The 70,323-nt window shown below is 41.2% G+C and overlaps 4 protein-coding genes across 11 annotated transcripts; 2 read left to right on the top strand and 2 right to left on the bottom strand.

Moving 5' to 3' along the window:
• Window positions 1-5,907: 5,907 nt before the first annotated feature.
• Window positions 5,908-6,361, top strand: LOC137600436 (cholecystokinin). The gene is made up of 2 exons (XM_068322067.1): window positions 5,908-6,154; window positions 6,288-6,361. Exons 1-2 carry the CDS (start codon window positions 5,908-5,910, stop codon window positions 6,359-6,361), a joined length of 321 nt encoding a protein of 106 aa, XP_068178168.1.
• Window positions 6,362-6,499: 138 nt separating this feature from the next.
• hap1 (huntingtin associated protein 1) lies at window positions 6,500-19,047 on the bottom strand. 8 transcript variants are annotated; one of them, XM_068322061.1, is made up of 15 exons: window positions 18,693-19,047; window positions 14,482-14,558; window positions 14,129-14,245; window positions 13,938-14,032; window positions 13,374-13,482; window positions 12,989-13,067; window positions 12,776-12,906; window positions 12,563-12,637; window positions 12,021-12,232; window positions 11,533-11,751; window positions 10,768-11,099; window positions 9,963-10,154; window positions 9,656-9,758; window positions 9,423-9,484; window positions 8,182-8,322 (listed from the first exon to the last, which is right to left on the bottom strand). In XM_068322061.1, the coding sequence occupies exons 1-14, from the start codon at window positions 18,991-18,993 to the stop codon at window positions 9,442-9,444; spliced, it is 2,085 nt and encodes a 694-aa protein (XP_068178162.1). In that variant the 5' UTR covers window positions 18,994-19,047; the 3' UTR covers window positions 8,182-8,322; window positions 9,423-9,441. The 8 variants fall into 8 exon arrangements, with proteins under 8 accessions (XP_068178161.1, XP_068178160.1, XP_068178167.1 ...); XM_068322063.1 differs by having other exon boundaries at window positions 9,423-9,481; XM_068322065.1 differs by having other exon boundaries at window positions 9,981-10,154.
• Window positions 19,048-38,848: 19,801 nt separating this feature from the next.
• Window positions 38,849-57,533, top strand: LOC137599903 (junction plakoglobin-like). Its single transcript, XM_068321141.1, has 16 exons — window positions 38,849-38,985; window positions 48,865-48,908; window positions 49,190-49,357; window positions 49,447-49,691; window positions 49,837-50,075; window positions 50,906-51,107; window positions 51,417-51,561; window positions 51,694-51,797; window positions 51,881-52,219; window positions 52,762-52,914; window positions 53,050-53,169; window positions 53,255-53,405; window positions 53,856-53,977; window positions 54,222-54,261; window positions 54,885-55,028; window positions 56,610-57,533. The coding sequence occupies exons 2-15, from the start codon at window positions 48,899-48,901 to the stop codon at window positions 55,019-55,021; spliced, it is 2,175 nt and encodes a 724-aa protein (XP_068177242.1). The 5' UTR covers window positions 38,849-38,985; window positions 48,865-48,898; the 3' UTR covers window positions 55,022-55,028; window positions 56,610-57,533.
• Window positions 57,534-58,206: 673 nt separating this feature from the next.
• On the bottom strand, window positions 58,207-67,445 carry LOC137600113 (A-type potassium channel modulatory protein KCNIP2-like). Its single transcript, XM_068321523.1, has 9 exons — window positions 67,255-67,445; window positions 61,342-61,440; window positions 61,070-61,194; window positions 60,871-60,940; window positions 60,196-60,266; window positions 59,460-59,567; window positions 59,241-59,342; window positions 58,891-58,953; window positions 58,207-58,779 (listed from the first exon to the last, which is right to left on the bottom strand). The coding sequence occupies exons 1-9, from the start codon at window positions 67,325-67,327 to the stop codon at window positions 58,732-58,734; spliced, it is 759 nt and encodes a 252-aa protein (XP_068177624.1). The 5' UTR covers window positions 67,328-67,445; the 3' UTR covers window positions 58,207-58,731.
• Window positions 67,446-70,323: the final 2,878 nt, after the last annotated feature.

The raw sequence follows: 70,323 nt of genomic DNA, 5'->3' as shown, positions 1-70,323 counted from the left end.
GGTGCGCTCAATGAGCAGCTTAGTGGACTGAGTTACCCAATATTTACAAAATAAAGGTAATTACACTATGTTCTATTACATACACATTAATCTCGCTTTGAGAGACAGGGATGATTTTTCTGAGCTGATCTTTTTTGTGAGTCATGGTAATGGAATGATGTGTAAGTGCAGGGTGTGACTGCAGGCAATATTGAAGGTGGGGCATGAGGTTTGCATGATTAAAAAAACAAAGGAAACCCTGAACTAAACCTTTGGCACATTTTCCATCATCATCTCTTCAGAAGATTGTTATGCATTCAAATCTGTCTGCAGACCTCTATGCCCTGTGTCTGGTGGATGACAACCTGCTATCCACAGAGGGAAGATGTTGGGGCAGAAACATGTATTGATAGTGTATTCTGTGCAGGATGCAATTTGTCAAAAGAAAAACATTAATCATGAGAAAATCATCAATCAATAGGCCTAATTATATACAGTATATGCATGTGAGTGACTAGAGTGTGCTTCTAATTTCCCGTCGGGGATCACAAGAGTACATAAAATAAAAATGAAATAAAATTAATAATAGTAGGCCTTATGAGCACAAGCTTAAAAAGGTAAGAAACATCTTCACCTTCATCCTAAAATGTGGAGGATGAAGATGATGAGGATGACCCTATTATTGCGTGATCGGATAAGTGCCTATCACGCAAACATGGAAAGAGAATTAATCCAAATGCAAATGGTCTGTAAAACATATCATCCTACAGATTCAGATTTCATATCATGACAATAACAGCAAATATCAGACTAAGTGAAAAGTTTGCTCTCATGTCAGACTTCATGTGACTTCATATGCACCCCCAACAAATCGCACCCCGATTCTATACATACACTATACACCAGTGGTCTCCATACAAAACCCCTGTGGGTCTGGATGCGGCCCACCTCCACATTTTGCACGCCCACTTAACAGTACTGTACAAGAAAAATGCCCTCCCCCAACAAAACGGTTCCAGAGTTGACTGATCCAGAATGGAAATGGCACCTTGAATTTTGAACAGCCTGAACTTGCAGCTACGTAACCACGGGGAACTCATTTGCGACATGTATTCCCACATAAAAGCATTTGTGGTGAAACTAGTGCTGGTTTTGAAACAAGTGAAGAAGCTCAACTTCATCTATCTCCCTGCCAGGGGTGGACAGTAACGGAGTAAATTTACTTAAGTACTGTACTTAAGTACAGATTCTGAGGATTTTTACTTTACTCAAATACTAGAATTCTTTCATACTTATTACTCTTACTCAAATTCATTTCTGAGACAAAGATTTTTATTATCACAGTACACGTTCTCAACTGGGAATTATGTAAAAGCGGAAATACATCATCTCCTACCCAATCAGCAGAGACAGACAGACTGGGGGGCAGGGAGAGACACACAGATTGGGGGGGGAGACAGACAGTCTGGGGGAGACAAATATTGTGGTACTGGAATATGTCCTTGCTGTAAACATTGAGTTGTTGAAAGCAGAGATTTAGTTTGTTGTAAAGCAGTGGTTCTCAACCAGTAGTCCACCAGTGTGTCCTTTAGGGGTTCCAGGTGGTCCCCAGTTAAACGAGTTGGTTGGGCCTGTATGGCTCCATTTGGTCTTGTGTATGTATGGAAGGGGGGGAATTGTTTAATAAAATGTGAAAATGACATAATTGTCCTCTTTGATGATTCCATTAATTTTATTTCCATTTTTATACATGTTGGGGAAGGCTTGGTACAGTATAACATAATGGTTCTACAGGCAAGCACATCAGTGCAGGTGGTTTCAAAGAGTTTTCTCTGAAACAAGATACAAGGTACTATATATAAAATTGTAAACTGACAGTAATTCAGTCAGGTCCATTCTCATCAAAGATAAAAAAAATAGGAATTTACTCTTACTCTTACTTTAAGTACATTTAAAAGCCTTTACTCTTAAATACTTAAGTACATTTAAAAGCAAGTACGTACTTTTTTACTCTTACTCAAGTAATGTATTGACTGGGCTACTCTTACTTGTAGCGGAGTAAATTTTGACCAGAAGTATTTGTAGTCTAACTCAAGTACTGCTGAAGGCAGAGTTCCGTGTGTGATTCCGTGAACTACATGCTAATGCAAAAAAAGCCCTTCTTTTCCAGAACCCCTTTGTTACATCGATGAAACCGAGCCTTCTTATCAGTTTTAGTTGGCCGAGTTACAGAATTGTGATGTTCTGAAAGACGCGTTCAAGTCGGACAGTGTCAATTCAGTGCTGCGCTCCCACACGACACACACCTTCACATAAAAAAAGATACAATGAAGATGTCCGCACTTTTTGGCAGCACGTACCTTTTTACCTTTTTACACATGAAACTCCTGAAAACTCTGCTGACATCAAGACTGACAGATGAACGTCTGCAACAGCATTTCCAACTGGCTGTGAACCCGACAATCAACTTCTCACCAGCCAGATGCAAGCCTACAGTCCTAACTGATGAACACACATACTGTAGGTAGGCTCTCGTTTCTGACTTGAATGAGTCATTTTGAGTATAGACAAATATAATGATAACTAGCGGGAACCTATGGAAAGTCCACGATAAAACAATAATACCAGGCTTCATACCAAACATATGAAAACAAATGTATTGGTATTATAAACCAAGCGCACCCATCATAGAGTTCTCCCACCAGCAGGCAGCGCATCCCAGTCTGATCCAGGACTGGCGTCAGCGTCGTGGTGAGGAACGTGAATGAATCAGTCAGTCAGTCAGTTAGTCATCTACAGATTACCACCGCTGTATCCGCCGCAGCGGGTTACGGGGAGCCGGAGCCTATCTCGGCGGCATAGGGCGTGAGGCGGGGGACACTCCGGGCACGACGCCAGTGCACCATGGGTGAATGAATCAATGAATAAATAAATATATAACCTTTATGACTCATAAAGAAAGAAACAGACGAACAAATATCCAACTTTCAAACATGTTTGAAGTGGAGCTGTTATACGTCAGAAAATAGCCGGTTTTAACTTCGTCCGTTCTGTGTGTACGTGCAGACACGAGTCACACACACTGACATCACAGCGGTTTTCGTCGCAGGGAGATGAGCCCCGGATAGAAAAGTTTCTGTTACAGAGTCAACACGACAACGCATACCCGGCGTTTTTCAAAAAACTTCACTTTGGCCAACGTTTTCTTCCCAGATATCTGCGTTGTCGTGTGGATGAAAGGCGTAACCACAACAAGCCTCGCAGCCCGATTCCTTACACTATATTATTCATGTGATTCCTTCTGGCAGATGAGCCGCTATTGGTTAGGCGGTAGTGGGTGGAGTTAAAAAGTGACACCATAAGGTTTACATGTGAGCTTATTCAAATATCAATCAGTTAACTTTTATTTATATAGCGCTTAATCATATCTGAAGACATTTCAAAGCGCTTTACAGATAGAAAGCCAACAATATCCTCCAGAGCAAGCATAGGCGATGGTAGCGGGGAAAAACTCCCTCATTGAGGAAGAAACTCCGGGCAGGACCCAGGCTCTGGAGGGCGGTCATCCGCCTTGACCTGTTGGTTGGGAAATAGAAATACACTGGGGACAGAGATAGGTCAAGTAAAAGAGACGGAGAGAGAGAGAGAGAGAGTGGCAGATAGGCCAGTTTCATGTCCATAGTGCGCTGTCGCTGAATTGGGGGCGGGATTTCCAGGCTTTTGGGTATCCTGTCTTCCATCCGCATTCTCCACCTGTGGAACATATATGGAGACATATGGAACAAATATATAGGTGGGGAGATAAAATCTAGTGGGATGAAATCTGTCTCCGCAACCATACTGGTATAGATGAATGTATTGTGCGGTGTAGGTGCTGCATCACTTAGTTGGTTTCTCAACTTGCTTGCTTTTGTGTTTATTCACAGGGAAGTTGATGGGAGACAGAGCTGCAAACAGCAGCACACACACCCACACATGAGTCATTTAAGAAAGAGAGTCTGCTCTGTGAACAAAGCTGAACTTTTATCTGTTAAATTTGTGCACAGCACAACAGACAGTTCATGTTCCATGCCCTTTTTTCTGTCAAGATCCCAGAGAGGGTTATTTGGTTATTATCTATTTCATAAATACTTTTTATTTCATTAGTAGTGTTATCTTTATTTCATTACTTTTTTCTGTTAAGATCCCAAAAAGGGTTATAAATATTTGATTATGTGTCGCTTTCTGGAAGACAGTAAATGTTTGCATTTAGGCACCTCTGCGATCGTCACAGTTTTTCTATTACAAATTGACCCCGGCCCCCCATCAGAGAAGGGAAAAGTTATATGGCCATTACGGGAAAAAGTTTGGAGACTCCTGCTGTACACAACGAGAAGTTTCAAAGAACACATCGACCCCAAGGGGTCAAAAGTGAAATTACACTTGCAGTCAAAATTAGATTTGGCTTTATTGTTGTCTATTTTCCCATTTTTCACCATAGCAACAATAGAAAACATACCAAATAGGTTTTGGTCTAGTATATATGAATCTCCTTCTACAATTTAAAACTGGATCTTATCCAAATAATTTCAAAATTACGGTCTAATTTTTATGCCCAAAGATCTCTATCTTTAGTTTGATGATTACAAAATTTTCCAACAACGAAAAAGACATCATAATTACATTTTTCTTGCTTGATTTCTTGCTTTTAGTTGTATTCTAGATCAATACTTCTCGGTTAAGAGAAGATCAACATCTTTTCTGTGCAGAGAAATGAAATCCTAATACAAAGTTGGTTTAGTGAATGAGCTGCATAACTATGACCTTTTTGAGGTTGTTGAACACCTGCTTAGCTTTCAGCTCCAGTAAACATCTTAGCTGCACCTCCTCATCTCGTCATGTTCCAGATCCCTTGGAGACAACGCAGCGGCCATTACAGCCATGTAGCCTAAATCAATATGCAACACACACGCAAAGAGCAGATCATAAATCTATACAGTATGTAAACAGCGTTAGTGTCAGCTACAGCTGTAGTGTTTGTAGTGTAAAAGGTAGAATATTTGTCATCTGTCCAGAAGACTGCAACATGATAAAAGCCAATAGTAGTCACCCCCCATCAATCATTAAATTTACACACATACAATTTGTAAAAATTGATATAATCCATGTCTTATAAACACACAAACTGATTTAAAAGCAGAATTTTTTTTTTTTAAATTGGCTTGTATTTTTTATTTCAAACTAATTCCTAATCCTCACCATAGGGTGAGGATGCGAACATGTGAGCAGTACAATGGTCCCGTCAGCAGCCACAAGCAACGCTGAAAACTGCGTTGTAGTCAAGGCTGTTGTGTCGGGCCACAGTCATACAATTCAACAGAACTCAATCCATGAGGACATGGACCCAGGATGCACGCAAAGTACCCCAACCAATGCATCCAGAGTGCTCAGACACACCACCGCCAGGGGCTTGGTGCAGGAAGGCCACCCCACTGCCATTGTGAGAGTAATATCTTTGAGCCAGAAACATGAGATCCTCTGAACTGCTCTGTTGAGCACTATTGGATTTCTTAGGTAAATGTTCTGACATGTTTTATTGTTATTGCAGTGCAAAAAAGCCTTTTCCAGGTAAGTGGTGATGGCAGTAATGGATTTGTGAATGTAGCGGTCCATTGTTCCCTCTACGCACATCCTCCCTATGCATCTGTCTACCGATCAATCAGTGTCTCCTGTTATCTGTGTTTGATTTTAAGGCCATATTGCTTCTTCCAAGCCTGCAGTATAAAAGAGCTGGTCTGCTCACCAATCACCAGAAGCATCACACTCGTTGCAATTTGTGTAGCATATATTGCATAGTCTTCATACAGGTAATACTTTACTTTTTTGGGGTTTTTTTCCAATGCATGTTTTGCCATTTGTAACTCTTCTTTTGTTCCCGTTCACACAGGCATGTCAGGGAAAGTGGTGGTGTTTGCAATTTTGGTTGCTTTACTGTTATCCAGTGTGGCCTTTCCAGCGTGGGCTACAGAAGCTAGTACGCCACAGCGCCTCCCAGCTAAAAGGGAGAAAATGATGCAGTTGAATGTCAAGAAGGAGTCGACTCCTCGGGCTCACTCTGCACGAGTGGAGAGACGAGTGCACCTCTCAGAAAATGAACGCGAGATTATGACCAAACAAATCATGCAAGCAATTTCAGGTAGGCTGTAAGGCGTTTTGGATTAGTGTTTTGCTCTCTTTGTGTGAGTTTGATGAGTGAAAATTCAGGCAGACACTTGGGTCTATTAAAAGACCACTTATGTGTCCTTCATGTAGAAATTGTTTGTTCACAGAGATGAACCCTGAGTGTATCTCAGGCCGGGACTACCAGGGCTGGTTGGACTTTGGACGCCGAGATGCAGATTGAGAAACAACAGCAACCTGAGACAGACTTGTTGCTATTTGCTCAGATTTTATATATTTAAAAAAAAACAGTTTGCTGTCTTGAAACTTCATAATTAAACTGATGTGCAGAATCTTCACAAGATGTGTTCATTCAATGAATCATGAGATGTCAAGAGAGATGTACCATACAGAAAAGGCAGCTTTATTCACCAGTGGTAAAATTCGTACACACAGATATATAGAGAGCTATGATGCTAATGGAGTCAACAGTAGTGCAAAGAAGAACTCCAAAACAGCTGTTTGGTTGATTTAACTCAGAACACAAAATATTATAATCTGTGTGATTTCTTCCCTTTTTATCCACAGTATCCTATGCCTTTTTGCTACAGTTCATTGTTCACAAAGATTTCAAACAAACATGCTGCTTAAATGATTATGACCATAATTCTCCTACATGTATGTATTAACACTCCCCCTGAAAGCCACGGGAGTGTCCGCCTTCAAAAAACATTTGATTTAATTTACATCTCAGTCATCTCAAACATTCCTGGTGACATAAAATACAGCAGATTAGCACAGGTGTAGATGGTCGTCCATGCATTGCGGTGAATATAAATATTGCTTAGTTGTCTTTCATGCAGCATGGCAAACCTGATTTTTTTTGGGTGCGAGCCAAGGGTTAATTGAACAAAGTCAGACATAGGTTGAACATGAACCGTGAATCTGTAACGGTTTGATTGAATCGATTAAGTGATCAAAAAGAAATTAGCTGCCGTCCAATTTGATAATCTATTATTTTATATTAACAACAAAAAACTGTCCAATTAATTCAGTTTGAATAAATGATTACTGGCAGCCATGAAGACACACTAAATGAAAGCAGGTGATGGAGTTAAGTCAATGCCTCTTGATGAAAGCGGTTCATCCAGTATTATCTGAGCATCACACCGAGAACCTTCTTTTCCTGGAGTAGAAGTAGCCCAGAGGGAATCTTAGTGCATTTGAATGTTCCGTGTTGATAGCATTTGTTTTGTTTGCGGCTCTTTTTTTTTTTTTTGTCCCCAATGCTATCATTGTTATACACACATACAGCACAAGTGAAACTACTTGGAAAAATTAAAATGACAACTGATGGCAAGGAAAATACGTAAAATTACAAATCACAACACAAGGTAGAAAAAGTAGCTCTTCTTCATGTTTTTTTTTTTTTGCAGGTAAAAAAAGAAGAAAAGTGTTTCCGCAAGTTGCAGTCAAACGGACTGTTGATCAGGTGATTATCCTGAGATGAAGTTGTGTCTCTCAAACGCAAACACACACACACACACACACACACACACACACAAGGATGCATGGACGCACCCATACACTAATTTACACAAATTCAAAGAAAAAAATATTACTGTACACTACTGACAACTTAAAAGTGTGACCCTAGCACATTGTGTAGCTTGTATTGTCTAGATTCCAGAGCTATAATGCCCAGAGCTGCACAGCGGGAATCACACACCTGGATGCATAGTCACAACGGTGAATGATAGAGAAGGTAAATCATCCACGGCCGTCGTTGTTCAGAGGATGTTCGGCTGTTTCTCTTCTTCAGCGTGTCCCATCATCCCCCTGGCTGCCACTCTGTGCAACCCCAGACTCTGGAGCTTCTCCACCAAGTTCAGACTGAAAATTCTCCTTCCTCCTTCAACGTCCAATGAGGAGCCTCCATCGGTGATTTTTGCTGATAAGCAAGAAGCTGTACTATGGTTGATGTAGTGTGGGCTGTAGTGGGGGAAAGGAGAGGCTGAGATACCACGATCTTGCAGAAGCTGCACGAGTCCAAGTGGTGAAGAGGCTGAATTTGTGGTAGTGGTGGTGGTGACAGAGGTGGTAGTGGTTGTCTGGCCTCCCAGGCAAAAACGATGCTGGTGAGGCGACGATGAATTCCTTATGAACTCACAGTTCCCACACGATGGCAGGCCGAAAGAGTGAAGGCTGCCAAGAGCAAGAAAATAATGATTAAAGAAAATAACAACAACAACAAAACAGCACATAAAGGACCTGTTTTTGCTCCGACATGCAGGCCGACACAAAGAACTTTTTTAAGACTTGCAGTTAAAGGCTGATTTATTGTAGGGTGCTCAACATTTGATTTGTGACATTGGACAAAATACATTTCTTCCGAAAAAAAGAAGAGGTTTCTTATATTCTGTAGTCTGCTGTGATTGACCTGTGTCACAATGTCCAGATTTTTTCCAAACTCACTGACTTTGGCCTATTGTTTTTATAGGGTCTTTTTTTTATTCCCAAAGTCTAAAAGTGAAAGGAATCAGCTTTTATGCAGCCAGGAGCTGATCAAAAGGATAATAACTTAGTAATAAACACATTTTAGTGTGATACTTGTGTGATTTAAAGTTGTCTGTGCAGTGTGCCTCAAAAAAGATTGTCTAAATTCTGACGAGCAACCCACAACACTCCAGACAAATAGTCAACTCGCTCTTAGAATCTTTGCTACAAGCTGCATTAAATGATGTTAGTGAGGCAGCAGTGATGAAACGAGATCTGATGGTTTGCTGAAAAGTTACGATAAAGTAAGCATTAGTTTAATAAGCCAGGAAGATCTGGGAAGTAAAGATATGTTAGAGCAAAAGCTGTTAAGGGAATGGGAAGGCTCTGAACCAATCAAAGCACAGTGAGTTTCAATTAAGTCACAGCAAACATTCATTCATTCATTCATTCATTCATCTTCTAACCCGCTTAATCCGCAAACGCAGGTTGCAGGGGAGCTGGCGCCTATCCCGGCAGTCTCAGGGCGTGAGACAGTCTCAGGGGGACACTCCGGGCACGACGCCAGTGTACCGCGGAGCCACATAGAAACAAACAATCATTCACACACACACTCGCTCCTACGATAAATTTGGGACCGGCCAATAAACCTGAAGCGCATGCTTTTGGAGGTGGGAGGAAGCCGGAGAACCCGGAGAACCCACGCAGACACGGGGAGAGCATGCGAACTCTGAGCTAAATTGAATGGACTCATAAGGAAATATGAAATTTATTTTAATATGTGCCTCTGACATTAACTAACATCTTACGTTGCCTCAAAGACTCCCTCTAGAGTTGAAGAAAGAGCCTCATCAGACGTCTCCTGCCACTGCTGGTGTAAAGAGGAGGTAAGAAGGTAGAAAATGTACGCAGTTTATGAATGAAAATGATACTAAAAAGGGAATAATGGAGAAAGAATTGTTTTCATGAAACTTTATTGCTCAAATAAAAACAGAGGCACCAGGTTGGGTAAGTTAAATATTTATAGTATTTGTATTCTTACCTGGTGGAGAAGGAAGGGATGAGGAAGGAGGGTTGGTGGACTTGGCAAGTGGTAATGGTATGTGTGGGAGAGGTTTGAGGGAGGTTGGGACTGGATGGAAAGACTGTGGGGTCATGAAGGGAGAAAAAGAATATTAAACTACGCAAGAATGAAACTCCACTGAATGGGAGAATGAGAAAACTCACACTACATAATTGATTGGATGCAGATGACACAACAATGAGGAGGATACATGAAAAGGAATGCATTGTTCAGGAGCAATAAAGCTAGTTGAAAGGAGCAGTGCAGTGTTTACGGGGCTTCCTACCCATGCCATGTGCAGCACCTGAAAGGTGTGACAGGTCTGGTTCATCCTCTTCCAAATCGTTCAGACTGTAGATGTGCTGTATGTCCACCTCCAGCTCCCTGAAGTCTTTAGTCAGGACGCCCGGACGTGGATGCAACACGCCGCCCAGGTTTGGTTTGGCCAACTGCTGCCACTGATGAAGCGTCACTGAGCCTGATGAGAACCACGAGGAGCCGCGGATAAGGATTGTTGTGACACAACACACGGTGATATGTATTAAGTTATAGATTTTAACAAATGGGAAGGTTTTACATCTTAACTTGAAATGTAAAAACAACATATGTTTATTACATATCTTGAAAGGGGGCATAAAATTTAAAAAGCGCGTAATAAGCAGGAGGCTTTTCATTGAAGAAAAATAGAAAGAAATTATTTGTGTTGTTCCTTTTAAAGAGATTATTATTTATAGATAACTGAGGCCAAGTGCAATATTCAAAATTAAAATAAATAAAGTACCAAGAATGCAAAGCATATCACTGTCTCTGTTAAATGGGAGAAAAATATTAACAGAAATCCTTATCTGAAATGAATCCCCACTCCCCTGAATGAAAATTGCATCACCTTGTAACCACAGAAACAGGAAAATTACAGAAGAAAAATAGCAATGTTAAAATATCTAAATTGAGGTCTGTAAAGTTTCATTAAAAATATTAATTTAATTCAATAACATATTTTTTACATACTCCTATGAAACATCCTCACTCCCCGTACGCTGGAATGAGCCCCGAGAAAATGATGAGATTCTTTAGTGAGCTAAAGTTTTTACCTTCCAGAGGTTTGACGATCTGCAGGCGGTCTGGGAGGTAAGACCTGGAGCCTCCTGAGGAGCCACAGGAGTGCCTGGAGCTGCCGTTGGAGTAGTTGGTGCTAGTTGACGCTGCTGGGCTGGAGGCTAAGCTGTAATTTGGAGTCAGAAAGCCACTGGAGCCTTCACCTTCTTCGGTCTTCACAGCCAAGGCATGGAGTTTACGCTCACGCTCCACATCGAAGAAAGGTCGCTCAGAGGAGTGGTTCTGCTGGCGCGCTGACAAGCTGCGCAGGGCCGCTTCAAGGTCCTGGCCTCCTGGTGTCCCTGGCTGGCCCAGACGTTTTGGTCCACTGTGGTGAATAAAAATGAGTTCAAGTGGTGTTGTAACCAAAAGAAAGTCAACCTGACACCGCATCTTGAAGTTTTTCCAAAATAATACACCGGGATGTAATGATGCCGAATTAAAAATCAATACAAATGTGCGATGATTCAAATTCAGTGAAGATGAAGAATGAATCGCTATACCCACTTTAAACAGCAGAGGGTGCCACCTAATTTTATTTATTTGTCTTGTTCATTTTATTATGATATGTGGTTTGGGTTGAAAAAATTAAATCTGTTTTATTGAGTTCAGTCAGCAAACTCCTTTGCTTAAAAAACACATTGTAAGAGAATTGTATGGGAACTTGTATTCATCATTGACTGTATCGTTCTATCCCTTAATAAAAAATACTCAAAATCCAATCTGGAACTTTCTATAAATTCTAACACACTCAGACAAACCTGGTGTCTCCCTTTTGTGTATTATTGGAGCTGGGCTTGTCCTCCAGAGTCATGCTGGCAGTATCTGAACCATAGTAGCTTGTTCTGGGGGTGCTGGTACAACTGGACCGAGTGGATGACGGGCTGGAGCCTGGAAGGCCCGGAGAGTGACACTGGGAACGCATCCTTACAGCCTTGTTCACCACCTTGACAGTTTCAAACACTCGCAACTGGTGGTTCCTGCATGGAGAAAGAATACTTAAGTGAACCATTAAAGAATAACACAATCATTATTCAACCAGAACTGTAGAGCTGTGATTGTAGACAAATGTTCTGACATTCAGATTGGTTTGACACACTCAAACTTTTATAGGCTATAATGATGTACAATTTAACGTATTGTATCCTTTTAGCATAGAAAAAAATCTTGAATGATTTGTGTTATGTAATAATTCCTGATTGTATTGTCAAAAATGGATGGTCTTGCGACCACAAAATCAGAAACTCACTTGTACTCCGTGGGGGCTGGGGTGTCCAGGCCTTTGCGGAACGTGCCCTCTATTTCAGCTGCTAGGGAGTCCATGGGAAGAACGGAGTTCAGTGTCGTGTACCGCTGCACCGTGCTGTTGGGTAGGCTCTTATTACGCAAGTTCTTGATGTCCTCTCGGGCCTCGCGGAGCATGTCCTCACACTGGGAGTACTTGTCCTGCAGGTCCTTGAGCTGCAGACAGGGGGAGACATATCGGTCAAACGGCAGCATGGGAAAAATACACGGAGCCATTCACAAAGTCAAAGCAGGATATCAACCAGCACACTGGCTCAAGTCTTTGGGAGCAAATGAGATTATAGTCTGTTAAAGGTCCACAACGACATTCATTGAATGAAGGGCAGCTTATCAGAAGTTGACATATGATGCACGTGAGCTTTTTTAAACAGAAGCTTGTGTACAAGCTTCTGTTTGTGTGTGTATGTGTGTGTGTGCACACAGGTATCACTTGGACAGGAAAATGCTGAATAGGTGTAAAGGTGTAAATACAGTTGTTCATCTTGCCTCTGACTTAAGGTGGAGCTGGCTCTCGCGAGAGGCACTCAGGTACTGATTCAGCTCCTCGTTCTCATGCGTGAGCTACAAGAACAGAGAAAAGAAATTCAGGACAGCATTACTAAAGATGCAACCGTGCAAATGTTTGACAATAAGTAATCCAACTGATTTTCAAAATAACCTGTCTGTAGCTGTTTTATTTAAGCATCTTGTTTCTCTCACCCCTTTGCAACGGGCTTGCAGGTCAACAATTTGAGCGAGCAGCGAGCTGATCTCCTCCTGCTGTCGGAGGGAGTCCTCCACCTTCCTCGCCAGCTCCTCCGACAGGTCGACCACCTGCTTATTGACAGAGGCTGAAAAATTGGAGCCCTATAAATGAAATATAACTTAACTGTGTGTGTTGTTTTCAAAGAGGGAAATGTAACTGTGACTTACAGAGTTCTTCCACACAGACCATCATCAGCTCCTGTTCTTGCTCTTCGTAATTGGTTGTCTCTGTTGTGAGTTCACTGGCCTGCAGAGATGGAAGCTGCCATCAACACTACAGTAATTTAAATATTCAATATTACATATTTTCATAGTATATTTGTATATCGTATTAAAAAATGTCACTAAAAAAGTTAAAAAAGAACCAAATACATGTTACGGTATGGTTGACAATATGAAATTGAATATGTATTCATAATATAAGAAAAGCTAGATTTTTTCCATTCGTGACAAGTAGCATAAATTTTAAAACGTCTTATTTCATACGGAAAGTTTCATGCAGAAAGTTTCTTTCCTTTCTTTCCATACTGTGAGAACTCTCCTGTTTACATACCTCCAATCGCAGTTTGCGATTCTCATCCTCCAAACCCTTCAGTTTCTGCTGCAGGAAGTCATAGTGGACCAAGCTGCTCAGAGAACTGCACGATTCATTTCTTTTAATTCTATAACAACGAGAGAAAAAAAAACTCACTTAGAAAGTCTAAGACAGCAGAAAGCAACCGAGCGGAACTAAACAACTGAATCTCCTTTTAAAGCCGAACGAACTTCATAGAAAAGAAATGAAAAGACAACAATAGAAAAAGACCATCATTAACTACTGACGGGAAAGAGCTTAGTCCAAAGCTTAGCCAACACTGAGAGGATAAACAGAGATGTTCCTTCCTGCCCTGAGGGTCATAAACATGTTTCTATCAATGAATAACAGCAGGAGGCTGTTTTTAAAAGATTTTGTGAAAAATTTTGTGTTAAGCTCCAGCACATACAATGGATTTCTGTTTATTCAGTTTTACATATATGAAAGTTATGATACAGATTATTAAAGAGGAAATGAGGTGTATTCCTTGTCTAACTGTGGATGTCAAGCCATCGATATCACCTGCATGCTGTGTGAACGTACTGTCTGTGCGATTCAGCGTTCTCGATCTCCTCGGTGCTTGCGTAGAACTGAAGGAGGTCGTCTCGCATTGAGAGCTCGTGACGAAGTTGAGCAATCTAGACACACGCAGGAAGCTGTAATCAGCATATATAACCTTGCACATATGATGCATTTCAGTCTGTGTCACAAGGTTGTTTTTTGTTTTTTTATACCTCTTCCTTTGCAATTTCAAGCTGTTCATCCAACATTTCATTGCGTGCTGTCAGTTCTTGGTTCTGCTTCAGGAGAGACTGACCAATCCGTGCTGCTAACTCCAGATCCCGTTCTTTCTGCAAAGCAATACACAAATATAGCATGAATTTTACCAAGCAAAGCATGACAATATGAAAAATGTGTGTTTGTATTTTAAAATCATAGCATTTGCATTTTTTTTCTGAACAACAACAATCAATTGCATGTGGTATTGACAAACAAGAGAAGAGTGACAGACAGCGACAATCAGTGAAATACTTAAGTTTAATCCCCTTTAAATAATCCTTTTATCTGATGTATGGCTCTCTCTTACCTCCTCCAGGAGGTGGGTGACTGCCTTGATGTCATGATACGTCTTGGTGACCTGGCCCACTCTGTCTGAGCACAGCACTGAGGGAGGGGGAGACAGGGATTTAATGAATGGAGACAGAGATATCCATGGCGCACAGATGATACAAAACTGCTACTTGTGACGGTGAGAAAATTATGGGGTTGTGAGCAGGAACTCTGTTTTTGCTTTCAACTTGTCTTCCTCTTACTTCTATTTTTCAGTGAACTACTGAACAAATTTTACTACAATAGAAAGGATAACAGACCTTTTTGTACATTTGCACATCTTTTTTTATTAGCAGTCGCCGATTTATCTTTGTATTCACAGATATGCTGTTGTTTAATACTTAAAAATGTATTATTACTCATATGTCACACATGCTAATATGTAAAAAAAAAGAAAGAAGCGAGAGGAAATAAAAGCTACCATGGTGAACATGCCCTTCTCACATCATTGCTTATTTAATTGATTGTCAACAATACCAACAACAAACACTATTTGAATGCACGCTGGCCTCAGGGAGACTGTGCTTTAAGTTTCCACAGCTACAACTAAGAGGTACTGATCCTCTTAGCCTGATCCAGATAAGACGCCAATAAAGCCCTCGTTCTCCTGACCACCACCAATACGGCTCAACAGGAGAGACTGACAGACTCTGAGCTGACGAGGTGATCGCCCCAGCAGGATACGTACAGCACGGATGGGATAACGGCGACTGGCTATTGACCCGCAATTTTGTTTACATGCTGGAGTCTTCTTTGCCAGCCCACTTCAGATTCAATAAGGTTCAAGAGGTGTGAACGGTCAATAAGTCAGTTGTTCCCAGATGTGATGCGGCCTTTAAACGAAGCTGTCAGTGACTGTAAATAATTGTAAAACACTGAAAAGTTCAAACTTTTTGAAACATTTTCATGAAGTACAAATCAAGAAATTCATGAGTGTGCCAACTTTGGAAGTAATTTCTTTGTTTAGCTTTTAAAGCGTAATTTTTAAAGTTGCATATTTTAACATCTAATTTTTCACTCTTTAAGGGTGCTAAGAAATGACTTGTTTTTGTACGCTTTGTACTTTGGAAGAAAGCCCAGATGGAAAACAAACAAATGAGAGGTTGTTGTATTTCAGAGTGACTAAATAGAGGTCCTTATGGTTGGTGTGGATTGAGTAGCTGTATCAGTGTTTAATCAGCCTAATGGAAAGAACCTAACCTTGGGCTGATGTAGTGCATTGTGAAGTGTACTGCCACTGCCCATGAATTATACAACATAAAACCCTGTCTGGTGAACTGCCAGGTGGTTCATAAGGTAGTGTCCATGTTTCCACCTTGACTGATGTTTTATATGTTTGTGATTGTGAAAAAAACATTTCCACAGTAATCACAAATGGACTTGATGGATCCAGGTCTATCCTAAGAGGAAATCTAAAAATCTGAATCTTGTACATTTAAATTAAAAAACAAATAATGTTGAACACTCATCCTATAATATAATTAATATAATATAATCTCCCCTCCTATATATTTGAATAAGCTCACTTGAAGTTTCACGCTGTCATGCTGTCACCAACTCCACCCACTAACTGTCAATCAAACGCCCAACCAATCACAGCGCCCATCTGCCAGAGGGAATCACGTGTACATTATGACGTAAGGCATCTGCTATGTTAAGGGAAAGAAATAACTATACATGGACTTCCTAGATAACATAATTTTAGAGTGTCGTAACTGTTATGTTTTTGAGCAGAGAGTCCAAACAGCAGGAAAAACACAGAAAACAGCAACGATTTCTGAGTGAAACTCCAGCTGAAAGACAGAAAAGGATTGCATCACAAAAAGAGAAGTACTACTTAACCAGAGCCAATGAATGCCAAGCACAAAAGGAAAATCGCCAAGAAATAGAAAGGTGGGGTATACAAAATGCTATACATTCAGTGGGTTAAAGCCTATCGACCAAAGGTGTCTGTCATTAGTTACCAAATAAATAAATAAATGAATTAATGCCATTCCCAGTCATTCAGGGTGTCATGGCTGTTACTATGCTTTCTATGTTTTTTGTAGAGAACGCAAACAGCAGGCAAGAGACAGAAAATGGCAACGTTTATGGTTTATGCAAACACACGTTACACATAAAGGCTTTGCTTCTTTATTTGAATACAGTATAAAATAAGAATTTTACTATTGTCATTTACTATCTTGCTCCATAGAACAAGGTAGCTATTCTTTTCATATGTTTGGTATGAAGTCTGATATTATTGTTTTATCGTGGAATTTCCACGAGTTCCCGCTAGTAGAATATAATAGTATTGTACATAATATACAGTATATAAAATAAACAATACCTTATTTTATTACATAATAATGATGATCATGTAAAACTATGTTCATATACTAATGTATGTATTTGTGTTATCATCTAATACATGCATAAATTTAGCAAGAAAACAGTTAAATCTCATTGTAATAAATGTGAAATGCAATACAAACTGCAATACAAATTCTGAAGATTAATTCATTTACTGCAGTCATCCAGAAGTTTAATATAGTCTCACTGAAGAGGGTCTAACAGAAGAACTGGGGATATTCATTATCAACAGGAATCACATTCCTCAGGACTGAGCCCTATTTTTGAATGAATGACTCCTTGACTGAGAACCTACACCGTACATCCATTAAGTCTCACTGGCTGAAATACTTGATCCATGTCCTCTTGACCTGACTGCTAGAGCAACAGACCAGGGACGACATGTCTTTAAGCCAGCTGGAGGTTTTAGAGTTTGGCGTGAGCTAAATCCAGGCGGCTAAACCCTGAATTTTTAGCGATGGATGAACACAGGCATAATTATGTCATGTTATGTCTTAGGATCAGGCAGACACGAGCTCTAATAATAAGATTCACATCAAACCCGCATTGATCTCTATTGTTCTCAAGATGCAGGTATGGTGAGGCAACCCTATTCTGTTGTCTGTCCAGACATTTTTTTTAGAGTCGAGTGAATAATCTTTACCATACATATTTTACAAAAATGACATATTCAAGAATAAGAAAAGGAAAGAAATCCAACAAAAAAGAACATAAATTCACAGGAAAAAAAACACCATCTTTCTTTATTCTAATACATAAAAAAAAGCCAGAAACTGATCCAAAATTCTGGTTTTCCAGTGAAATGTTGCAGTATTGGTATGCATGCCAGCTATGATCCCATTCAGACAAAGAAGAGCCTTTATAAGCGAAGAAATGAGAATGTCCCTCCTGGTGCTAAAACCACAGTAAAGACCAGTTTTTACTCTTAGATGTACTGCAATGTCAGTCAAAAAACATCTAAATGATCAATTGTGACAGTGCAAATTGATCTACACTAACCTCAAGTAAAAAACCTTACACAAAAATATTTTGTCATGCAAATCCACTGAATTACATTAAATATCGCCAATTATATTTAATGCTAAGTCACATGAACTGGACTGGAAATAGGGCAGTAGCGCAATTAATGCAGCTGCAGTTCACAAACTGCCGACCACAGCCGGGACACAAAGCAGCAATTTGGTAAGAAGAACTTTAAGGTAATTTTTGCAATTCCACATACCTTGCTTCAAAAACAGAATCAAAATTATTTTCTTCGAGTCAAATCACATCAGAAGAACTTGAAATTCAAAAACAGAGGAATCTCTGGAAAAACAATCCAATGTTATAAAACAATACTACCTAATGCTGTCTCTGACCTCCATGTCACTACAGTACAAAACAAAATTAGATTTCATAAGGCTGCCAATTGCGACTACTAATGTGCACAGCACTCAAGTGTGCTGCTGCAGTGTGAGGAGACACACACAGGCTGAGTGACCTTCACCAGACCATGAGGAACATTCCAGTCGGCTATATTGTGGATACTATTCATGTTCATTAAAGAAGCCTTATTCCAACAGATGTAAAAATGAGTTTCTACATGGCTTGAAAGGTGATTTTTCTTTTTGTTTTGCACCTTCAGAGACGTCGCTGAACCCTGCAGTGCATGAAGAGCACTATACATAATTAAAGCCCTTAGAAAGCCAAGATCTTGCTAATGCAATGTGCAACAAAACGCACAGACATCAACACTTGTCTTGCAGAGCAGAATAATCAATCAGGACACTATGTGCATAATATCTCATCTTTCTTGACTCCCCCTTTGAGCCCTCATAATACACTGCTGCATCTTACCTTGTGTCACCTCTCGGCAAAGATTGCCCTTATTATTATTGTTGTTACTGTTATTGCTGTTGTGGCATTCCTTCTCCTTAACCAGCATTCCATGCACAAGGCTTTTCTCATCCTCCTCTTCTTCAGATGCAGAGGAGCTCCACACCTCCATATTGACCAAAGAAAAGATGCTCTCTGTCTCTCCTGCGTCCATCAGGTAATTCCCTCGTCCCTCTGATGCTACTGTGTGTTCAATGTGCTGTGACACACTGGTTGTGTTCCTGGCATCATTCTGCTGGTCTCTGTGATGTGGAAAAAGCATCCGCTAGCCTACACAAGTAGGTGTGTGTGCACCTGTGCTTCCCTGTGCAAATGAATCTGAGCTGTTCGGTGTTAATATATAATCCCACAGACTGTAATGCCATCTGTCGTCATGCCTGCCTTCATTCACCTGGCCACGTTGTACTACTGGGGAGGAAAAGAAGGGAGGAAGAGGAGGAGGGGTGATGGGGGAAGAAAATCTAAACCTTGGGTAAAAAAATGGCTGATGGTAAATACATTAACATTGTCCAAACAAAAAGATATTAATGATGTGATAACTGAAGTCTAATTCAGGATGGGAAAGCTGAGGCAGTGTGGAAAGGATGCTGCATTAAAAACACCAACCCCCCCCCCAGAACTGATGGACATGGTATGGTCCATCCATACCCATGGCTGTTCTTGTTCTGCACACATACGTAATAACAGAGAAGGGACAGAGTAATCCTGATGCAGATAGTCACACACACTTTAAGAGGGTCTGGTGGGCCATAGAGTGAATATGGTTATCATTTTATTTGCTTTGTCTGGAGTTACTGAGGGTACTTGAGCATGAGGTATAGGAAGAAATACATAATGTGTACATATTTAATCCAATGCATTAAAAACAATCAATTAAATAATTATTACTTAAAGATGATGTTAATGTAAGAGTACGTTTAAAAAGTAACAATAACCATTCATATGTTCTGAGGATCAGAGATTCTTTTAAAGGCAGTAACATAATAAATTCCTGATTTTCATTCATTATTCGGGATGAAAATTTTCCAAAGAAATTCATTCTACACCCGATCACTTTTTGTCACATGTCTACCCCACTCCCCTTGCGTTTGCTGGCCAAGACACAAAACTTCTCGTGAAATCAGATATTGACCTGATTCTTCTTGCTTTACACAGAAAACCTTTAATCAACATCAATAGAACCTTTATGAGGCAACACAAGATGTGCCTCAAGTAGGGGCGGGTTGGTTGGCAGGCCTGCCACAGACTGGTATCTGGATCTGTTATACAAACTGCAATATAAGACCAGCTGAACTGTCAATCATGAGAAGGACTACAAAAAGGTGTTTTGATAAATAACAAGAAAAATAAAAATGCAGCAGAAAACTGGAATTGGAACACAAACAGATGAGGAAGTCCTAAACTAAATTAAAGAAAAATAAAAACAAACGCCATATGCCACCAGACACAAAGAGTCAGACATCCAATAAGCAGAGCATGGCACAATCTTCACAGACCAGGTTAGTCTGTCCTTCTGTTAGGAACACGTGCCTTGACGTCAGTTGCTTTCAACCCTTCTAGCAATAAGAGAACAAATTCATGCAAAATGAAAAAGTCCTATCACTATCAATAATAAGATGGAAAGCAGATCACAGTGTTAGCGCCAGTGATTATTTAAAAAAACCAAACTATTGTGACTCTAATCCGTCTTTCAACTTGCCAACAATGTCATCATGATGTCAGAGTGGTGGCTGAGGATACGCCGTCTGCATCCAATGCTCCAGTGGAAAAACTGATTAAGAGGCCAAGTGACAGCAGGTTAATCGGCTCGGCGTCATTTCAGATGTTTGACTTTAATGTGAGGGTGGAGAGGGTAAAGCAAATATGAGAATAAAGGCAATGATATCTCACTAATCAAGAAAACAACTCCAGAAAAAAACAATAAAGGTTTCAAAAAATGATTTACTAATTAATTAACCTCCTACTCAAAATGATCTGTTTGTGATTGAGTAAGATCAGGCAGTAGAACAATTGTGCAATTGTGAAGTTGAAAGGCTAGAATGGAGGTGACCAGAAATCTGCAGCTACAGCTGAATGTTTGAAGAAAACCCAAATTGCTGGCATGCCAACATGTGAATGAATGGTTGAATACGGATACTCACAGAAGTACTTGAACGTCTCTTCTATCTGCTCATGCGTGAGTCCCAGAACAACTGTTGGTGGCAGCAGAGGGGTGTGTAGCCAGTCATCATTGTCATACCCAAACACAGTGTCTGCTCGAAGAGTGTAGTTGGGCTGACCCTCTGACAGGAGGCTCACAATCTCCAGCTCTGGCAGGTCTGAGCAAAGATCTGAGTGAAGGAAAATGGCTGTTTGTGCAAGTGTGTATTTGTGCATTTGAATAAAAAGATTCACAAGTGCATTTGTTGATGGATAAAAAATGACAAAAGGAACAAGAAGAAAGAAGAAGTGTGAGGACGTGTCAGGTATGATCGCACAATGCCCTCTATTGGTCAATCCATAAACTTACATTTATTCTCCTACTATTGGGTGCTATATCTACTTAAAATACCTTAAAATGTCTGAAAGGTTAGACTGGTGATCAGGTAATCACAGATTCAAATGGGAGCAGAATTCTATCTGACTGACCTGTCAAAGTTGACACGCTGTGACATGGTTGCTGTTCCAGGTCTCTAAGGTTCTTAGGTGAAGCAAGATGAAGGGGCTGTGGGGCCACAGCCGAGGCCCCGAACACCTCCGTGTGCCCCTCATTGGGGGAGAAGGTTGACCTGGAGTCCAGGTGGGTCTGTGAGGAGAAGGCTTGGGGAGAAAAGGGAGCAGGAGGTGACGAAGAGGGAGGGGAGGCAGACTGTGACAGCTTGACAGAAGGGTGGAGATTTTTAGGGTGGAAATCAGAGCTGGCAGTCCCGGTGTGGGACTAGAGCCCCCTGGTGGCTCGGGGACACAACACGGACTTCTAGGGCATCAGGCTCGGAGTGGCTGAGAGAGGAAAGACAAGACAACGGAAAACACAATAAGGGAAGAAAAGCAGACACCTGATAGAACAGTTACAGAATCTGGTCACACAGCAAGACACACCTAGAATATTATTATTATGAGGTGGAGGTTGCACTTTTCATCAAAATAAAATGTATAAAATCCATATCTGATATCTGCATTGTAATGCTATTCACATACTTCATGTAAATTCAACATATTTATTTGTGTTCTCTTGTTGTTTATATTTGCTCTCACCAAGATCCATTTTTAAAATGTTTTTTAAAATTGTAAAAGTGTCCCCTTAAGTCAGAATGAGGACAATAAACAAACTTTAAAGCATTTATTACCGAGGCTAAAGCTCCTAATACATGTCATATGTAAGCATGAATAAATGATCATGTACTGTAAGTATACCATCCCTCCCAGTATGACCAGTATTATCCTTTGGTTTATATAAAAAGCTTTAGTCTACAGACAAAACAAGGTTTGGCCTCTTGTCTATGTTTAGGCTCACAAATATTGAGTTACCACAGCTAGAAGCAGCACAGATCAAGTTTAACTGCATAACTGTAACGTTAATGCTTATCAATTATGCACAAAACTATGAACCCCAGTGACTACAGCTGGGAAGCTTGTGCCTTCAATCTTCAACGGGGCGGGGTCGCGGGGGCAACAGTCTCAAGAGGGATGCCCATACTTCCCTCTCCCCAGACACCTCCTCCAGCTCCCCCAGGGGGATCCCGAGGCGTTCCCAGGCCTGCCAAGAGACACAGTCCCTCCAGCGTGTCCTAGGTCTTCCCGAAGGTCTCCTCCCGGTAGGACATGCCCGGAACACCTCCCCAGGGAGGCATCCAGGAGGTATCCGGAACAAATGCCCGAGCCACCTCAGCTGGCTCCGCTCAAAGCGGAGGAGCAGCGGCTCTATTCTGAGCATCTCCCTGGTGACTGAACTCCTTACCCTATGTCTAAGGGTGTGCCCAGCCACTCTACGGCGGAAACTCTTTTCATCCGCTTATATCCGCTTGTATCCGGGATCTTGTTCTTTCTTGTTCTTTGGGTGATGACCATTTCAGTCATCACCCAAAGCTCATGACCATAGGTGAAAGTAGGAAAGTAGGTTGACCGGTAAATCCAGAGCTTCGTCTTACGACTCAGCTCCTTCTTCACCACAATAGACCTATACAGCGACCACATCACTGCAAAAGCTACACCGATCCGTCTTTCAATCTCCCATTACCATCCTTCCCTGACTTGTGAACAAGACCCCAAGATACTTAAACTCCTCCCCTTGGGGCAAAGACTCTCCACCGACCTGAAGAGGGCACATCATCTTTTTCCGTTCAGATCTGGCCTTGGATTTAGAGGTGCTGATCCTCATCCCACTTGTGTAACACTCAGCTGCAAACCGTCCCAGTGCATGCTGAAGGTCCAGGTTTGATGAGGCCAACAGGACAACATCGTCTGCAAAAAGCAGAGATGACATCCTTTGGTCTCCAAATCGGACTCCCTCCGGATCTTGATCCTGATTATGAACAGAACCAGTGATAGAGAGCAGCCCAGCTGAAGTCCAACATGCACCTGGAACAGGTCTGACTTACTGCCAGCAATGTGAACCAAGCTCTGGCTTCGATCATACAGGGACCCGACAGCCCCTCAGCAAAGGGCCTTGAACCCCATACTCCCGAAGCACTCCCCACAAGATACCAAGAGGGACACATGTGTTTTGTGGATCTCCAGATCCACAAAACACATGTGGAGTGGTTGGTCAAATACCCATGAACCATCGAGCACTCGATGGAGAGTTTAGAGCTGGACCAGTGTTCCACGGCCGGGACGAAAACCGCATTGTTCTTCCTGAATCTGCTGTTCGACTATAGGTCTAATCCTTCTCTCCAGTACCCTGGAATAGACTTTCCCCAGGAGGCTGAGAAGTTTGATCCACCGACAGTTGGAGCACACCTTCCGGTCCCCCTTTCTGAAAAGAGGGACCGCCACCCCAGTCTGCCAACCGGTACTGTCCCCGACTGTCATGTAATATTATAGAGACGTGTCAACCATGACAGTCCCTGCACATCCAGAGACTTGAGGTATTGAGGGCGAATCTCATCTACCCGAATTTCGGGTCGGGCTTGGACTCCGGCTCGGGCTTAAGATCTTACCTCTAAGCGGGATTGAGGAGATCCTCGAAGTATTCTTTCCACCGCCCGAAAATATCCACAGTCGAGGTCAGCAGCTCTCCGCCTCTACTGTAAACAGTGCTGGCTGTGCACTGCTTTCCCCTCCTGAGGTATCGAATGGTTTGCCAGAATTTCTTCAAGTCTGACCGACAGTCCTCCTCCATGCCCTCCCTGAACTCCTCCCAGACCCATTTATGCCTCTGCTACTACACGAGTGCAGTACGCCTAGCATGCCTGTATCTGTCAACTGCCTCTGGAGTCCTACAATTCAACAAGATTTGACATGACTCCTCCTTCGGCTTGACGGCATCCCTTACGTCTGGTGTCCACCACCGGGTTTGGGGGTTACTGCTGCAACAGGCACCAGAGACCTTGCGACCACAGCTCCGAGCAGCCGCTTCGACAATGGAGGTGGAGAACATGATCCACTCTGACTCAATATCCCCAGCCTCCTGCAGGATCTGAGAGAAGCTCTCCCAGAGATGGGAGTTGAAGACCTCATTGACAGAGGGTTCTGCCAAACATTCCCAACAGACTGTAAAAAACACTTTTGGGCCTGCCGAGACGGTTGGGCCTGCTGGATCCCGTGCTCTGCCAGCGGATCCAGCTCACCACCAGGTGGTGATCGATTGACAGCTCTGTCCCTTTCTTCACCCGAGTGTCCAACACATGCGATCGGAGGTCTGATAACACGACAACGAAATCAATCATCGATCCCCAGCCTAGGGTATCCTTTTGCCATGTGCACTTATGGACATCCCTGTGGTTGAACAAGGTGTTTGTTATGGACAAACTGTGACTGGCAAAGAAGTCCAATAACAAAGTACCACTCGTGTTCAGATCGGGGAGGCAGTTCATCCCAATCACCAACCAATCTCCCCAAGGAGAACAATGGAGTCCCCAGTCTGAGCACTATTCAGTACCCCTTCCAGGGATTCCAAGAAGGTGGGGTATTCTCTACTGCTATTTGACCCGTAGACCAAAACAACAGTGAGACACCTGTCCCCAACCCAAAGGCGTAGGGGACAGGTGGTGAACTCCAACATATGACGGCTGAACTGTAGGGCTACAAGCAAGCCCACACCAGCCCTCTGCCTCTCACCTTGGGCAACACCAGAAAAGTGTTGCCCAAGGTGGAACCCAAACCCTCTCAAGGGTTTAGATTCCAGAGCCCAAGCTGTGGGTGGAAGTGAGCCCGACTACATCTAGTCCGTACCTCTCAACCTTCCTCACAGCCTCTAGCTCCTTTCCCCCTAGCGAGGTGACATTTCATGTCACTAGAGCTAGGCTCTTTGTCTGGGGTTTGGGTCGTCGAGCACCATGCCGACGACTGCCACTGAATCCACACTGCACCCGTCCCCTATGGTTTCCTCGGCAGGTGGTGAGTCCACCGGAGGTTGGGCCCACATCATCCTTTTGGGCTGAGCCCAGCCAGGCCTCGTGGGCAGAGGCCATGCCACCAGGTGCTTGGCCAACCCTGGGCCTGGCTCCAGGGTGGAGCCCCGGCTGCGCCATACTGGGCGACGTCACGGTCCTTGATGTTTTACTTGCCAGAGGGGTTTTGTTACTACTCTCAGTCTGGCCCGTCACTCAGGACTTGTTTGCCAAGGGAGACCCTAGCAGGAGCATAAAGCCCCTAACAACATAGCTCCTGGAAACATTCGGGCACTCAAACTCCCCCACGATGATAAGGTTGAAGCTCTCGGGGGAGAGCGTGTGCCTTATATCACAAAGTAAAAATGCCAGCCTTTGTACAACCTTTGCATTAAATTCAATTTATACAATAACTGCAAGCACTACATTATATTTCCATATTGCAAAAGCAATCATAAATTTGGTAATAGACAAAGTATTAAAGCATACTAGCCTCTGCATTAATGATTAAGGGCTTCTTGCTTCATTCAGATGGTTAGAAAAGGACACTTGATATCTCAGTGCAGTCAATAAATCATGCTAGACATGAGGGGCAAAGGATTCGGCCCAATTTAAGTACCAGCTAATAAAACCATCAGATCCACTATGTATGCCAGTTCAAAATAATTTCCATTTAATGCTGTTTGATTTGTCACCATAAATTATTGTAATTAGACATCACCAAATAAAAGTAACGCACTCATAGACAGGAAAACAACAACCAATCTTTTCATGTTGACACTGTCATATCCTGTTAAGCAGCGAATGAAACACACCGTTGGTTTGTTAACTCTGCAGCCAAGTGAGACCCTGTCAACCACTTAGTGGTCACACTAGGGGAGGTGATCATTAGCCGTATCCTCTCCATCTCTTTAATGTGCCTGCCAGGACACCAGAGGGGAACGGCTGTTTGTTGAGCACTCAACTACACGACCATAACAGAGCTGCAGAGAGGATTAGCGCACTGACTTCCATGTTCAGAAACAAAATCGGTATAATTAATATTTGTAACTAGAATTATGTGATGCAAGACTAATAAAGAAAAAACAGTTCAACTTCAGAGAGAAAACATGGTGTTTTACATCAAGACGAAATTGAAGCAGAGCAGCAGATAATCCTTCCTTTGACCTCAGATGGGATCTGTGTGGCACTCAACATAGGCAAACAGTATTTCAAAAGCTACTCATTTACATTCTGTGCAAACAATGCCCTTCCAGAAGGGCGAGTACGTGAGCAGAGGCACACAGGATTGACAGCGAGATGGAATGAGGGGGAGGGAGAGAGACAGCTCATGGAGTTGAAGGAGGGGCATTTGAGACATGGGCACTTTGTCACTAGCAGATTGAGTAAATCACATTCTGCAGGTTTGTTAAAAGGCTCTTTTCTCTTGACCTCTTAAGAAATCAGCAGCAGGGATTTAGGGTCCTGAAAGTAACACTGCTTGACACGAAACAGGAAGAAGTGTTGGCCATACAATCTCATAAAAATCACTTCAACTAAGAGAGGCACTCTTTCTGGATGAACTGCTGTAATTGTAGCTTTGATTTGATTGTTTTAATTAGATTCCCATCACATGAAAATCTATCTGGCCTTGGCTCATTCAACACACTTCCACCAATAAAATGAGGGGAGCATTTTTAGCAACTTTTGTTCGCATTTTTTTATTACCATAGATACATGAGGAACATAAGGCTCAATTATTCTCCAAATCAAACTTTTTTTATTTCAAATGTATTGGGCAGACCCAAGGAGAGGCGCGGGGGGGGGGCAGCTGGCCATAGCTAAAATCTGATTGAGCCCCAGGATACTGCATCCATGACATTGAGTTTCATAAACACACTAGTCAGAAATTATTTATTTTCACAAGGAATAGAAGGTGTCTCCTCTCATCCGACCCAGTCCTACACCCATGTGTTTCAATACATCTTTTTCAAATGTACAGTATTCCTAAGTTCTACAAGCTGTTAGGGAAGTATAAAGAGCAGCAACAATAAAAATGACAGCTGTGGAGGAGGTTGTGATTCTGGATCTCGTAAAGTAAAAGCTTGGCAACATGTGAAGAGTTTGTTGTAGCGGTGCAACAACATCACAAAATCGCTGAATGTCTGTGTGTGCATGCGTGTGTGCGTCAGGTTGTGTAGAATGAATGATCTTATCATTACTACAACTCTTTGCCCCACACAGTGGCTCTCAGATTTACATCAACAGACAACAGGTAATTGAAGTAAGTGGAGGTGGTAACATTTACATATTAATCCACCAACCCCGTGTTCACTTCCTGCACTGATTAAAACTAAAAGCAATTAGTCACTGCTCAGATTTGGGAACGTGGAGACATTAATATTTGTCTCAGTGTGGGTGTAAATAACCATTTACTGATGAAACAATGCAAGTGTATTTTACATTGTTCATCAGTTTAAGGAGTTGTTTAAGTAAATCATAGTCAACACAAGTTCAAAAAGAATCAATAAATTGGTTAATTTTGACATAAAATGCATTAAGATATGCAAATAACGAGAATTTTGATTGACAAATTAAGTAATATACATACAGGACATAAAGGACAAACTATATCCATTATAAAAGTAACAATATTAAACTGAAATGATTTGTAATCATCTATAAGATAAGTAGCGGTAACTAGAGCCATGGATTAAAGCTTTAAAATCCCTGGAAGGGAAAGAAATTAATTTATCTGCATCATGCACCGCATTATAGACCCATGCCAGAAAACAAATACACATGCTTTGCTTGACTGAAGCCTTTTAATGATTAAATGCCATTAGAGAGTTTTACAGGCTGGACTATGGGGCTCTGCATTACACCAATACTTTGAAATACTTTGCTCTGCTGCATAAACTACTACCTAAACATCTCATGACATGACACAACTGTGTGATGCTTCAACTGAATAACAAAATCTTTAACGGGTCATGGTAATCAAAACTCAATTTTATCTTTGTGGGAATAGCATCATCTAAACTTCAGACTGCAATACATATTGGTTCAGAGGATGACGGTCCTGACATGCACGTACAGTATGCCATGTTTCAGGAATAAGCGAACTTACAAGGTTTCACAATCAGAGCATACCATTAAATCAACAATCAACCCCCAATTCTGCACCCTCTCTGCATAAGCGTGAGCGTACGCAAATCAAACTGAATACATTCATGGTTGCAGACCAAACACGCAAATAAAATACATACCCCACCACAGTATATGACCAAATAATCATATTATAACATATAATCATTTATTCATTCATCTTCAGTACCCACTTTTTCCCGCTGTCGTGGGTTGCAGGTTGCTGGAGCCTATTCCAGCGGATGAGGGGCGTGAAGCAGGGTACAATCCAAGCGCAACACCGGTGCACCGTGGAGCATTATCAAAAAATAAGCAATACAAAAATGCTGTTTTATACGTTTTAGTAAAACACATAAGTGTGAATCTTTTTCTATCATCATAAGTCAAAAACAAGATCACTGTTAATAATAACAGGTTGATCAATTGAAAGTTGATCAATACATACAGTATATTTATTGTGAGTATATACCGCATGATAATTAGCAGCAAAAGTACAGATATTCCAAATTAGTCCAACATAGTCACAACCAGTTAATGCTTAAACTTTCAATCGTCCGGTCAAGAAAATAAGGTTTAAAAGAACTGACAATAATTTTTAAAAGTAAAAAATAAAAAAATGATTAATTTATACAATGAAGAAAACATATATGGGCCCACAAGTAATTAGTGGAGTACTTGCGGTCTCACAAATCAAATAAATTTTTTTTCAATGTTAGAAATAATGGCTCCATTAAAACAAAAACCCTGTGTATATATATATATATATATATATATATATATATATATATATATATATATATATATATATATATATATAATATAGTGCGCCCTCGCGCATCAACGCATCAACGCTTGCAACTTCACCTCATTATGGATATTTGGTGGGCAGTCACGTGATATGCGCATTCTATTGGTTGACGGCATCCGGAAGTGCGCTACGGTCAATGAGTCTCTGACTTACGTTGAGACACAAAAGTGCTTTAAACAGTCGATAAGAGTGCGGGAAAAGGTAATACATATAGAAGGTGGGGGGAGTCATAAACATTAAAATTATCGTAAATGATAAGATAAATAGTTTGTCGCTCTATCGCAGAATTCATTAATCGCGTGTGGTTCCTGGAACGCATTAACTGCAAACAACAGTCTGCATGCAACAAAAATGGAACTCAAACTGGCAGCATGAGTTTCTAGCCAGTGACAGCTGTAATCCTGACTTGACAACGCACAATTAGGAGACCTGGTTAATCATTAACAGAAGGTTTCCATAGTAGAACAAGTTTGTTGATCATTCTCAGATATCAATCATAAAAGGTGATTATAGTAACATGCATGTAATATGATGATTTCTAAACGCAATGTACTACAGTACTGGATTATCAGACATTTCGTTAAATGATAACATTTCTGACATCAGTTAATACTATTAATAACATCTCTCTTTTTTTGATACAAAGCTTGGGTGAGAACACTGTAAAGAGTCAGCCTGCATTATGACAAAAGAGGGGGGATATGATGCCTGATACAAAACAAATATTTGTCACATAAAAAAATGTGATAGAGTGAGAAAGGCTTGGGAAATGGACTGATAAAGATGAAGCAGCTGAGATGAAAACCTTGTGAGTGAAAGTGCAGCACTGTAAAGTACAGTACTGTATTGGACATTGATGTTAAAAAATATATACAAGAAGTTGGCAGAGCCCATGTGATAAAAAAAAAACTGAACAAAAGACCGGCGGTGGAGGACCTTAATGTGACCGAGAATGTCACCCTAACAACTGGGGGGGCTATATCTGGACAGGCAGTCCACGTGAAGAGAAAGTGGTCACATAGGCCAAATACTAATTACTCTCCCTTAAAAGAGCAATCTGTTGGTCAAACATAACATTAGTTCCATATTTCAAATTCATCATCCTGGAGAACTTTTAGATATACGTACTTCAAAGTCCCATAATTATTACAAGCCCTTTTATGTCAGTATTCAGACAGCATGCATAGTTTAACCCTTAAAGAGAGCTACAAAAACCAATACAGTCACAGACTGCAACATCCCATGACACCCCTGAATTCAAAATTTTACCCTGACCTACTTTCATAGATTAAAGCACTAGCTTTGATCTATGCTCTTACTCACACTGGCCTTCTCCCTCCTCTTTCTATCTTATCCGGTTCCTGAGTGTACAAAAGTTGAAATTTGACCTTGACCTCATTTTCTCAAGGTCAAGGTGATCTTTTCATCTTCATCCCCTTTGCTGCCCGAGTAATGTTCTTTTTGTTTCATCTTTCTATCTACAACGGTTGCGAAGATATTTGGTGGACTAAGGAACGAACGAAAGGATTAACGGACAGACGGACGGATGGACAAACGGACGAACACACGAACACTGACAATTACAATACATCCCTGCTTTGAAGGGGAATGTAATTATGCAGCTGGCACAAGAGTTTACAATGGATGAAGTCAGGAAATTTCTTTAAATAATTAAAATTTATGGTTTCTTTCTAATTCCATAGAAAACTTTGCATTCAGCCTCAGCAGCTCTCATAACTTCAACATTTGAATATGAAGTATGAGGAAAAGGGTAGAAGAGTGCTGATAACTGTCTCAAGCTTACACCAGAACTGAAGCTCAGGAGTTTTGCATTCATTGTATTATAGATTATTGAACATCTCAGATACTTGTGATGACAGAATTACTTTTTGCACATCACGTTAATTTCAGACACAATTTCTGAGATTCAGAGGACAGTGTTTGGCACAAAGTGAATTAAATACTGAAATCACCTGAAATTAAGAACTATTGGGTCTTCATTACCTTAAAGTGAGCCTTTTATGTACAGAGGGGGTGGATCCTCTTCCATGGTGACAGGTGCCATCGCCATGTTTCTACAGTAGCCCAGATCAGATAAAAAAAACTGACCAACAAACCAAAAACTGGCTCTAGATGAAGAATTTCTATTGTGTTCTCCTTTCATAGCCAATGTGTATTCTCTCACATACTTAAAAAATGAAAATGAAAACCAGACCTTTACAATCGCTGAAATGAGGTCAACAAGGTTAATCGCAAATCACAGTTTCTGACATGTAATAGATAGATAGATAGATAGATAGATAGATAGATAGATAGATAGATAGATAGATAGATAGATAGATAGATAGATAGATAGATAGATAGATAGATAGATAGATAGATACAGACAGATAGACAGACAGACTTTATTTATCCCAAACTGTGAAATATAAAATGATGCAATGATACAACTCCTCGAAACAATTCTTTGACAGTTTTGTGTGTGGTGATCAAAAACTGGCGCAAACATAGCAACAAGAGTGAGAAAATAACTAGCCGAGTCTCTGACGTTTTTCTGTTTGATGATTCAGACAGCATAGACAACAAGGAGACAGGAATATGAAATTGCCCCATGACATATGATCAGAGTTCAGTAGTACAAAGAAGCAAACCACAGCAAAAATTTCTGAATTACTTTAAAAAGCACTACTAGCTACTATTTTTTGAAGTCATGTTGGCTTGACAGATACTGGGGGGGACAAGTTAAGGCCTTTGTAATAAATCAAGGCTACTAGAGTACAGCAGCACACAGAGAAGACATGCTAAATGCTAATACTGATGGTCAAGCCAACTAGCCCTACACTTAACACATAACCTTCAAAAGACTTACTGTGTTGCTGCTGTGGTTATCTCAGCATACGATGGCTTGTTTGCGTATGGCCACTGTCTCCTACAGTGTGTGTGTCCATCAAATTAAATCCTCCCTGCTGTTAGTGGTGCTTTACTGGCCGGCTTCAGTCCTGTGTTAAGTGTCTCCAGTCAGAAATAGAGAGAGAAAAGAAGCAACGGTGAGGCGGGGGGTGGGGGGGTGGAGCTGTAGGTAGAACGAAAGAGGAGAAGGAGGAGGAGGAGGAGAAAGAGGAGGAGGGACATTCACAGAAGGTGCAGGTTCATCATGGTGTGTGCCTGGGAAACACTGGACAGACAAGCAACTTGGAACGTCGGAGGGGGGGGGGGGTCGGCACTTGTGTTGTACAGCAGAAAGTCAGGATTTTCCCTCCTCCCAGTGGCCACAGTCATTTATATCTGCCAAACTTTCCAAAGCTCCAGGCTCTTGTTCCTCCTGTTACAGTTTATTCAAATGAAACGTTGGCCTCGAGTTCAGCCTCTGCCACAACTCAGTGACAAGCCAGTTTCATAGCTTGACTTGTCACTGATTAACAGATCAGCAATTAATCACTAGCTATCTAAAACTAAAAAGATTAAGTCATCTTTACCCATTTATGAATGTTCCTGGTTTTTTTTTCAGAGTACCCACCTTGCTGTTATGTCGACATTGCATTGTTATTAACATGATTTGCAGCTGCTTGGTGGAACGTTTACACAACATCTTGCAGGAGAAATCAAAAATGCAGAGAACAGCAGTGTTGTGTAGAGTAAATATTCTAGTTTAGCTTTCAGCCAACAAAGGACAGTAAATTTTGCAAAGGCTGTACTAACTTTAGGGGACAGGAACCTTACAAGCCAATGGCTTCTACCCGTCAACCCCTTTTTTTTTCTCTTTTTTTTCTTTTCGGATGTTGTTGCTGATGTTCCAACACTGATGAAAGTGAAATATGTTGTAATGACATTTCTGGAAAGAAGAAAAATAAACTAAATAAACTAATAAACTAAATTTGAAGCTGGCGAAAAAAGAAATCCCAGAGGCTGGTTTGGCCATAGCAACATGATCAAGAAGTTAAAAACAGAAAAAAAAAAATCCCCCTATCATCATGACACTGAAAGAAGATTAATCCTTCAAAACCTGCACAAACATTTGAAGGAAATTGTTGAAATTTTATGAAGATTATTTTAATAATAAAGCCTGTAAGTTAGAAAAAGAGTGAATGTTTAAATCTAGTTTGAGAACTGTCTGTCTTCTCATAATTCAGTCTATGGACGTTCTCAGATGTTATTAATAAATAACTAGGGCTGTTTGATGGTTGGAACAATATTGGAGGTCATATGATACCCAGTTCAAAATTTATGCTGTCGTGTGATGTCCAATGATACCTTAATACAAACTGATAACACCAGCCGAACCTAATAAAATGTGGTATGCAGACACCAAAAGAACACACTTGCAATTTTAGTTACCAGAAACTAAAAATTATGTAATATTTTACTATTGCATTAACAAGACAAACAAACAAGAATGTTGTATAGAATACTGTCTAATATTAGCAAAAGTACCATTTAAAACACTGATCAGAATGGTTTAATGGTTTGCATCATATTTTATTACAACACAAACTTTGCACAAAGGTCATGAATGACGTGAAACAATAGGAGCGAAAGACTAATTATTCTTTCCACTTGGCTGTCATAAGTGAAGGATCCATAGTTTGCATTTGGATTAGAACTGTTTTTCCTGCTTTTGTGAAGTCAGTTCCCTGCTTTCAATCTGTGTTCTGAAAACAGTTAAAAAAAAATACGTGGTGGAGGCACAAAGGTACCTTTCATTCTACAGTGGTTTATGTGTGCACAGTAGATGCACTTATTCAAGTGTCTGAGTAAAACTTTGAAGCTACCTCTGGTTTCCAAATGCTAAGGAGGACATTCCTTCTTTTGCAGGAGTCACAAAGAGGAGACCTCAAAGATGACAGGCAATGAGAAAAAAATATATAAAATCACAAAAATGTGTATAAAAATCACAAATAATGGCTTCACTTATGAGCTGAAAAAGATTCCAGTGTCATGGCTATTTTTCTCTATGATGGTGATCTGGCTTCATGTTACTGTATTCTACTCTGTTTGAACTGTACAAATCTTCTTGTAACTCTGTTTTTGACAGCTTTAGAAATACGTACTGTTATTATTATTAGTATTATTACTAAATAAACTACGAGACAGTTGTACACTTTTTCTTACTTTAGTGTTCCTTATCTTTAGCGACCTATTATTGTGTTGATTAACGTTGACCAAACCCTACTGGAGAACTTAATTCTAAAGAAAAAAAGAAGATTCTGACCAACTACACTTCCACCCCCCGACAAATCCCACCCTGCGGCGTTCAGGGAATTTCCCCTTAGAAAGTTTGAACCGATAACAGCAGCCCGACAGGACCACAATAAAACCGTCTATGAGGTAGAAATACGAGGTAAAAACAGAAGAACGGTTCACACTTACGTTTGAGTTTCATTCGTTTCAGCTCAAGGTCAGAGTCGGCGTTCAAGTTTGCCTCAACAAACTGGTCTCAGCTGTCAAACAGCTCTGCTCTGTACGCTGTGTGGTCATCTTGAAAGCGAGGCATGATGGGATGTGTAGTTCTTCGCCGGTATCCCGCACACTGCCACATAGCAATGCGATTGTAAGAATTAGTCGCATTTATTGCAGGCATTCATCTCAGTAGTCCGTATAGAAATGGAGAAATGGAGTTGGAGAAATGTGTAAAAAAGTGTTGTGTTTATAGGAGAACTGACATTTGTTTACATTTTGCAAAATTATTTGAATAGAATTTTTGAAAAGGCATGTGTCTTATTGCAGATTAGGGTATTGAGAGATGTTTTTCCTCAAAGTTTTGCAAATGTTCACTATAAATGGTGAATCAGTGTGAAAATCAAGCATGGATCTACAGTTGCAGCAGGTCACATGTCAAAGTACAGTACTGTACTCTGAGGCACAGAAATCACGTCACACCCTTTTGATATTTTCGGTTTCCTATCTGACACGGAGTATGCAGAGTGCGTGGCGTGACGGGTGATGAACGCATGCTAACCAACGAAAAGGTCGCATGTGACTGGATCAAAATACTACAAAAAACACATTTGATCTGTCCGTAAGAAATACTTTTATGTTGAGTGTTGACAGATTGTGTTGTCTTCTGGCTACCTCTAGTGGTAGAATTCTGAATAAACGTGAAGATTGTCATCTTAGTCTGCTCTAAAATGTGTTTAGAAGGAAAAAATGTGTGTAGAAGAAAAAAAAATCGTTATTCCAGAATAAAATAACACGCATTTACAGTCATGCAGATTGGTGTTTCTTAAATCGGGAATAAGCGTTTACATGACATTAGATTAAAAGTAACAGAACAAGCAAATAAATTAGGATATCAGACAACTGTTTCAAGCTTATCCACTGAACCAAACAAAGCAAAGTAAAGTTCAGAACATCTTGTGCTCTTTGAGAAGTGAAAAATATCCACAGAGACATTTGGTAAAGCCAGATTTAGAAGCAGCAGGTCACTGAATTTTATTTTATTTATTTTTTTCTCCGTCTTGTCTCCAGGTATTCTCATAGTTTAACCACATAAAAGGGGGTCCTTTTATGAGATCAATGGTTATTTTAGTCTTGCAGCGAAATCTTTTATATATTTTAATGCGTGCATCATGTGACCGTCACCGGTCCTCTCTGGGAACTATATTGTCGGTCAGTCGGTCGGTCGGTAGGTCGGTAGGTCGGTCGGTAGGTAGGTGGGTAGGTAGGTAGGTAGGTACTTTAATGATCCCAAGGGAAATTCAAGAAATTACAATTTCCTATTGTGAGCCAGAGAGGGAAGTGCTGCACCCCTGTGAGTTAAGAAGGAAAGCAAAGGGAGACAGGGGGAGAAAACACAGACAAAGGTATTGGATAGACAGGCAGTGCTGTTGGAGTGAAAAACGTTTAGGCTGTTTTATCCTATCTTAGAACTGATACCTCAACACCAATGTTATAAAACATCAGATTAGTGGATGTCCTAATAGTATAGAATAGGCCACCAGAGGAAACCAGTGTAGGAGGAAGATAGAGGGCATAAGATTGTGATGTCTGAAGAGAGACTCATCACATTCTGACAGGACCCAATGGTTCTCAATAATTGGACTCGACAGTAGCTGGTAAGCCCTGACCCAACATGCATGTATGATGAAACCAACATCCAGATAGGCTACCAGAACCCAACAGGGCCACGCTAGCCGAGCACTCCCAACCCCGGCAGCCAGGAGCATCCAGAAGCCATCACCCGGAGAGCCACTGGGGGCACCAAGAACCACGTAGACTCATGGACCCAAACGACGCAACGGCCACCACCGCCAGGGCGCATGGGACCGGCCCAAGGGGCACGGGGCCCCTTGGGCCGGTCCCATCCCCATCTGCCACACCCACATCCCGCCCACCCCAGCAGACAGGAATGCCCCCCGCAGCCCCAGGGGTCAGCCGCAGTGACCGGGCGACATGTGATCCACCCCCCTACATAGCCCCCCCAGTCCGAGTATAGGGTCTTGCAACCCTGCATGCCCGTCATGCCTTCTGCAAGTGCGGGCAGACCAGAGATAGGGGCCACACCAACCCTCCAGATATGGCAGAGATCCCCAGCGGGCTGCAAGCCCCCCCACGCCGCCGCCCACAGAGGAAAGGCGGCCAGAGGCCCCGGAGGGCCCACCAGAAGCGCCATGTCACTGAATTTTAAATGGTGTGTCATCTGCTGATTCTAAGTGAAAATTTTTTTAAAAGGATGAAGTGTCAGTCTCATCTCCCCTGTGGGTTTGGAAAATATTGCAGCTCTTTGACTGCATCTGGTCAAACTTAAAACAAGATTTTTTGTTTTACTTTATTCTTGTCTCATATGAATATACAGTAGGTCTCCAATGAAGTGCATGTCGCAGTCAGTGGAACATGTCCTGATACTGGATGCAAATGGTACAGGTGGTCCATGACTGTTCTACTGTCCACTGTTCCCAAACATTCCTCCCTGGATGACCAGTGTGTGTTTCATTTGTAGCTGATGAATAATTTAACAGAGTCTCCATTAAGTGAGCAAGTGGTCTGCTTTGGGCCACTTCCTCTTTTCAAAGGACAATGGGACCATTTCCTGTGGGTTGTGAGGCAGAAGGGGAAATGATAAAGGCCAGTATTACAGAGCAGGCTCATCATACCAGCATGTCCATGCAGCATTTTGGGCAAAAGACACATTTTGTGGAACAGGGAGAATTGTGGTCTGTTTACTAGGAGATGACAGAGCAAGAATGGGGCCAAGGCTGCCAGACGCTACCGCAGACATTTTATTTACCCCTGTCTAGATGACGTTCAGAAAACTTGCTTAATGGTGTGTCAGACTTTGGAAATGCGTTATGTCATGTATGACAGAAAAGACAAGAAAACCAAAAACCGTTAGGATCAATTTCCATTAATAAACAGCACCTAAAAGTTTATGTCAGTTTTAGGAAAAAAACGTACAAAAATATTTTGATAAAAGAAATGTTGATTAAAATTAAATGTAAAATGCTGAAACCTAAAAAACATCACAGGCAGACAGTGTTGGGATGAAGTCACACATGAATCCCACTCTTTTAATTCCTGGCTTATTTTCAAAATAAAGAGGCTGCTGTGTAAAATAACAATGGGACCATTAATCTCAGTGCTGCCTCTGTGTCCTCTATCCACCGGCATTTGACAGCAAAGACAAGTAAGAACAAAAGCAAGCACAAAATAGGTGCAAAAGTGAGGTTTCACACAACTAAATTATGATAGCAATGTTCCTGTCAGTGGTCTCACAAACATCAAGCCCTTCAAAGTAACACAGAGAGACCAAAGCGGGTCATTTGGGTCTGAAGCTGTTAAAGAGAGCAGGCTCTCAGTCCAAGCAGTCACTCGGAACAATATATACTGGCCCATATTTCACCATTGGTCTAGAACGCCTTGTCCTCCTCTGAACCCGTCACTTTCATTCAAGGAGGCCCAGATGATGACTGTCACAAAGGACACACAGGGGTAGAGCCTGACAATAGGCCCCGAGGCAGGACATTATGTGCAGCCTGACCTCTCCGAGTATGTTTGTGTGTTACACAGACAGCTAGTCAGGTTTCTACTGGTGTTTGACATTTAAATGTACCCCCAACATATAATAAACACCTTCATAACTGCTGAATAGTGATAGTCTACCTGTTGTTCTTATTGCCTCACCAAAAGAAAATATATTCATACAACAAATAAAGTAAAAAAAAGATCTTGTCATACATCACACAAATCAGACCATTCAGAGTCGTTTCCCAGCAGCAGTGACTCATTTAGTTCGTCTGGTTTCGTGTGTTGTAATCAGGGTGTGGCCGAGTCGTCACACAGGTGCGTGTTTGTTCAGCTTCGTTTTCCCTCTCAAATTAGACACTAATTTAAAAAAAAAAAAGCACAAAACAGAAGGACGCTTAAGCCATTCGAAAATAATTTTGCTTCACATCGATATGCGTTGCGTGTTGCCTACAGCGACATAAACATGGGTCGGTTTCATTTTTTCAACCAATCCTTGCGCTGAACATCGTGATGAACCTTAGACACATTTAAACACCAGGCTTCCTGAGGATGATCTCAGGTAGATCAGAGGTAAACACTTGATGTTTATTTCATTGACTGGTTCTGAACGTGTAGAGCGAGCAGCCCGCCTCCGGTCCGGAGCGGAGCAGGGTGGGGTCGGGGCGACGTGGGCGGAGTCTCGGCTGTGGTGACGACTCTTTTCCTGGTCTGTGTGCAGAGGACTGTCGGTCACCAGCAGCACCCGCACCGAAGAGAGCGAAGTGGGTAGGAGTGTCCCATTCCGTAGAAAACCTGGAATAAACCTAAACGCTTCAGCGTGTTTCTACAGGTAAGCTCCGCCATCGTTTTCAATCTGTTCGGAGTTAGTTTCGTCACGGACTTAGCGAAGGTGTTTTTTTTTTTTAAAAAAAAGATTTTGTTAGCGTGTGGTCGCTTGTGGTTGTTCCCTTGCGTGTGTTGGTGTGTTTCCCTTGTGTGGTGTAATTTTTTAGTCATGTAAGTTTGCTTATCTTGGAACAAATCCAGCCTTGTATTGTAACTCGTTTCCGCATACCTGAAACTGACCTCTACTGCCAGCTGTTTGGGACTCGCTACCCCACAACTTTTCCCATCAGGTGAAATGAAGAAACGCTTTTGCTTCCGAACTGCGTCGAACTCTTCCTTCGAACTCCAAACGACGTTCCGGGCTCCGGCGTCGAACGTTAGTGTCATTTATTAACGCAGTTTAAAAAATTAAATAAATAAATAAATAAAAAAAAACACGCCACCGGGGCGTTGTTGATGTTCCAGTATGTGTGTGTGCGCGTGTGCGAATGAATGCCCGCGTGCGAGAGAGGCAGGTGAAAAGAGGAAGACTATTGTGATGGCTTCTTCAGAAGGCTAGCAGGCCTTCTTCTCCTTTTTGTGGCTTGTCAACATGTTTTTTTAGAGTTTTAGTATGGCATCAAATGTTTTTCCTTTTGATGTTTAACAATTTGTAATATTTGTTTTTGCTTATTCATGGTAACAATTTTACGCCTATTCTTAACAAATGTTTCTGAGGCGAAATTGTGTCTGTTGCTAATTTCATAAAATTAGAATTTTTATTTTGTGCGTTTCTATGGAAACAGCTTGGCGTTAGACTTGTCATGCCTATAGATTCATGTATGTCGGACAGAATGTGTGGATGTCTTTTTTGTAAAATAAGACTTTAATGTCTTTTATTTTTTTTATGACAACTAGTTGGACTATGTCTAAAAAGGGTTTTATAACCTAAATTTTCATCCATGGCTTTTTGTAGTTTTTATCGTTTCAACTGAAAATGAAATCCATCATGCAACTACAAAAATGATTGTTTCAGCTAAAAAACAAACTTAAATAAACCAAAATATAGGTGTGATTATGAAATAAAATTGTTAAAAGCAGTCAGCGCCATAAAGACTGTATTAACTTTTCAGGTTTTTTAAAAATACAGTCCACTTCGGTAAAGAGTTTGGATTTTAAATGTGTTTGACAATTTGAAGAATTTTCCCACAGTATTCCAAAATCCAAGCAAAAAAATTAATGACAAAGATATTAATAAGTGATGATCAAAATAATGCTTAGTTGAATCTCTAAATTAATTTGGGCACAGTGATAAATTACAGGATGACTGTGTATAGAGGAATAAGTTCTTGTTCACACACAGCTGTGATGTACAACAGTGAGCACCTAATGAATCATTTCTCTAGAATCTGTTATTGTTGCTAAAGCTGTCATCATCTCCCACGCAGCTGTTCATACCAGTAGTGATTTCACCACGAGCTGCCAAATCTTACATTATCTCATTTTCTTAGTTTGCAGATGCGTCAAAGTCTTTTTCCCTGAAATGAACCAAATGCTGCCTCCATTTTTTTTATTTTTGTCTAATCTGCTGTATTCCTAAACGTTGGCGGAGTGTTTTTGGTCAGGTTGAATACATCTGGTTTGTTAAGTGGAACGAGACAGGATTGTTAGAATTTAGGCAGTTTTTTTCAAGACAAGGCTTCTGTTTATGTAAAGTCACTTTACCTGTTGTTCTCCTGTTTGAAATCAGGCCCAAGCCTCAGGAGCTGCGCTAGGTAAAGTAGTGGCTTCCAATGTGTTTCTACTGCGCTGCATGGATCTGATAGTGCTGAATGAGTGTTGGGTAGAAAAGGACAGATCATTAAGTTTTCCTAACGAATGCGCCTCCACCAAGTAGGTCTGTGTTTTCCAGTGGTGCCACTGCAGGAAATACTGTGGTTGGAAAGCTGCTCATGTCTGCCCTCAGGCAAGAGAGTGGATGGCTAGTAGGATACCACACAGTTGGGGGTGGGGTGGGGGGCAATTTACTGTAGATTTTGCAGTTACAGTTGTAGTGGTACGGTGATAATCTCCCCCCTCCTGCTTAATTCTGTCATACTGGCCTACATTAGCAGAGCAAGAGGCCAGGAGATCCTTTGGTTTATAAATAGGTCTACACTTCGCAAAGGGGATTACTGTATGGCATACACTCTGACCTCTTTGTTTAGCTTGAAGGATTTATTTGTCTGTGGTTTCACTCTCTTCCTTCTTCTGTCTCTGTTCTGTGTTTCACAAGGTGCTTCAGAGACTGGCTAAGTTCCAACACTTTTCTTGTGACCTTCGTGTCGTGTGTTTGTACATCAGTGTATTATAGCCTCTGTGTATTATAGCCTCTGTGTATTATTGTTCCCATGGAAAAGGTGACACAAGGAGATAAGGTTCCCCATCAGCTATGATAGGGGTGTTTGTAGCTAAACCCAGAGGGGAGGTGATGTGACATCATCAACATCAACTTCTCGAGGCTTCAGAGGAAATCTTTCTAACCAAAGTACAGTAGCTTTATTCAGTGTGGCTGCAGACTCCCAGTTACATCCTACGTAATTTAAATATTTCACATGTGTTTTTGCTTGTGCATATAACCATTTGATTTCCAAAGAAGTTGTTTTTAAAAAAAACAAACCTGGCTGTGGAATTTTACGTTTGGAAAAAAATAACCTGGTCTGTGCAATCTTTCAGGCACACCTCAAAACTGAAATATCTGTTCTTGTCCGAATCAAAAGTTGTACAAAATTGAATTGAAATGTTTCTACAACATTTTAAAGTTGTCCTCACATACACAAACCTCACATTAGCACCTACCATGAAGCATTGCCATAACGTTGAGTAAGTGATGCTGGCACTGCCCAGCCTGGGCCTTACCAATAGTGTGAATTATACATTTTCCTCATCGTAAATAAGGGCAAGCTGGGTTTGCACTAGGAGGTAGTATGACTAAGCCACTGTGCTCAATGTAAAAGAATTGAGTAAGCCACAAAAAGCCACATTCTTGGTCCAAGACAGCGGTGCAACGCGCCAACGAGCAGAGCTCGTCGCAGAGGGGTCCAGGGGGCGTCCCCCGGGAAATTTTTTAGAAAATGGGGTTGTTTTCCTGCATTCTGGTGCATTCTGGGGGCAAAATCTTCTGTTCAGTTTACCTACAAAAATACCCTAAATTCAACAGGTCAAGCTTAACTATCTTTATTTCTATCCTACTTTATGCAGGTATAAATGTGAGACTCAACAACTGAAAACTTACATTCACTATGTGAAGATACAGTCATACAAAATATTACTCAATGTTTACTTGTAAGCTTTACTTAGCAAGAAGACATTTTAACTTTGACTTAGACACTTTGATTTAACTCGATTATATGATTTTTCATTTCAATTTAAAAATGCATGAAAAATAGCAAGCAAGGTGAAAACACATTTACATGCATCACTGGTTATTCCTGCCCGTCATAGAGATCAAAGTGTAAGACTACAAAAAAGTATTGATAGTATCTTTCATTTACCTTCTGATCGGTCTGTCACCACTCCTACCCCCTCTCAGCATTCACCATTTGTTGTTCAATTAGAATTTTAACACAAAGTTTACTATATAACACTATTCTCATTTTCTTTCGATCGATTGTCCTCGCCTTGTCGTACACTAATTCGCGGGTTTAGCTTGTAAAAATAGAATCCTTTTTTTTTTTTCACTGGACATGAGGAGGTCATGACCCGAGTGCATATTTAATGATTGGGAGCGTTCAGGTCGCGTCGGCTATTTCCGTCAGCATGCGTGCCACCTAGCGAGAGAAAAGTTTGTTTTCTTATGTTACCGCTCGGGGATTTTCGTGAGTCCAAAAAAAGTCGGTTTAGCCTTTTTTTCCTAAAAATAAGAATGCCACTGTGGCTACACAGGCTAAAAACCTTGTAGCCACTCTGGAATTTACTTCACCTATGACGTAGAGGTGATTGGCTAGCGCAAGCCCAGGCAAGGAAACATCCCAAATGTCCAAGGCCCAGTTCCTCGCACTTAACAGCTGTATGAATGTCTTGCATGTCAAGTCAACTTTTATCAAAGCTCTGTCCAAATTTTCACTGTTTCTCTTAGATAAGATTTTGAAAATCATTTGATCCTCCTGCTTTCTTCATGAACGCATCACCGTTCATGTTTTTTTCATTAATGATGACTTATTCAAGCAGGGAGAAAATGAGCTCGAGCCGAGCACTGACTTACATGAGAATGTTTTCACTGTTGGATGTTTGAGCCGAGTTCTTCTTGTCATTATGAATCCAATCATTTCTGTGGTATTTGTTTTTCTTCTCCTCTTCCTCCCTTTCGCTTAATTACACTTCCATGAGATTGAGGCGAGGAAAGGGTGTGGTTTAAACATAAAGTAAGTCAACTGGGAAGGGTGGCTTGTTGACTTTCAACATTTAAAAATCACCGGAAATGAGGATTTTCTTGCTTTTTAGCGATTAAGGCTATTTTTTCTTTTTAAGGTTCTTGTTGGAGGTTATCCACTGAGAACGAGGAACATTGAGACAAACATGAGCTGATGGAAGTCACACATTTAAGAATTTTTCTTCCTTTATTTCAGATTTTTAGATTGCTTTTCTTTTTCTTTTTCCTAAACTTGAAATGTTCTAAAGGAGACTGCTCCATTCTTTTTGGTTCCTTTGGTTCTGTTGTACTCTCCAAAGCACCCCACCCCCCGCTTCTCTAATCTCCCTGAAAAATTAATCAGTTGTCAGTACTCAGCCACACTCCCGTGCATAGCAGTGGCACTGCAAGAAATAAGTCCCCATCAGACCTTGGCCAGTGGACACACAGAGCCATCCAATGCACCAGCCTTTTAGTTGCATCTTTTGGGGACATTTGACACCCAGTTTCCTTTTGACTGTGATGACAGTCAATGGGACAATGGCCACTTTTTTCTTCTCCGCACAAAATAGTTACACAAAGACTGTCTTTGTAGTATCAGAGACTCATTTCATCCTTTTCCTTTCTGCTGTCAACCAAAACAGGTGAAGACTACTGTAGGGACTCATACTCTGTAAATGTATGAAGAATGCTTTCACCAAAATAAAAAAAATGCCTCTCCATTAAATATTCAAGTTCTTTTTATTTTTATCAGAGCTACAGTCAAATCTATGCATTTAAGTTCCATGTCTTTTTGATAAATGATCCTCCTGATACAGAAGACGGAATTTGGACATCTTCTGTTTCTCCCACATCATCTGACGTAATGGATCATTTTGTGAACTTTGTTGCTTTGTAAGTGAGTCTGTTGCCACATCGGGCACTACACTTTTTTACTCCCTTCCCTTCTTCTTTATCAGATTGGTGTAATCTGATCCCGCTCTGCACTTGGGAACCTCCTCTGAGACGGCTCACATTTCCTCACATTCAGATTCACATTGAGGTCCCAGAGAGATAAACAACAGACGTTCTAGTTTACAGCCACTATTCGACATCTCCTAGCTTGATTCAGCTTGTTAAAGTAGCCGCAGTGAGTCAAGTGTCTGAACTAGGCCATTATCCTTCTCGCTGCTTATTTAATTCATTGGAGTCCAGTCTGTGGGTAACTGTGTTGTTGGAAATGTTTCCACATCGGTCATGGAAGGGGAGCACATTGAGCCGTATCTGCCACGTTTAGACAAATTCCATTTGTGTGCTGCTCAAGTGCACAGCAGCCGTATCTCATTGTCAGGGTTTTCTTTGTGGGATCTTGGCACGGCAGTGTTGCTAGGGTCTGGATTTTATAAGCTGTCTGTTACAGCCGTAGATAGATGCTCAGTCTTTTTTTGTTGTTTTTCTTTTAGTAAAATGTGAACTTTGAGCTGCATTTTTCTTGAGCTTTCTGTGTGACATGAAGCAGCCACCAGTGGACTTTCGGTTCAAACCCACAGAATGTAGAGCAATTGTGAAAGAACATCTTGTTGTGATGTTCCCCTTTTTGGCTGGACAGCTCAGCAGTGTTGTTTAGTCACAATATGTTCACCGCCACTTCCTGTCGCCCACTGCAATTAATCCATTAGCTGTGCATCACTTCACATCCTCCCTTATTGATTTATAGCTGACGGCTACCCAGTTAGCCCCTCTCAACTCCATTACAGTGCCACAGAGGCTATTGTTGGATGAGTTGGGGGTGTTTGGGGGGCTGTAAGGTTAATGGGGGTGTTAAGCTGTATCCCATTGGGATGACCGAACATCCCAATCTGTGAAAAAAGTGATGCTAAGAGCACAATGTCACCTGTATTTACTGTGTATTGGAGCAGGAGTATTAGTCCTCTCAAGGTGCTGAATTATAAGAATGGTTTATTGTGAAGTATGTACATGTTGTGTGTTGGGGAGCACATACAGTATGACAGTGTGTTTGTGACGTGAGGTTGTGGTCTATATGTGAAATAGTTGAGCTGTACAGATGGTGCCGGAAGCTTCACAGATCTTTGCTAACATAATCTGCTTCTTTATTTTTTTTATTGCATGTCAGCCTAAACATGCCATGACATTGGCAAGCCTGTTAGAAATGACAGATCACCGCATGAGTTTAAGTCTCTGCGATTCTTTTTGCTTGAAGTTCACAAGAACTACTTTAAACTCCATGTGACTAGAAAATGTAGCCAAGCTTGGCTTGGTGTAAAATGACAGGTTTAGTTGTGTGTTCCTATCTCTGCCTGCTAGGATGTCCTCATATCTGTTCATACCGTCTCAATGACTGAGTGTATGGTGTCACACAAGCCTCTCTAGGTGTATTTAGCCCCACCCAGGGCACTCATACACCCACTCAGTTTTCTGCCACACCTTTTGGGGGGGTTGGGGGGGTTAGGGTTAGGCTACCCACCTTGCTTGTTATGCTGGGTGGGGGTCAAGGATTGTGCTCATATTTGTGAGCATAGTTGAGATGTGACAGTCACATTGTCCTTGGTATCTGCAAATTATAGCGAAGCTACGTGTATCAGAAACAAGTTTAGAGATTGGTGTGAAGAGGGTGAAGTGTGAACTTTATTCATCAGATTTATGTGCAGCACCGGTCAGACTGAATGTACTGTGCTAGTGTGGAATGTCGCACCAGTGTTTCAGCATTGACTGCTCAGCAGTAGTATTCATCTCTGCTTTTCTGTTGCGACTCGTTCTCTGGCAGCTTTCACCGATCCACATTCCTTGTTTTACTATGCAGTTGTTTTGTTTTTTTTCTGTGGAAAAAGATGTGTCGACAGAGGCTGTTACTTAACAAAAAGTTCGAGGAGGTGAATGTTGAGCGTCACCGTTTGAAACCCCTTTTTTTATGTTGCTTTTGTGATGGTTGGTGTAATTGTTGTGAAAGAGTAAGGTACAGTAAGAAGGAATGGATGTATCACTGATTAACTGGAAGGGAACAAAGTTCAGTCACAGACACGCAACTCAACGGCTTGTACTCACTACCGGACAAAGAGGGAGGGATCAGCAGATCAGGATCAATATTCTAGTTTACTTTCAACTCCATCAGCACAGTTGACAAAGGAGAAGTGTGTGCTTGTTTTTGCCTTGGGTTTTGTTTCTATTTCTGATGTTTTCCTGGAAGTTGTTTTCTGTTTTTATTTGTTTTTTAAAGAAATTATGTGAAATCCCAAGTGTCAAAGAAGTAAGCAAAATTTAAGACCTCAGATGGGTCAGAAGATAAAACACCCACAGCACAGTGCTTTTCAGTTACCTAGGCGATATGCGGGGTGTGTCGCAGCATTTCAACAGTTGGCTGAACCTTCTGCCTCGCCCAAGAAAACTGACAATGTCCCTGATTTACAACAAATAGAAAAATTCAGCTGTATTTTTGTGCGTTGAAGCTATGCTACCAGCGTTGGATCAGTCAAATCATATTAATCAGATATGTTGTGTTTGACTTCTCAACATTTATTCTAATTTCTTTTTTGAATAAAGGATAGCCTGTTGTCTTTACTCAGAACCCCTTTTGTTTACTTTTAAAAAGGCCACACCTTTACTTAGGAAGGCATGACTGATGATCCATGCCAGTTTTTTTTATTTTTTATTCCTGTCTGCAGTCCTTTACATGTATGCAAATTTGTAAAGTAGCATGCAGCTGCAAGCACAGATAGTCTTCTAGAGAATGGTCCTGCTGGATCTTGTGTTCAACTGACTCACTAAGCTGCTGCTCTGGTGAAGCTTCATATGAACATATTTTGAACACATGCTTATCTGCAGCATGTCACCGGGACCCAAAATATGTTGGGACTTGAAGTGAAGTACAGTTTCTTCAAAGTGTCACAGATTCAAAGTAACACCCATACAGTGCACATATTTAGCTCATCCGTACACACAGTATGGTTTCTTCTTCGTGCATGCTGTGATAGAAAACAAATATCCTCTATACAAACTGCATTGATGTGTGGTCACACCGTGTTGCCTGGGGGAGAAGAGTGGACTGGGTAGTGTGAGGCATGGAAGCGCAAGACCACACATCCATATGCAAAGTTGGAAGGCATATAAAGCTGAGGGAGTGGCGCTCATGTTAACAAATCAGCTCCACTGTAAGGCAACCAGACAAAGACATTCATCTGTGAATGGATTCCTTTCAGTCGTACCCATAGATCAGCTCTGATTACAGTTGTCACTGAGTTGTTAACTTCTGCTAGTATGAAAGCTGCTAATTATGTGGTTTCCAGCCCATTTTATCTGAGCTCAGCAGCTCAGCTTTGTGGCATTTATCCCCTACTTGTTTTATTACAAGTAAAGATGGTAGATGAGTGTAGACGTCCTGCTGTAAAGCTACTGCATAACCAACTACCAGCAGAATATTTTCCACATATCATTTTGTTTAAACTTTGGTGTGTGGAGTTTTATTTTAATTAATTCAACCACAACTGAAATTTAGTGTTGCTATGTTATTATATAGTGTACTAACTCATTTTTTAATGGGTACTTCTGCTCTTTGTTTTTAAGGGAATAAATAACTATTGTAGTTCTATAGTTCCTTCAGAATACGTTACTGTTTTAGCTTACAAATTAAAATATAAAATTTTATTTATCTATATTATCTACCTATATTTTTCCTTACCAGGAATACTTTTACTTTCTGTTGAATATTGTTGAGACAGAAATAAGCGCTTGTGCTTTTTCCTGCAAACAATTTTCAAAAAGTCACACTTATTGGGACCCAGTTTTTACATGAAAGCTGAGCGCAGTAAACCAGTTTGAAAGACATCGTTTTACTGTGCGGTTTAGTCAGACGATTTCGTGAGGGTTGGTAAATGTAGCCAGGAGAATGATTTTTTTTTTTTGTTAGGAGGTAGGAGCTACAGGACAAACGTGCTCCAACAAGTCAGTGGCATTTACTGAATCTGAGGCAGTGATGAATAAAAACTATGAGTCTTCATAAGGATGTCAGATTTATGATCTGTGAGGAAAAGGAATCTGAAACAGTATGCATCTGAATTCAGATACATACTACAACATATAGAAAAATACTGATGAGGTATTTTTCTATATGTTGTAGACTTGTGTGAAACTTGTGTGTGTATTTGCTTTCTTTATGCATACACACAAACACAGTCATACAGTGTAGTCGAAACCTGATGAGCAGGTTCCTGTTTGCCATGCGTCAGCAGCAGGCTGCTCCCACGGCTGTATGGGTGGAGCCCTGGGGTCGAAGGTCACTCGGTGCGGCTAGTATTTGTGACTTCCACCTGTCTCTCAGCCCACACTGGTCTCACTTTCCCATGAGCCTCTGCTACTATTTGTTGTTGTTGTTGAATAATGAGAAATGGTGCTTTATAAAGGAGTAGAGCTCACTGGAATATTCACCAGTTCATGAACAGAGGCAGACTGGAATCAAATTTAGCATCATCACTAAAGGCTGATAAAATCTTGATTTAAGATCTGTGTGTGTGTGTTTTCTAGGTTTTCTCCACTGTCGTTTTAATAGGAGGACGCAATGATGCAGAGTAAGTCGATTTAAATTTGTTCTTCCTTGACTTTTGCAACTAAGTCAGTAACAAAGAGGTTATATGCTGGTTCACATTTGTCTTTATCTATGCATTTTACAGTAGGTCTACCTACTTCCACCAATTGTTAGTGTATTTTAATGATGAGGTCACTTCCTTAATGCCAGGGATGACTTTGGGAAGTGGTTGAATGTTCACGCTCTCCATCTGTCAGTCTTGCTAAAAGCTGACGTGATGCGACACCTTTGACATCTTGCCATTTCTACCTTTGTGCGTGACAGTGGGTGAACCTAATAGTGGCGTGGTGAAGGTGACAGAGTGGCAGCAGGCTAATTATGTCTCAGACTCTGGCATCCAGTCTGGAGCAAACACGATCAATGATGATGCCGAGTATGTTACCTCGAAGCATTACACCGAGACCACCACATCTGTCATGAGGGAAGAGCCTGGTAAGAAAAGGGACTGCTAAACCAGCCAATTGCACACATTTAAATATTTTCATATGTTCTTTGAGATCTTCATCATCTCACTCATTTAGACATGGACTACACTACAAGAGCCCACCGGGTGCGAGCTGCGATGTTCCCGGAGACTGTGGAGGTGGGCACCACCATCCTGTCGACTCAAACAGACCCGTCCCAGATGACCAACGTCCAGCGGCTGGCTGAGCCCTCCCAAATGCTCAAGGCAGCCATCATTCATCTCATCAACTACCAGGATGATGCTGAGCTTGCCACACGTGCCATGCCTGAACTCACTAAGCTGTTGAACGATGAAGACCCGGTAAAGAATGCACAGTAATCATGTATTAATAGCAAACTTACTATCATGTTATATCGTTTGCTTGCTCTGTATGAAACGCACGCAGCATTAAAATGACACTGGGTGTTTTGACCAGGATTTATTTGTTGGCTTCTTTTCTCACCAGGTTGTGGTCAGCAAAGCAGCACAGATTGTCAACCAGCTGACACGCAAGGATGCGTCACGTCGTGCACTGATGCAGTCCCCTCAGATGGTGGCCGCAGTGGTGCGAGCAATGCAGAACACGAGCGACATGGAGACGGCACGAGCCACAGCCAGCATCCTGCACAACCTGTCCCACCAGAGAGAGGGCCTGCTTTCCATTTTCAAGTCTGGAGGCATCCCAGCATTGGTCCGCATGCTCAGGTACTGGGGACACATGGGAAAACCACTGATTAAGAATAACTGTACTTTTGATCTTTTGATGCTTGTTTATTTTGCTGTCTAATAATTTAAAAGTAGTTTTTCCCCCTACTTTTTATAGGTTCATGTAATTTTCTTTATCTATTTGTCTTTTTGTTTTCTTTTGGTGTTTGGGAACATTTTAAGCATCCGATGAGGATGATTTTTACAAGTATGTAATGGTGTTTATTGTATATACAGCGCGTCTTCGTTCCTCGCGGTTAATGCGTTCCAGGAACCACAGGCGAATAATGAATTCCCCGATATAGCAACGATCTATTTATCTTATTATTTACGGCAATTTAGACATATATGAACCCTCCCTTTACTGATATTAAACCATCTTCTATCTGTATTACCTTTTCCCACACTCTTATTGACTGTTATAAGCACTTTTGTGTCTCACGGAAGTCCAAGACTCATGGAACATAGTGCACTTCCGGATGCCGTCAGCCAATAGAATGAACGTACGCCTACCAAAAATCCGCGATGAGGTGTAGTCACCAGTTTTGATGCACGAGGGCGCACTGTAGGAGCAAAACATATAGATCTAGTCGTAGATCCTAGTTTCTCCAGCAGCATGAAAGATGATACTGCAAGGCAGCAGCCAGATCTCACATCGCACCACTGGAAAAAATTATTGTTCCCCCTCCTTTTAGGTCAAAGTCAGCAGAAAAATCACAAAGTGTCACTTGAATTGTATGAAGCGATGGTATCTGATAGTGATTAGATCAATTTTGTTGAATTTCCTTTTAAGTATGACAACATTTAACCCAGTTGTTTCTACCCCTCAGCTCACCAGTGGAGTCTGTGCTGTTCTATGCCATCACTACACTCCATAACCTGTTGCTGCACCAAGAGGGAGCAAAGATGGCGGTCCGTCTGGCCGATGGCCTGCAGAGGATGGTTCCACTGCTGAACAAGAGCAACCCAAAGTTCCTGGCCATCACTACAGACTGTCTGCAGCTGCTGTCTTATGGCAACCAGGAAAGCAAGGCATGCTTGTGTTTCTTACTTGTGAATGCTCTGGTACTGGTACATTTTGTAGCTGCCAAGTACTTGTGCATGCTTGTAGTTTTAATTTTGGGTGTGGCATGTGAACAGAGTTGTTCAGGTGCTGACACACCGGGTGTGTGGGTGTGGTTATTTGTTGAGAGGAATAAAACGCATGAAGATAAACTGGTGTTTCTCCTGCCTGGACATGTGACGGCTGTGTTGAGTTCCTCAATGTTAGAGGAAAAACATTTTCTCTGCAGCTGCACTTTGTACACCCACACGTACTCACTCATCCTCTTTCTCTCGCAGCTCATCATCCTGGCCAACAGGGGTCCTGAGGGTCTCGTTCACATTATGAGAAACTACAACTATGAGAAGCTGTTGTGGACCACAAGCCGTGTGCTTAAAGTTCTGTCTGTGTGCCCCAGCAACAAACCTGCCATTGTTGAGGCTGGTATGTGATCCATGTTTGTGTGTGTGTGTACACGGTAGTCATTCATGTTGTGTTATCTGAACAGGGACTAATGGTTTCTCCTAACCACACAACTTCATAACAGCTGAGTTATCCAACGTCTGTTCCTTGCAGGTGGGATGCAGGCTCTGGGTAAACATCTCACCGGCTCTAGCCAGCGTCTGATGCAGAACTGTCTGTGGACTCTTAGGAACCTGTCTGATGCTGCCACCAAGGAGGTATGAGTCCATAAAATCACATCTCTAACTATTCTTGATGCAGCATGAGAAACATTTGGAAATACTCTTCTTCCTGTTTCCAGGAGGGAATGGACAGTCTGCTGCAGATGTTGGTGGGCCTGCTTAGTTCAGAGGACCTCAACATGCTCACTTGCGCCACTGGCATTCTGTCGAACCTTACATGCAACAACGCCTACAATAAAACTCTGGTCACTCAAAACAATGGCGTTGAGGCGCTGATCCATGCCATACTGCGTGCTGGCGAGAAGGAGGATGTGACCGAACCCGCCATCTGTGCTCTGCGTCACCTGACTTCACGCCACCAACAGGCTGAGATGGCACAGAATGCTGTGAGGACGCACTATGGCATCCCTGCCATCGTCAAGCTGCTCCAGCAGCCCTACTACTGGCCTGTTGTCAAGGTAAATAAGAAGGGAAGGAGGGAGGGATACTGTCTACATGTGGATCACTGACTTTTTTCCCCAAAGAATTATGTAATAATTTAAGTCAATCCATGGCAGCTCAATTTATTCAAATATCTTCATACATAATGTATATACTCAAAATCTTGCTGATTTGCCTTTGAGCTCATTTAGATTAGAGAAAATACAGTTTTCCTATTAAAATTAGGGAAAGTACTTCTGACGGTTAACCACTAGCTTTCAGTTTGTTAGGGCACATGAGTATAAAAGTGTGAAATGAAGACAGACATTGAGAGTTTGGTCCAGGAAAAAGACTGGGGGGGGGGGGGCAGTGTGCCGATATAGACAGACTAGACCTGACAGAGGGCAAGGCAGTCCACCAGCCCGAAAAAGCAAGAGAAGCACATGACAAGATCATCTTCCAGGGAACAAAAATATCGTTGCGTGTTCGCTGTGGTTGTTGGACTTTTGCCAGGTTTTACTTGTTCGTCATTAACTAAACATTTTCATGACTTTAACTTTGTCTTCTTTTTAACTTGAAGGCTGTGGTTGGCCTAATCCGCAACCTGGCCCTGTGCCCGGAGAACCAGGCTCCTCTGAGGGATGCTGGGGCGATCCCCCGTCTGGTCAACCTGCTGCTCAAAGCCCACCAGGATGCCCAAAAACATGGCTCGTCTGCCCAGCAGACATACCAGGTACACAAACGGCGAGATTAACTTCACTGATGAACTGAATGTGTTAAGATAATGTTGGGAGGTTATTACTTGTGATAGGAGTTATTTCTGAATGTTTGCTTTGTTGACATGTTTTCTTTTCATCTGGCTTTTCAGGATGGGGTGAGGATGGAGGAGATCGTGGAAGGCTGCACAGGAGCTTTGCACATCCTGGCCAGAGATCCCATCAACAGAGCAGAGATAGCCAACCTGCAGACCATTCCTCTGTTTGTTCAGGTGAACCTCTCACACTTCTGTGTCTCAATGATTCTCCTCCATGTGTGTGTTTGTGTTAACTCATTTGCTCCTTCCACCTCTGCAGCTCCTCTACTCTCCTGTGGATAACGTTAAGCGTGTGGCAGCTGGCGTCCTGTGTGAGCTGGCTCTTGACAAACCATCAGCCGAGCTTATCGACAGTGAGGGGGCGTCGGCTCCGCTGATGGAGCTGCTGCATTCCAACAACGAGGGCATCGGTGAGATACCCCGATAATGCACTGCAATTAGCTTAGTGTGATGTAGCATTTAGTCGCAGAGCGAAGCCAATTTACTGGAGTGCTGAGCTTTCTGTAAATGCAGTTCCCAGGTACTTTATGCTGCTGCGTCCATTTGGTCAACAGTGCTTTCACTCCACCACATTCCTGAATGCATAGCAGCCTCTATTTAAATAATACAATCATGGAATTAAGTGAGAAGTTTGGGATTGCTATATATCTGTAATGCTTCTTCTTATTACTGTTGTCCTAGTCTTAGTTTATCTTCAGTCTTATAGCAAACATCCACTAAGCTGCCATGTCCCTTCAGGGATCAGTCAAATGTTAATAAACTGATTCAGAATTGATCACACTGTTCAAATATTAGCACTAAAATGTTTTAAAGGAGTCACTGTAAATCTCTGAACGTGTCCTGATTCTTTTATGTCTCAGCTACTTACGCTGCAGCCGTGCTGTTCCGCATCTCAGAGGATAAGAACTCAGATTACAAGAAGCGAATGTCCATGGAGCTCACACACTCTCTCTTCAGGCTCGATAACGCAGCCTGGGAGATGGTGAGTATCTGGCGCCGCCCATTGCTCTAGCCTGTCGACGGAGTATTAAAATAGATTAAAAGTCGTGTTGTTGTTCCTTTCAGTTCAGTGTTTGCATACTCATCTCAGCATCTTTCTGGAACACAGTAATAAAGTACATTCTGAGATGCAGTTAGGTGTAATAATACTCAAAGGATTATTAATAGTTTTTCTATTTAAAGTGTTGACATCGTTTGACCTCTGCCCTCTTGTGATCTCTCCTCAGGCCCACAACAGTGTCCCAATGGATGGACCCTATCCAGACGGTGAGTAACTGCACATGCAGCACATTCCTCATCGCCGGGAGCAGCCAGAGTGAAAATGCTCTGACGTCCTAACCGGTTGCTGCTGCCTGCAGATTCCATTTAGTAGCGAGTTGAACAAGTAGTTTGAAATGACACCCAGCCAGTATTACTTCTACTGTATGTCCCCACTTTAGACACAAATTTATCTAATGGTTGTCATTTCCTCCATGGCAATATTTCACGTTAGAGCCTTGTCTTTATTTTCTCTTGTACCTTCACCACCTCTTTGTCATCACAAAGAAGGATTTTTCTCAGCCAAACTTCTTACTGCTGTTTGTATATCAGTGTCTAAATCTTATTTCCCACCGTTGATTTCTCCTTGTATGGCTTTGGTATTTTATGTCTCTTCTAAGACCAGAATGGCTCTCAAGGAAAAAGGATTAGCTTCTCTTCTCTACGGTCACTGTGCTCCAAAAATGTTCCTAGCCTATTAGATGATTTCCACTAACATGTACAGTTTCCTCTACTTCTGTTACCACTAATGCAAAAGCAACAGCAAAAATAAAAATAGAGACTTTGTCAAATTGGCATGCAACCTGTTGGCCCATGTGCAAGATATAAAAGCCAAAAAAAATGTCTTGCAGAACTGGATGCTGGTTTCCAAGGTTATGGAGGAGGATATCCAGCTGAAATGCCCATGGATGGAATGGATGGAGGTATGATTCCAGACGATTACCCAGGCAGTGTTGCCTACGACAGACAAGCATACCCTGAATACTGACCTAAAGGTAAGGAAATGCAAATTTGACCTCAGTCAATTTGTGCTTGTTTTAAATGGCAAATCTAAAAATCGGTTTTGAATTTGAGAATTAAAACATGTTGTAGATTAGAAAACTGTAAGGCAGGAACAAGGAAATGGGTTGTGTGGAAATAAATGAATTACGTCATGTTTGCTTGAAATAGCTTATCTCCTGGAGGAGTGACTGGGATGGTTGGATGACCTCAAACAGACGCAGGGTGAAGGAAGGAATGTCTGGCAGAGGGGCAGTTAGCATTTCATTGTAGCTGACTGAATGACTACACCACATTGAAACAGTAACTTAATCACCATAAAAGCAACACAAAGTCATCACAGCAAAACTAGACATGAGAAAATGTCATTAATATTAGAAATTGACATTTTTAAAAATTCAAAGGTAATAAAGAATTAAAACAGAAAAACTTGACTGTCCAGAAAAGATGGAAAGTGGGTTGGAAGAAAATCAAATTTGATTAGAAATGAAGAATTTTTACTGTGAAATTAGTTTATTGACATTGTAGGGATTTAGTTCTTTTCTGGTTAAAGCAAGAAATATCTTTCAGAATGCAGTGATGGGTAATGTTTGTGCTGTTGAAAGAATAAAAATGTGTGTGGATTTTCTATGCACAAGCATAAAAAATATTGACTTTTATGGATGTATATTTTTACCCTATTACCTACAGTTTCAATTGAAATATACACAACTCCCAGTGTCTTTTGTGTTTATTTGCAAAATGTATCTGTTTATCTTCTGTCAATAATGAAGTTATGCAAACATTTTTTAAATAACTTGTAACATGCAATACAAAATTCTACTTGATTCAACCTCCTGATTAGCATCCCTCATAAATGGAGACATTTGCTGCTCAGATGTTCTTAAAACACTGAGTCAGCCGTCCTAGACTTTGGTTAACTGTCCAGTCCCAATATTTTCTTCTACACAGGCTAAATTTACATCAGAGCTCTGTGTTTGAAGTCCAAAAGTTCACCACCGCTCAGCCAGAAACCCAAACATAGCCGGCTTCATTAGCCCTGATACCAAACTAGAAGTTTCGGGACCTGTGGATCAGGTTTTATCTCTTGAGGAGGAAGAATGAAAACCCCTGGATCATTCAACAGCCTCCATCACAGCCCACAAAACATCTTTGGTGGGATTTGAAGATGAGGTTTCATCATGTAAACCAGGAATATTCCACAACTGAAGACCTCTGTCCATGTAGAATGGGCTAAGATTCTTCAGGAACGCTGTATGAGTACCTGAATAGGTACGTTTTCTGCAGGTCATAGCAGCAGACGGGTCTAGAAAGAACTAGACATGTTGGTCATTTGGGACTGGGAGTAATAACTCGTACCAGTAAACCTAATATTCAACGGAGGTTGAACAATTTCACTTTTGTGAGAAAACCAAAGCATAGGTCATCCTGTTTGTTGTAGTTTGTTGTAGGACGACATCTGTTTGGCCAGCGATGACTAAAGCACTCTAGAAATAAATCTGTCTTGTGCCCTGAAAGGTTTTCAGCCTGATGTTGTTGTTGAGAAGGGGATTAAAGTTGTTGTTTTTTTCTCACAGACCCAGAGGAGGAAGACAGGTGGACAAAGGAAGCGGAGCAGCTGACATGGGATGTAAAGATACCATCGATGACAGACTGCTGCTTCTGCTCTCAGCCTGATGTAATATATGCAATCATCACTGAGTACGGGACTCATAATCTTAACAGGGCTCAACTTTGTTTTATAGCATTTTCTTTTCTTAATTTTGGCAGTGATGATGCTTGTAGGTTTCTGTTAGAGAAACTTTGTGTGCGTGTAAGTGTGTCTGTGTGTGTATGTGTATGTGGAAGGGTGTTAATGCTTTTCGGTGGGGTATTCTATGCCAAAGAGATTTTATTTTGTGATGATAATCATGTAGCTTCCTGTTCTGTTGTTTTGTTTGTTGTTTTTTAAAAAGATGCCAGACGTGGATCGCTGTGCTCTGTGCACATGCTCGCCACTCTGTTTCTTTCCTCGATGCCTTTGTAACAGACTGCTGTCTATGCTGTTTGACCCTATATACTGTGGACGTTCTCCCTGCTGTGGCTGACCACAGACAAGTGAACAAACGAGGATGAGGAGGCCAGGTCCTCTTTGAGTCTTTTATGTGACCGGATGACATGTGGAGTACATTTTTAGCGTAGAAATGTTTTTTGGTTTTTTTAGGAGTAGTTTCTCATCTTTTAAGTTATTCACTGGGAGGGTTCACATTTTCTGGCATCGCAGGAATATTAACAAATACGTCTCTCCTTTTATAAACTGAGGTTTTGAAGAAAATCATACGCGACTAATTATGTGCTTGAGGACGACACAGCTTTTACAGATGTGTTTAACTCATCCATGAATCAACATGTGATATAATGTAGTACAGCTGGAGCAAACTACTGACAGGAAAATTTGTCTTTCTACTTTAATAAGAGTTTTTACTGAAATTTTGTTTAATAAAAATAAAGGTTATATCAGATATTTTGTGTCCATGTTTATTGAGGTTGGCACCTGTTCTCCAAATGACATCATTGTTTGGTTACAATTATTAATTCTTCCACCCAGAGTCATAGCTGAAGATGCAGGTGTTAATAGGTTGAGATCCATCCCATAATAAGTGCAATTACTCCTGCTTCCCTTCACCTTCAGCCTGCTGACTGTCCTCCATTAGTTACCACGGTTCAGATTCATTCTCTAATGTTCTTAATGGTGTAAATTACAATATCCATTCATAACATTTTGCTTGATAGATTCGCAACGGTGTTTAATGTTTGAGTACTTTATTTAATAGGCTGTTTTATACCCAGAATGCCGTGCAACAGGTCAGAGAGGCTGTTAAAATATCCATATAAAATGTTTACTGCTGATTACTGGTATATGCGTTTTTACAATTAGTGTGTTTGCTGCTTGCTGGACTGTCTTATTGGCCCTCCAGAATCTTTTTATGCCCCATCCATAGGAGTTGTGTGCAGTTATCCTTCTCTGGTACGAACCCGTTCCCTCGCTCTTTCTGTCATGTTTCTTTTTTTTAAACATGGTGGATCCCTGGTGTCTGGTAATACAATAACAAATTTCAGTCTGAACCGGTGGCTGCAAATAAGAGGAAGTACATGTACTGCTCCTGCAATAATGAAACAATCATACACTTGTGCATAGCGATGGTGAGGTTTTATTTCATTGTCAGTACTATACATAAATAAATGGTGTCATTTTATAGTTTTCAGTGGCCAGTCAACACAGGTATTACATGCAGACACATTTGTTATTACAATAACTGTATGGAGGACGGTGTAGATCGACATGTTATAAGCTGTCCCTAAGTATGTGATTCTCTACATTTTGAGCAATATATAGTTTCTTTCATATGTCTGCACATACCTTCATGCAGTGGATAAAATCTGATAATACGTACAGTTCCCTTTTGTTGAACCACCTCTTCGTAAATGCTCACTGTTCTCTTCTTGCACCGCATGTACAATCCACATTTAGAGCCTTTATATATTCTGATAAACTTTTCACAGGAGTTCTGGGGGTATAACCTGAGGGTAAACATCATTTATACCCTGCACTACACTCTTCAGGACATGAAACCCCGTCCACTTTGGGTGGGGGCTGAAGAATCCTGGATGAACTCCAGGCCAGAGGGAAAACTCTCAAGCGTGTTTCCACTGAAAGCCTTAGATCACATTGTCAAACATGTGCATGGACTGCATGATGTTTTCATCCTGGAGGGAGAATCAAAGAGGTGAAGTTAAATTAAAGAAAGCTGCAGATAGAAATGGAGGTTGTCATTAAATGTCCATTTGAAATGGTTTGAAACATTTGCTGCTGAAGACCTTTTGACACGTCTCCAAGAACTCATCAATGGTGACCACTCCGTCATTGTTCCTGTCCATTTTCTGGAAAACAAGACACATGGGGACAGATGTCTCTCGGGGTGAGTCCAAAACAATGTTTACAACATTTCCACAATCCTGTGTGCATGTGTGTCCTTGTACAACAGCGATACAGAATGAACATCTCAAAGAATGAAGTTGGTAGCAGCAGATGAAGTAAAACAGTTTGCCTGCATGTGTCTTAGGCTCATATTTTCTTTTTGTACACTAACATCCTTCACAGAATCTACCTAAAAAACTTATTTATGTCATTTTTGAGTTATATTGCGGAAGATATAGGTGGATTTTACCTGGAAGAAGCTGTCAACATGCTCCTTAGGAGCAGTATCCCGCATGTCGGGGTACGTATACTTCCCCATCATGTCATAGATCGAATGCATGTCTGTCATCTCCTGGACAGATGTGAGGAAAAGAAACAAGAACAAATCAAGCATCAATGAGGGTTGCCGATGCAACACAACCCAACCTTCATATCGGTACTGAGAGAGCTAAAGTAACGGCTCAGGCACCTCTCTGGTGATGCAGCCATCTTTGTTGAGATCGTACATATTAAAGGCCCAGTTGAGTTTGTCAGTGATGGAGCCTCTTAAGATGATGGACAGACTTACAACAAAGTCCTGCAAAAAGACAAAGACAATCCTGCTACGATGGAGATCACAAAGGTGACGGTAGCATCGGAAGGTGTGAGTAAACAGAACGGCATACAAACCCACTTCTTCTACTGGCTTGTGTTGGTATTTTTGTCTATATTGTTAGATCAAGGTGGAACAAACTGAAGTGTTTTCAGGGGAGAGCAAGGAGCATTGTTTGACTTTGTATTTCATAATACTGTACATGAATGTGACTAGAAAGCACACGTAAAGACATTTCAACAGCGCCCCTCACACTACAGCGCCTGCATCAAATTACCTATAAAGACACTGACTCTATCTGACTTATCTGCCACTCTGTCCCTGTCTCTCTCTTTCTCTTACCCTGTCCTTATCTTCATTGTTTTACTTTTCCACCCAACCTGTCAAGGCAGATGGCCACCCAAAAAAGTTTGGGTTCTGCCCGGAGTTTCTGCCTCAATGAGGGAGTTTTTCCCTGCCGCTGTCGCTTATGCTTGCTCTGGAGGGTTCAACTGGGTTCAAAGTGCTGTCAAAGTGCTTTGAAATGTCTGTTGCCACGATTAAGCACTTAATAAATAAAACTTGATTGACTGATTCAACAGGATGGCAGTGAGTAAAAGGATCCAAAATTCACCTCGAAGCTGACCGATCCATTGTTGTTGGTGTCAAAGGCCTCAAACAGGAAATGTGCGTACATGCTGGAATCTGGAAGACACAATAAAGCAGCCAATCAATATCTGTAGAAATACAAACAGAAGGTAAGTGCAGCTAATCCAAACAAATGTACATTCATCCTGCAGACACAGGAAAGTTTTGAGTTTGTGAAAGGATTTTCAGTGATAATAGTGATAAAGAACTCTGTGGAAAATTACTGAACAAATTGAAAGAGTGATGCATGAAAACTGAGAAAATAGCAGCTGTATCTATGCTGATGAACGTTTTTGGTTTGTCTACAAAACAAAAGAAAATGTTGTCTGGTCCACTTTTTTTTTATACATTCATTATGCAGAATTTTCTTCACAGGTTTATAAAGAGTAACATACAACACATAAGTTTCTAAAATTATTTCGGAACCCTTAGATTGGTGCAGATAATTTCCCTGACAATCACTTAAAGCACACGTACCAATTATATTTTAATGTGCAAACAATCCGTAAATGCACTTCTCTGGGTATGAACGCATTAAGAATGTAAAAACTTGCTTTGTAAAAAGCTCCTGATGATGTAGAGGCAAGCTCATTTTTGGATTATGACACCAGACGGGTTAAATAAAATATTACAGACTGAAAACAGGAGGAAGCTGACAGACCTCCTTGAGGGAAGAACTGGGCGTAGATGGTTTTAAATGTCTCCTCGTTCACCACACCACTGGGACACTCCTGTGGATGGAACAACACCACAGTATCTCACTGATAAACACGCATATTTTCTCACACATATATAAAAAGACAAATCCATATTGTTCAGAGATAATTGAGGAAAAATTAAAAGAGGAATCTTTGACCAACATTTTTGAAGCCTCGGTAGAGGACCTGCAGCTCCTTCTTGCTGAAGTTGGTATGCTGAACGAGACGGTCGAGTCCTTCCGGCCTGTAGCTCACCGTCGATGGGTCGGCATCATCAGATGTGTTTCCTGCATGAAGGGATGGACAAAGAATTGAAGCAATCGCTCCCAACACACACACACACACACACACACACACACACACACACACTGTGAGGATGTGAATGACAAAGGATTAAGGTGTGAAAATAAAATGGTGATGGCCCTGAGACTTGCTTTGATTGGACGAAGAGCTGGATCCAGAGGGATAGCAAGGGAGCAGTTTGAGGAACCGCTGCTTTATGGTCTTTTTATTGGGTTTGCATGGTGGATTACCTGGAAACAGCCAATCACAGCAGGGGTTAGAGGCAGAAAGAGTGACCAACTCAAAGAAACCAAACAACACTCATAATCTAAATGTCATCTCCATGCACACAAATTAGTTTGCTGACATAGCTCTGAACCAGCGTGAGCCTTCAGATGGAAGCTGATTGGTCAGCATCCTGCATGTGAGGCCTGGCTGAGCAGCACGATACGGATGAAGGTGGGCTATCTTTCACAGTTCAAGTTCTTTGTTCTCACATATATTAAAGAAAGAAGACTTTTTTTCTCTTATAAAAGCATCTTTTACAAGATAGACCCAAAACAGTTTAAGTTTGGTATTAATATATTTATTCGTGCTTGGAAAGCAGCTGGTCTGAGTCACAAAGGAAGGAAATGGTTGGCCAAATCAAAACAGGTTCACTTCAGTTTGTTAAAATGTTAAATTAAAATAAAGCACATGCAATGCAATTTTATGGGTATTACTAATGCTACCATTTGTAGTTTAGCAGTCAGGGGAATGTTACTGGGTTGTCTGGTCATAAAAGAAAAAATAAAATTGTCCCAATGAAGATATTACCTGAAATGTCAAGAGATCAAAGCAGTCATCAGGATTAATCCTCTGTATTGTTGCACATTTAGTTCATTTTAGTTTACTATCACCTTAAATGTAGCAAAAATTACAAGACTTGTGTCTCAACAACAAAAAGAAAGTCAGACAATCAGAACCAGGCTTCTGATCTACCCTGTTGATCAAGAACCCAAGTAAATCCATATAAATAAAGTCTTAAAAGTCATTTACTACTTGTCTACTGAAACTTTGTCATGAATTTAGATTTCTCCTCTCATTTTATTTAAGTTGTGTTTTAGTTAAAGTGTGGCTGCACAGTGTAAACGTCCACTGAGTGACCCAACAACAGTTTGGAGAGGTTTAAATGCTTTTACCAGAACTGTGGTCCACTGAGCTTTACAGACACAACACAAAATAGGAAAACACACCAACTGTGTGTGTGTGTGTGTGTGTGTGTGTGTGTGTGTGTGTGTGTGTGTGTGTGTGTGTGTGTGTGTGTGTGTGCGCAAGGAGTCACGCCAACACATGATCACAATCCAACCATGACACAGTAGATAATGTGATGTGATACAGTTCCTTCACGACAGGCTTGCTGTCTTTGCCCTGATGATGTGTGTACCTGTACACCAGCTGAAGATGGAGGACTTGCTGCTATGCAGCACAAAAAATTACTTCCTCCATGTGAATACAGGATCGAAGGAGAATAAAAATATGATAACATTTTTTCCTCTAACTTGAAGCCATCTGTTGACAGGGTGCCAATAAATGAAATGACCGCCTTCAGTTGTTTCTACTTTTCTCCGCTCCCTGCTTGATGTGTTTTGATGATCAGCTCTGACTCGTCTGCAGGACTCTGGAACGAGTTCTCAAACATTTGTACGGCTCTACTAAATTCTGTTCCTGTCCTGTCTGAGGGTCTCACTTTCTTTCACTTGTAGAAAGTGGTTTCTCCAAATCGAAACCACTGAGACCAAATATGGATTCAGAACAAGAAGAAGAGTTGCAGTAGATGTGTGGAGCTGTTTTGCTTCCTCATTGCAGATTTAATTAGTTTTACTTGGGATGAAAAAATCAAATAAATGATGACATGTACTGATCAAAACATAACCCAGTGCACATAAGTGGCACCTCTGGACGTCCATGAGACTTTCTGCCCCAAGAGGGCAGTGTTGAGCTGCAGACAATTTACACTGGACCGTTAAAAGTCCTAAAAGTCAGAGGTCATTGATATAGACGCATATAGTTACTATGGAGACACAGATAAACACAGTCTTTCTGGCACACATTTAGTTACATGACAAGTATGGTCACACATGCACTCACACACACACACACACACACACACACACACACACACACACACACACACACACACACACACACACACACACACACACACACACACACAGTAGCAGCAGTAGGAACTCCCACGTTCACACCTCAGAACGTAGAACAGCAATCGTACTAACAGAGGAGTTTGGTGGTTTGCTCAAGGGCATATCTGAAGGGTTTACTAAAAAACATTTTAATGCTGCCACTCGCTGAACAAGAAAACAAGAAACCCAAACCCATTGTGCTCCAGGAGCTTCTGTACAACCAACAGGAATAATGAACGTGATTTCATTGAGTTAGAACCAGGAACACCCTTCATGTACATCATGTCAAAGCATCACATGAAAGCAGCTGGACAACTATGGAAAAACAAACAACGCTTTACACGCTCACACACACTCACACACACACGCACACACACACACACACACACACACACACATACACACTGAGGCACTAACATCTCAGACGTTTGATACAGAAGCAGAAAACTGTTAATTCTTTTTAACTGGAAAGCATTTTGAATAACTTTTTTCTCTCCGTAGGTATTTTTAGACGAGGCAGACGGCAGACTTTGATCACAGATCAGTTTAAGTTGCTGAAATAGTTTGTAAGGGCAGCAGGTTGATGGAACTCATACACAGTCATTGGGTTTTTCTGACTAAGACCAAAGCACTCATGAATGCTGACTCAGCTGAAGCATTATTCCGTATGAGTCATATAAGATCCTAAACCTCATTCGGACATAGTGCAGCCACACTGTTCTCAGAGCAATCCCAATTACCTCAGCAGCTGAAGTCTTCAACTTCTACATTACATCCCGTTTTAAATGGCCCCACAGTTACAAAATGAACACTGAACCTTTATGGGTTTTGCAACAAGGCAATAAAGATTTATCATCATCATTAGAGAAGTTCTGTAGGATAGATTTTATTTCATTTTGAGGGAAGACTAAATCTGTCCCAACATTTGCTGCCAAACTTCTGAAGTGGATCTAAATTACAGGTGAATTAATGTCAACAAGAAAAACATAACTATTGGAACACATAGTCAGGGAAAATGAGTTTGGAAATATTCTGTATTTGCAAAAATCCAATCATGCACATCCCTCGATGCTCTTTTTTTAATGATCCTGAACTCAAACATACTCAAGTTTAAGTTGGGTCATGCAGCGATGAATATAAGTTTGTAAGCGGATGTCGGCAGGCAGCCGCCTCAATACTAAAAAAACAGCAAACCCACACACACATAAACTCACACACACACACACACACACACACCCATGTTCACACAGTCTTGTACTGACATGAGGGTCTCACCCGTGATCGATCAATCCATCCATCCATCCATCCATCCATTTTCTTAACCGCTTTCCTCTGCCGTCGCGGGTCATGGGGAGCTGGATTACATCTGGCTTGGGCTTGAGGCAGGGTACACTCCTGGTGCAACGCTAGTGCACTGTGGCTCCCCAGGGAAGTTTCTGTGAATTCATGTCACTTCTTGGGTCCTTCTTGTCTTAATATTTGTGGAAAACCATCGATCTCAGCAAGACACTATCAGTCTAAACTGCAGACAGCCACAGTAGCATGTTTGACATGAAATCCATTGTCTTTGTTATTGATATCAGCAGAGGAAACACAAAATAAAAGCAGTAGTTATGTTTTTATGATTTTTAAAGAATGAGGAAAAAACCCCAACCACTCTGCAAAAACATCTTTAATAGAAACCTATTAAAAAGTCCTCATGCAAGCATGAGCAACAGAAAAGTTGTACATTTGTAAAAGTAGCTGCAACACTCATGGATCTACAAATGGAGACCACACCACAGCAAAAATGTTCATCCCATTAAATAAAACAGGATTAATTAGATCAGTAGTGAATCTTGTGGCTTCAGGAGATGCACTTTGCTTTTTCGTTGAAAGTGAGATTGATCCCTTTCTCATGCCTGCGTTTTAAATGAATGAAATGAAATTCAAACCATTTAAAAGATTAGCCTAGCTTAGGCCCAAGACTGGAAATGGCACTCAAACAATTAGTCTGCATCAACCCACTGCAAAAAATCCACTCTGCAGCATCCCAAATTTGTATTAATTACTTATTTTTTGCTCAATAGCAAGTAATGTTGCAACGTATTAAAATCCTGCAACATTGTTAAATTAGATTTTTGCATGTTGATTTTTGGATGACATATTTTTGTATTACTGTAGAAAGTGAGGATTTGTAGCCTTTTAACTGAGGAAGACTGGCTGTTTCCAGTCTTAAAAGCTGAGCTCAATGCAGGTACATATTTTCTGTACATTATATTCAAATCTCATCGGCAAAGAAAATAAGCAGCTTTGTCCAGCTTTTTATTTTGAACAGAAAGAAAGCCCAGTGTTCCAACATCGCAGTGGAACACAACAGCAGTCTGTCAAGATCACTATAAGAGGTGAACTGTAGTGTAAAAAGTGATGACTTGAAAAATATCCAGTATCTATAATGTATGAAGACAGGAGTAAACAAACAAGGTTGTAGTGCAGAGCATAGACCATTTTATACTCTGTTTGAACGCTTTGCAAATATGGTTGATAAATCAGTTGGTAACAGATTTCCTCGGATGCAGACGTTGATAACATGGCTGTTTGTTTAGTTGGGTCCAACATACTGTAAAGACTGTCAGGCAGGGTTGTGCCTGAAGCCGTGGTGCAACAAAACCCCCTCTATGCTTCACTCTTTCACAAAAAAAAAGATTTGATTGTGTGTCTTGAACGTAGCCTGAAGCCTCTGTGTGCATGCACCTGTTCACTGTTTGGTTAACCTGCTGCTGAATGGATATAACCCTGACTATTGTGTCATCGACAAGCATGAGCCATCAAATAAACCCTCATCTTCAAACCACCTGTCCACTTTAAATACAGTACTTTAGAAATAACCAGAATGACAGCAGCACTGAAAGCAGTAAGAATGAGACGCTAAAGGGATAAAGACTATTCTAGGACAGTCAGGAAGAAAATAAAACTGAGGAAGGGAAGAAACCCCCTGATCTAATTAGAACCATGAACACAAGCGGAAAATTTTTAACATGACAACAACAAGATGAAACTCTTTTTTATTTATTTTTTTTTATGTCTGCTGATGTTGTGCCCTATCTCCTCGCCTCTTCAGGCCCAATCAGTGTTCACGCTCCAGGGTCACCACAGTTCATCTGGTTGTTTGCACAGCATTCTTAGAGCATTAAAAAACCCCCAATGTGAATACTGATGATTTGTTATTTAGAGCTAACTAATCAACCTGGTAAATATTTCTCGAAGCTACTGATTATTTATTCCATCAAGTGTCAGAAAATAATGAAAAATGTTGCAATGACAGCAGAGTAAGCAAAGTGAAGTCTTAAAATAGCCTGTCAGTGTTAATATTATAATCGATCAGTAAGGAGAAGGACGTTGCATTCATCACACTGTGGAACACCATCCTTTGCTTCAGACTCAGACTGCAGTAATTTCACTGCAACATCTTTACCTCATAGGTTGGCTTCATATCCAACACAAAAATCTCCACATTTTCATGACATCATCATCATCATGTTTTCTTATCTGACTTGGAGGATAAGTCTCTACACGGTACAACCAAGGTGTTGTAAAGAAACATGAGCAAACTAAAAGCACTGATGGCATATTCAGGTAAAATACCAGATAATGTTTAAGCAGTCTGACTTGACGATAAGATAACTGTGTAGAGTCGAGTCCAGCTCCACACTCTGGCTTGTTTACAGCAGCTGGTGACAGATCATGAAACAGTATTGCAGTGAATTAAAAAAGAATTTTAAAGGAAGTCTGAAGATCAAACTCTAAAAAAAAAAAACATCAAGTCTGCGTCAGTTCAGCAAACCACAGTAAATCCAGCAGAAGTTTATTTCATAGAATCTGTAAGAAGACAGAAAAGGATACCTGTGAGTGGGTCATAAGATCGGTCCAGCTCTCTGGAGTCGGACAAACTCTGGTCCTGGCTCCTGGATTTCATGATACTTTCCTTTCTTACATAAATAAAAAATAAAAAAAAATAAAAAAAAAGCGCTCGGTCCGTCGGATCCGTGAGTGCGTCGGAGCCGAAGCTCACTGGGAGTTCTCTAACTTCACTCTGTGTGTGTGTGTGTGTGTGCGTGTGTGTGTGTGTGTGTGTGTGTGTGTGTGTGTGTGTGTGTGTGTGTGTGTGTGTGTGTGTGTGTGTGTGTGTGTGTGTGTGTGTGTGTGTGTGTGTGTGCGGGCTGCAGACTGGTTGCAGATGAGGAGCGACTATAAGCCTTGACGTCCGTTCAGAAGCTCTCCTCCCTGCGTCCTGCGCGTCTCCATCCAAGCTGAGCGCATTCCTCCTCCCGCTCCGCACACTCACGGTCCGACCTTCACTTTGAAAGGATTGCGTGGATTTAAACGCAACAATGATCAAGAGAGACCTGATGATTTGATTTTCTAAACTGTGAGCTGGAGGAGAACAGAGTGAGGCGGAAAGAAAGGGAGGTAAAGGTAAAATAGTCTTTACAGGACAATTTAGAGGTACTTCTGTCTAATCATCCATATTTAGTCCAGACGATGCCACTATTTTTGACGCCTTCAGTCAGTATTTTACAAGTTAAGGTTTTACATTCAAAGAATATGGAAACTTTTATAGAATGTTTTTTTCTTTTTAATTGTGGCTGCAAAATTAGAAGTGTGTGGTTTAATAATATGAGTACATGCACACTCACACACACACACACACACACACACACACACACACACACACACACACACACACACACACACACACACACACACACACACACACACACACACATTCATATAACATACTGAGTGATTACAATCTCTCAACATAATGAAACAGCCGATCCTGAACCATTATCAGTTTCTTGAGGATGCCTTCACAGACAGACAGACAGATAGACAGTCTGAGGGATTTTTTGAGTGTGTATCTGCTGATCCCTGCTTTATTGATAGATCATCTCACCTTGGCTCAGAACTTAAGCAGCTCTGCCCCAGCAGGGAGAGGTAATACTTGCGGATCAATACCCTGTCAGCTTCACGTCCTTGAGCCTGTCGAGTAGAGTTAACAGACCTTTCCCTCATATTTCAGAAAATGCTAGCACGAAGGTCAAGACAATAAAAAAATCATTTGAATATTAAACCCATAAATACCAAACATGATCTGTATGGAGACAGAGGAGAAAACAGAGGGATTCAGGGGATAAACTTGAATGTTTCCACGGCTTTGTTTCCCATCAGAAACTTTTCGAACACGTTGAACTTTCCTGGGAAATCCTTAAAATCTGAAGTTAATGTGTAGCTGAGAGGTCTTTTCATTCATCATTTAAGTGCAGCTTAGCTCCACATTTCCCCTTTGCCTTCAGCTTCACTGTCTCGGATGGTGACTCGATCTGTGGTGTCGGGATCTGTTCCTGGGAAACAGCTCAACAAAGACAGATTTATCTTCTGTATGAGGACGGATCCTGGAGGTCATGGGGGGTTTGTTGTGCTCTTCAAATATTATTTTCAAAAATACACACATATATACAGTATATACACACACACACAAACACACACACAGTATTTTCTGCACTATAAGGCGCACCTTCAGCGAATGGCCTGTTAAAAATAAATAAATAAAAACAAAAAAATAAATAGAAAGCCTCAAATATAAGGTGCACTGGACTATAAGGCGCACCGGATTATAAAGCACATCTGATTATAGGGCGCACCTTCAATGAGTGGCCTATTTTAAATCCTTTTTTATATATAAGGTGCACTGTCGGTTTCTGAGAAAAATAAAGGCTTTTAGGTGCGCCTTATAGTGCAGAAAATACTGTACTTCTAAAAGTTTAATATAGTTAGATTTAAACAGATAAAAAATAGTTTTAACATGAGCAAAATTCACTTTTAACTCACACCAATTTTTGAGGGTTTGTGTTTTCTGGTCAATGGCTTGAAATGTCCAAACAAAATCCCCTTTTGGATGAAAGCAACCTATATGACAGCACAGTGGTTAGCACTGTCGCCTCACGTTCGAATCCACCTGGGGACCTTTCTGTGTGAAGTTTGCATGTTTTCCCCGTGTCTGCGTGGGTTCTCTCCGGGTTCTCCGGCGTGAATGTGAGCGTGAATGTGGCCAGGGCTCCCTTGCAAAAGAGATTTGTAATCTTAATGGGACTCACCTGGATAAATAAAGGTTAAATAAAATTTAAAAAATTTAATAAGTGCCAGCGACAAATTGATCTGGCTATCAACATCATGCCTGAATTCTGCTACTCGTTATGATTAAAAAACAGAAAAAAGGTGCACAAAAAGAACAAAATGAAAAACACATGTAAAAAAAAAGTAGCCTGAGATAAAGGAATGACGTAGCATCTGAGGGACATATCTGTGACAGATAGAAGGAAAAGAACTCAAAGGAGAGAGAGGAGCGAACTCAGCGTGGAGATATTTGAATATATGATGCGCCCTGGGATGGTTGAAGTATATATCACAGTACTGACAGCGTTAATCTCCTAGGGAAGCTTACAGTGAAGTTAACATTTCTGCATGCTGGAAAATGGAGCTGATGGATAACTAGTCATGGGTTCTGATTGATGCCTGAAGTTATGCAAGGAGCAGTGAGACAATACAGATTTCTTTCCTGTATTTTGTGCACGGATACTGGTTGGGATGCATAGAAGTAGATATGCAGGGGTGAAGGGATGATGGAGGGGGTAGATTCAGGGCAGACAAAGCTGGCAAGCTCCCCTCAAATGAATATTTGATGAGAAAGCTGATATGCTTAAATGAAACGTTATAAATGCGCAGCAGTGTTAATGGGTTGTCACAGTAAAATGTGCAGCCCTGGCTCTCAGTTGCCATCAACACACACACACACACACGCACACATTTCACATGTTGATATAAGATATACTTTATTTATCCAAACTGGGAAATTTAAAAAAATATAGCGGAAAATAAATATTTAACCAACAAAATTAGAGAAGAGATTCA

Source organism: Antennarius striatus, chromosome 8 (genome assembly GCF_040054535.1).
Source record: "Antennarius striatus isolate MH-2024 chromosome 8, ASM4005453v1, whole genome shotgun sequence".
Taxonomy (NCBI): Eukaryota; Metazoa; Chordata; class Actinopteri; order Lophiiformes; family Antennariidae; genus Antennarius; species Antennarius striatus.
Note: the sequence above shows the minus strand (reverse complement) of the source record. Positions and strands in the feature narration are given on the sequence as shown.

Coding starts and splice junctions, on each gene's coding strand:
- LOC137600436 (XM_068322067.1), top strand. CDS start 5,908: ATGTCAGGGAAAGTGGTGGTGTTTGCAATTTTGGTTGCTTTACTGTTA. Junction 6,155..6,287: donor AATCATGCAAGCAATTTCAG/GTAGGCTGTAAG, acceptor GTTTGTTCACAG/AGATGAACCCTGAGTGTATC.
- hap1 (XM_068322059.1), bottom strand. CDS start 18,993: ATGCTTTTTCCACATCACAGAGACCAGCAGAATGATGCCAGGAACACA. Junction 13,068..13,373: donor ATCGCAAACTGCGATTGGAG/GTATGTAAACAG, acceptor CCATCTCTGCAG/GCCAGTGAACTCACAACAGA. Junction 12,233..12,562: donor AGCTCCACCTTAAGTCAGAG/GCAAGATGAACA, acceptor CCCTGTCTGCAG/CTCAAGGACCTGCAGGACAA.
- LOC137599903 (XM_068321141.1), top strand. Junction 52,220..52,761: donor ACTACTGGCCTGTTGTCAAG/GTAAATAAGAAG, acceptor TTTAACTTGAAG/GCTGTGGTTGGCCTAATCCG. Junction 53,978..54,221: donor ATAACGCAGCCTGGGAGATG/GTGAGTATCTGG, acceptor ATCTCTCCTCAG/GCCCACAACAGTGTCCCAAT.
- LOC137600113 (XM_068321523.1), bottom strand. CDS start 67,327: ATGAAATCCAGGAGCCAGGACCAGAGTTTGTCCGACTCCAGAGAGCTG. Junction 61,195..61,341: donor CAGCTCTTCGTCCAATCAAA/GCAAGTCTCAGG, acceptor CCCTTCATGCAG/GAAACACATCTGATGATGCC. Junction 59,568..60,195: donor ATGGATCGGTCAGCTTCGAG/GTGAATTTTGGA, acceptor GTCTTTTTGCAG/GACTTTGTTGTAAGTCTGTC.